The following is a 72,089-nucleotide window of genomic DNA, read 5'->3' as shown; positions in this document are numbered from 1 at the left end:
GACGGACAGAGACCATGATCGTGCACAGCTTCGATCTGTGCTTACCTTGTTGTAAGGGTCCCTATGGGACTGAACCATCAGACCCACCTCAGAGGGGTGGGGGAAGAAGGGGAGACCGCCAGCTGGGTTGAGGGAGGACGCATCTCCCCTCCCTGGCTTTGTATACTCCCCTGGAAGACAGGGAGAAGCGGCAGTTTTAATGGCTGCCCTGAAGACAGGAAGCTACCAGGACCTAAGTGTGTGCTGGAGAGGTGAAGTGGTGAGCATCGTGTATCCAGACAAGAGAAGCTGAAACTTTTATTTTAATAACCCTGAAAAGCAGAAAGAAAGATTCCTCACTTGAGAGTACAACAGCGGCGAATAGAAAACAAGAAGACAATATAAGGTAAATAAAAATCTGGACTACAAAAGAGCTATAATGAAATTAAGGATGGAATGGGAATAATATACAGAACCTGGTATTAATTAGGCATTGGATAAAATGTTGAACTTGCTTGGAACTGATTATACTTTAAAAAAAAGCCAATGGTTGAAATGCTTGAAAATTGACATTAATATAATTGAAAAAAAGGGGAAAAAACTTTGAAAAGTGGAAGTGATATAGAGCGCCACCTAATGGTACAAGGCATTTTTTCCTGGATGACTTTATGGAAAATTACTGGTCTGTTAAATGTGTGAATGAGAAAAGACATGAAATAAAAGACTTTAACATAACAAGAACCCCGGAAGCTTAAAAGAAAAAAGGGGGAGATTGCAGCAAGAGGACAAAGGAAGGCAATATATTAGGACTGTTGGGGGTTGGAAAGGAAACAGAAGAACCAATAAGAAAAAGAGATATAAACGGAGTCTCTTGGCAAGGATTACAATTAACTTTAATAAAATAAAGAATAACACAATTGATTAAAGAATGGAAGAAGCAAGCAAAGAATTTAAGTTGGAACTGCAAACTGTGAAAGAAATGATAAAAGAAAGAAGGGAACTATTGGACACACTGGTAGAAAAAGTAATGCAATTTTTAGCAGAACAAAGGAATTCTAGAGAGGAGAGCTAAAGGAAGAGGAAAACAGCCAAGATGGACATGAAGATTCGGAGACATTGCCAAAAGACACAAAAGGAACTAAAACTAAGACATTGACGACAGAGATAATAAATAAAAGAGAAAAGGCTCCCAAGAGTAAGCAAAAGAGGAAGAGGCTGTACAAGAAGAAATTTCAAAAAAGAGAAAAGGAAAGGGGGGGAAGAAAAATGGGGGACTGCAGCTGGAAATAAATGTAACAGTAGAGGAAAAAAGAGAGATAAGGAGAAAACTTAGTAAAGGGAAAGCTGGCTAAAACTAAGAGAAATGACAAGGCTGAGAGATTTAGAGATAAGAGTTAGATATAGCATAAAAGGGGGATACCACATGGGAATGTATCTTTGTATTTTTTATTAGAAATGTAGACTGGGGAGATTTGAAGTTTATAACTTACTGGGAATTACCTTAAGATTATTAGATAATTATAGATGAGAAAAATGAAGATGGAGTGAGTGATATTAAGAGGGTTCTATTGTTATTAATCCTTTCTTTTTATATATATATATGCATATTCTAAAATATGCTAATGACTAAATGATATAAGGAAAACAGAGAATATGATGACGGGTGAAAATCTGGTATTAATTATGTTTAAAAAGTGTGAATTAGGGCTATATAAATAACTACAGATTGAAAGTGGTCAAAGGGAAGTAAAAGGGGAAACTAACTCTGTTTTTATTTTATTTTTTTATTTTTTTTCTTTCTATTTCTATGAAATAGAAAATACAATTGATTATACAAAGGATATAAGAAAATAGAAAATATAATGAACTGGAAGGGATTATGTGGGAATGTAAAATATTTATAGTGAATGAATTATATTATAATCAAAAGCAGGGGAATGAAAATTTATTAAAATTCTATAGGTAAATTTTGGAAATAAAGAAAAAATATGAAATGATTATATGAATATCTCTGGAATAGATATTATATTGTAGATGGGGGGATATTCCATGTGGATCCTAAATGTATTAATCTTACTTTACTTTCACTAGTTTTTTCTTTCACTGACTAACTATATATTGGTCTTAAGAAAGTTATAGTTCATAACAATACATAAGGTGACATAAAATAGGTGGTAAGCTGAAAATGGAAATAATAGGGGATAAAGAATTGAAAATATATGTGAGGATGAAAAGATTTTGATATTGAATTAATGAATTGAAATATGAAAGGGAAATTTATCTAAAGATTAGTCGAATGGATAATAATTGGAAGTGATATTCATTAAGAAAGTTGAAAGTGTAACTATGACTATGTATAAATATTGTAATCTGGCACGTGAAGTTGTTCACGTGAAGAGATGTGTAAAAAATAAAAATAAAAAAAACTTTGGGGAAAAAAGAAGATAAACATTTTTTAACTTCTAGATATTAAAGTCTGAGCAAGCTTTCCCAATGGATGCCCCTAGTTACGTTCACATAAAGTATCTGGTCAGCATGGTCTGTTGCATGGTCTTTACCTATTTATTTGATTTATATAGCTGTCCATCTCAACAAATTATTTTGGGCAGCTACAGAAATCAAATAAATAAATTAATAATGGCACTAATTTGGCACTTTATAATGGCACTAATTTGGCAATTTAACACTTTATAAAAGAAGAGAGTCAGTTTGGTGTAGTAGGCATCAGGCTAGAACGGGGGTCTTCAAACTTGACAGCTTTAAGACTTGTGGATTTCAACTCCCAGAATTTCTCCTCCAGTCATGTTAGCTCAGGAATTTTGGGAGTTGGAAAGCTTGCCAAGAATACTGCAGGGACCTGTCTAGGCAGTCTCCAAGAATTGGACATAATTAAATGGAACAAAACAAACAACAAATTAAAATTCAGGTTAGTAATAAATATAAAAAGAGCCTGAAGTGTTTAAGTAATAGGCATAGTTCCTGCCTGGTTGCTCAGTGGTGTTTTTTCCCCTCTCATTTACCATATATAGCAGTTTATTACTATACCCTGTAGAAAGTTAGTACCCACCCCTCTCCTAGAAGAATGAAATATTCTAGGAAATATTAAAAAGGCAGAATATTATATTTCCCTGGATGAGAAAAGGAGAAACGTGTTTTTAAAGACAAAGCAGCTTCCAGCAGCTCCCTGCCCCCCTCTTCAGCTCCAGCAGCTCCCTGCCCCCCCCTTCAGCTCCAGGATGATGGGATTAAGACACGGCCCTCAGGACATGATAGGATTAGCCATCTACCCATCTCACCACATGGCACCTGGGAAGATTACATCACCCAGCAAGATTCAACCAAGCCTAGGACTCAAGACACCCTACAAAGTTACCCCTGCATGGTCCCTGGGAGTCTGACAACCAATCAGAATACATTTCTTGCCACAGGAACAGGAAGCAAGTTTAAAGCCCAACAGAGAGTATAAATCTCTCTCCCTCTCTCACCCATGTGCTCCATTTTGCTCAGGACTTCAAACCCCATGTGGTACTATCCACCATTAAACCATCCTTCCAAGCAGTCTCCATGTTTCCAGTGTCTTTCTTCCCACTTGGAACTGAACCCAGATGGACATTTCTTCCAACAACCCCTTGCATCAACATATTATTCTGAATGACCACAGAAGATAAAATAGAGAACAGGACTTTGGTGCTCTTCTCAGTGTGAATTTTGTTTATAGTTCTTGAAAATCTATTTCACAAATCCCTACATAGAAAAGGTAAAATTTTCTCTAAGTCAAGTTCAGCTTCTAGTGGACAAACTAGATAGTCATCTTGGCAACCCTACAGAAATGATTTGCATTCTTGACTTCTCACTCTAGCCTACAGTTACAGATTTCCTGATCTCCTGGATCTATAGAGATGTAAATCAGGTCTAATGTCAACCTTTGAGCAAGGTTGTCTATTCCCCAAATATACCAAAACAAAACTCATATGACAATACATTCCTCTCTAGCACTCTCCATTAAAACTTAATGGGACATCAAAGAATTATACCTGTTCTTTAACAAGAAAGTAAAAACCAATTCATGTTAATGATAGATTTACTAAGAAACAACCTTGATCTTAATTGAATGGAAAATATCTTGCTGGCACAGATCCAGGCAGTTAAGCAATTCCAGTTGCTTGAAATACCTGTCCCTACTCTTAGTTTAAAGTCCCGCACGGTCTCTCTCTTAATCACTCTCATATATCCTCCCCACCACCAATGAGACTAACTCAATTGCAGAAGGAGGCTGGCATTGGTCAGCTTGAGGCACCAGATAGGAGTCAGAAACCTGCCTTATCTGGGGCTTATCTCCCCTCTCCCCCCCAAAAAAAAATCTTTGTCCCAATCTTGGTTTTGTTGCCTTAGCTTCACTCTCCTCCCCAATGACCCAAATTAGTTTCCTTCAAGGAGGACTCAAACACTTATTGAAAGATATTCCCTTTAACAGAACTGACCTCCTCCTTTTGGCTGCTCCCACTCTGCAGATGCCTTTTATGTGCTTACTGCCATCTTTCTTAACTTTAAGTTCCAAACATACATTACTCTTCAATATTGTATACATCTGGAATATATTTACAGCAAGCACAACTGATAAACCAAATAATGAGAAGGAGCTTGTCTTGGCCTCACCCAGAACAAGTGACAATCTTTGTCCAAACCAATATGTAATTTATTAACACATTAGGAAGAAAGTTGGAGCAGGCTCTGCTGTCCAGGGCTCACAAATATGTGGCAAAAAGAGAAAGCGAGCAATAATGAAAATAAATACGACTACAGGGATGGAGGTGTGGGGTAGATAAGTACAATTTTCTTCATACCTGAAATTTTATAGCTATTTTTCTGATTCACTCCTGCTAGTTGATATCATATCTTGTCTTACACAACTCAACTTTTGCCCCCAAAATCCTTGCTCCCTACTTTCTACTTCCTTAATTTTAATTTCTAATAACAGAAGCTGTTTCAAGCCACCCATCATGCCTTTTTGTTCTGCTCATATTTAAAACGTTCAGTTTTCTGAGAAACGAAAGATACACTCTACACATGCTCAGAGACACTCTTATCCCTTATACCAAGTGCACGAGATAGGGCTGGGAATGTTAATGAAGTGTACTCTTTCTCCCTCCCTCCTATTCTTACTTCCCACTCAAACTCACCCATTGATTGCGATCGCAGCTACGACCAGCGAGACCGCCCTTTGCCCATCCCCGACCCCAGCGGCGCCTGGAAAATGACGCAATTAGGCTGCGTCACCACCGCTGGAGCCACTCGTTTTTCTGCGGCGCCCGCAGTTGCTATGTGAAGGCAATCTTTTTAGCCCTGCAGCGGAACGAAGACGCGGACACCGAGGACCGGGAAAACTGCTAACCTTGAGTCTCTGGAGCAAGTTTTACCCTGCTGCACATCTCGACTTTAGACAGAGCGTGCTTCTGATGAACTCATGCCTCCCCAGAAACAGAAAGATAGCCCCCAGCTGCAAAGGCAGTTTGGAGTTGTTCGCATCAACTTGTCAAGGAAGGAGAGGAATGGTGAAAATTTCAGCCACAGTAACATAGCTGAAGTATTTCGCTTCTATCCTACGAAGGACAAGCTGCTTAATGGATCTTTCTGCCAATCGACAAGGTGGGCTATACTGCAGCCTTTCCCCCCAATAGCATAGTCGAGGATATACTACCGAGCAGGATAAACTTTTCCATGGCTCCTTCCCAGCCAACCAAGTTCTCTGGTCTCTGCACCTCCTCCTTCCCTTGAAGATTTGACTCCAGTGGGATCTTGTGTGGAAATATGGGAAATTGGATCTGTGTTCAATTTCCTCTGATTTGACCACATTGATCAATAAACTAGTGACAAAGACAGGACTGCTAAAGCGTCATTGGGTTTCATTGCTTTGATTTTTGGGTTTCATTGCATCTTTGATTTAATTTTTAACTGCATGACAATGTAGAAGTTGTATACATACCCCTAAAACAGCATTGTTAATTAACAAAAATACCAAGGTATCACTGAGAACTTACAGGTCTGTTTTGTTTCTTTGAGAATGCAAAACCAAAAAGTAACAAAAAAGACAAGCCAACAGGATATTTTTAAACCTACATCTAATCTGTGGAATCATCTTCTCCAAGGGCTGATTTTTTTTTGCTTATAATAAGTTTTTTTATTTTTATACAATCATTCCATCTTCAGTTGAACTGTGTACCAGCATCTTTATTAAACAATAATCAAGATTATAACATCCTTTATTACATATTCTACCGATTTAACATAGTAATATCCACCTATTAATTATACTAATTAATTATACAATATTAACATGGTAATATTCAACATGTTAGTCATCATATTAACTTATCACTTTTAACACATCATCTTTATTTTGTTTCCTTATTTCTAACTTCCATTTCTATTATTTAACCATTGATAGAATAAATCCCATACCATATAATATTCAGTTTGCTCTTTCTCTTTAATTGTCAATGTTAATCTATTCATTTTCGCACATTCTAGTATTTTCCTAATCACATTCTCATCTGTAGGTATCTCTTCACTCTTCCAATTTTGGGCAAATACAATTCTGGCCACAGTCAATATATGGATAACTAAATATGCATTTTTCCTACTATATTCTTCGGGTAGAATCACCAATAGAAATATTTCTAGTTTTAAATCAATATGTTTTATCATTTTTTCCAACCATGTCTGTATTTTGGTCCAATAGTTTTTTGCTTTTGAACAGGTTCACCACATATGATAATATGACCCAGGTATCTGTTGGCACTTCCAACATTTAGCCAATTTATCTTTAAAATCCTTGCCAGATGCCCTGGCGTGAAATGCCATCTATAAAATATCTTGTATACATTTTCTTTGTATGCGGTTGGCATTGTTAATTTATAATTCCTAATTCAATTGTGTGACCAATTTTTTTTGCCCATGGTATCATTGCTTCCTTCCTCTTCCAGTTTGATGTATAGTAAATAACTATACATTTTGAGCAATTTTTCTTCTATCCTTGTTAGTATCTTATCTAATTCTGTTAATTCTGTGTAAAAATTGTATAATTTTGCATCTTTCTCATATCTAGACTGTATCTGCAGTTATGAATACTGTGTCAAGTCAATCCCTTGATTGCTTAGCTCTTGTTCATTTTTAAATTCCCCCTTCTCATTTAATATATCTTAGTATCTAACAATATTTTCTATGTTAAGAACATTTGGGTGAACCAATGCTTCCATTGTCAAGAGCCAGACTGGTATCCTCAAATAGTGCTGTTCTCTCATTTTCTCCCATACTAACAATAATGCATTCCTAATATAGTGCCTTTGAAAGTAACCATGTTTTTCGGGAGCTGTGTTATCAAGAAGAGGGAAAAAGAAATATAACCCAGAAATTTTATGAGAAATTATACAATGAAGAAGATTATCCAAAAGAAGAAAAAGTGATAAGATGCTTAAAGAAAACAGAACTCCCAAGAATTTCAGAAGAAAATAAAAATATGTTAAATGAAGAAATAAGATCAGAAGAAGTAATATGGGCGATAAATAAACAAAAAAATAGCAAGGCACCAGGGCCAGATGGGCTACCAGCTGAATTATACAAGAACCAACAAGATATATTAAGTAATAGATTGCTTAAAATATTTAATGTGGTCTTAGATGAGGAAAAAGTCCCATAATCCTGAAACGAAGCAAAAATTATAATTATTCCTAATGAAAATAATGATCAGACAAATATTAGAAATTATAGACCAAGATCCCTGCTAAATGTGGGCTATAGAATGTTCGTAACAATAATAGCTGACAGACTTAAAAGAATCTTAACTGAATTTATTCATATGGATCAGAATGGATTTCTTCCACATAGACAACTTAAAAATAATATAAGGACAATTTTGGACATATTAAGAATATTATGCAGAACATAGTGGTAACCAGGTGGCATTATTGTTTCTATATGCCCAAAAGGCATTTGATAAGGTAAAATGGAACTTTATTCTGCGACAAATTAAATATATGGATTTTGGACAAAAAATTTGAATGTGATTTCAGCAATATATAATAATCAAGAAGCCAAAATATTAATGAATGGGGAAACAACTAACAAATTCAAAATACAAAAAAGAACAAGGCAGGAATGTCCATTATCGTCACTTCTGTTTATTTTGACACTAGAAGTATTGACACTAGAGGAATTCGGAGAAGTTGCGGGGCTAAAAATTAATAGGGAAAAAACAAAAAATTACAAAAAAATATGACAAATAAACAAAAAGAAGCACTGATCAAGATAATGGACATCCAGATAACAAAGTAAAATATTTGAGGATTATGATTTCTTTTTTTTTTTAAATAAAGTTTTATTTGGGTTTTCATACATACAAAATACAAAACATCTTTTTTGAAAATAGCATGGTTCCGGGTTGAACTTCTTTATACAGACACAAAACTCAATTTCATGCTCCTTTTTGTGTTCTATTCCATATCTTATACTATTCTACATTTTCTATATAGTTTTTCCCCTCTTTTAATTTTCTCAATGTTATGATTATCTCATCTCAATTCAAATCATTATATTTATACTTTTGTCTGTTCTGTTTCAATGTCATATTATCTTTTCTCATTAAACAAATTTTCTCCTGTAGTTACTAATTGGAGTATGACACCTTTATATCTTTTAATTACATCCATTCAACTCTTATTTAAACTTCAATATATACCTTAAGGTTATGACCTTCAATATAATACATAATTTCCAATCGAATTCTGCTTGGTACATTCTTATAATACACACTATATTCTTTAAAAAAAAAGATTATAAATATATGTAATTATAAACCCTCATTCCATTCCAATTCAGTTCTATCATTAATAATCATTAAAATCTTAACATCTTTAACACTTCTTTTCAATTAAATATCATACTTCCTTAAAGACACATATAATATCCATAATTAATTTTTCCCTTATTTCTTTTCACGTTTTGTAAATCATTAAATATTCATTTTGTTACATTTATTTATTGACAAGCATTCCACTGAATTATGATAGCTATTTTATCAAACATTTTAATCATACATTGTTTCATATTTTCTAAAATTATTTCTGTTTCTAATATAACAATACTATCTTATGTACCTTTGCAGAATCCCTTTTTCCATTAAATTTTCACCCATTATCTCTAAATAGACCCTGTTTCTCGATATTTTGTTTCTGTCCTTTATAATTTTCTTTCTTTGTTCCCTCTCATCTTCTCCCTCCCCTTTTTACCCCCTTGTCTCTCTACTTCTTGTTATTTCTCATAATTCCAAATCTCCATTTCTAAAAACTGAAATACGAAGCCAAAAGAACCTCTCGCTTCTTACGCATCTTCTTTGTAGTTTTTAAGTTCCATTTTCAGTTCTTCTAAAAGTGGAGCCATTTTAAACAGATTTAAACAACCACCCGATTGATTTTAGTCATTCAAATACAATAACCAAAAATCCAGAAATCATCAAGTAACCCAAATAGTCCCGAGTTATTTATTCTTATTTCTTTTTCCACTTTCTCTTCCTGGGTTTTTTGTTGCGATATTTCAGTTGGAATGTATCTTTTGGAAGTCTTGTTGAGATTTTGCTGTAAGTTCTTTTTTAATTCCAGGCAGTCTCCTCCCTTCCAGATTCTGCCCTTTTATTCTTTTTGTCTCCTGTTTTCAAAAGCTTTTGATTATCCAGAAATCTTTATTATCCCTTTGACTTTTTATTTTCAGCATTAAATGCCTATTAATGTCAAAGTGGATTTTTTTCCAATTTCTTGCTTAAGTCTCTTAGCTGTCAGTATAGGAAAAGGAGAAAAAAAAACCCCAAATCTTTTCCCTTTTCTCTCTCCTTTGCAGCTTAAAAATCTTCTTAGGGAACAATGTTATTGGTTTTTTTTAATAGTTTCAATTCCAGGGCACCTTATTTGTTGTTTTTGCTGTTTGACCCGGTCAACCAAAACTTTCTCTTCTTATCTTCCTCTTGCACATTCTTTTCCGGTCGAGTTCTTCTTTGTGGTGGCCATTTCTGACCACCGCTACAACCGCCTTTGGGAAAGGGAGTAATGGCCAGCTGGGGAGGAGAGATGCGGCTCTCCTCAACCCTGCAGGCAGTCTCCCCCCTCTTCACCACCTCTACGGGGTGGCTTAGCCCCGAAACCAGCCGGCTCGGGGTGCTCCAGCGGTGAGCACAGATCGAAGCCTTGGAGAGATGAGGTTTTGGTCTGTCGCCGAAGAAGCTCAAACCGGAAGAAGCTCAAACCGGAAACTTGTGGGCTTCCTGAAATCAACAGGGTGTGCTCTCGTTTCACCACCTCTCCGAGGTAACTTAAGTCCTTCCGAAACCCCTGCAGTTCAATTTCGGCATAATCCCAACAGAGCCCTTAGGGGATGCATCGCGTTGCCAGCATCAGCCCCGCCTTCTCCCATGGGTTTTACTGCTTTATGAGGGTGCCAGGCAAACTCAGTTAATGCTGTTTTGTAGCAACTTTCAAAGGTTTCCTGAAAGTATCTTTTATTGATTTATCCATTCAATGTGCATAAATGCCCATCTCAAACCATGACTGGGCAGTGGACAATCATAAAAACAGGTTTAAAATATAAAAATAATAATAATAAAAAAGCTGATATATATCCTCATAAGGTTCCCTTAATGTTATTTCTGACATTTTAAGAGATATACAAAAACATAAAATAGCTGCCATGGGAGGCTTGCCTATTCACACAATGGCAATCATTAGGTGCAGTCTATCACAAAATCTTTTTCATATAGTAACTGATTGGTGCATTTGTGGGAAGAAATATCCATCTGGTTCAGTTCCAAGCTGGGAGAAAGACACTGGAAACATGGAGGCTGATTGGAAAGATGGTTTATTGATGAAGCAGAACCACCTGGGTTTGTGGTTCTGGGCAGCTGACAAAATGGAATTGAGAGTGGGGGTTTTTTATACCTTCTTTTGGGCTTGAGCTTTTTGTTCCTGTGCAAGAACATGTATTCTATTGGCTGTTGTTAGATTCCTATGGGGTCATGTAGGGGTCATAGCTGGCTCTATAGGCAAAATACTAAAAGAGAAATGTAAATCTCAGGTGTTTATCTGAGCTCCCAGGTTTGTTGAAATTTGGACTGCTCTGGGGGTGATGCAATGAAGGAGCTTATGTTTTGAAAAGGTATTGTATCTTAATGGCCTTCCTGTTTTGGATCTTGAGTGAGGGATGATCCTACCATTCTGTCTTTGTTCAGACTTCGCTGTAGGAAGTTTCAAAATATCCTGTCTTGAATGGATTACCAAACTACCAAAAAAGTGGAGAAAAAGAGAGAAAGAGAGAGAGAAATGAGAAAATGATGGAGGGAGGGAATGAGAGATGAAAAAGGGAGAAACAAAGAGAGAGGAGGGGGAGAGAAAGGAAGAAAGAAAAAGAAAGAAAATCCCCTCAGACCTACAACAAAAGCAATGGCAAGCTAGATCTCTTGTCAAGAAAACTGCAGTTTTCCAGAAGGCACAAATTGGAAGCAAGTCTAGTTTTTTTTAAAAAAAAGGAAATAACAGAAATGGCAAAAAATGCATCTGAAAATAAGATTATTTACATACATACATACATACATACACAGATACATACATGCTATTGCTGTTAGTGCTATCTTGCCAGCTTCTATCAACTTAGAGTTCACTATGAAAAGATTATGGAGAAGATAATTTCACTTTATTTTGGATTTGCTATTGTATTCAATGAGAAATAAAGAAAAAGAAAGAGGGAAAGGGAAGGAAGGAAAGGGAAGAAAGAAAGAAGAGAGGGAGAGGAGAGAGAAAAACAGAAATGAGAGGAAGGGAGGGAGACTCATTTCCCACAGAAAACACCAGGAACCACGAAACCTGGATAGGCATGGCTGGGGTGTTCATGTGACTGGGTGGGAGTGATGTTGAATTGGCCATGCCCACCCAGGTTTTGTGGCTCCCAGTGTTTTCTTTCCTATGGGAAATGGGTCCAAATGGCTCTGAGTGTTTAAGGTTGCAGACCCCTGCTCTAACCAAAAAGTGTTTATCAATAGAAAAGAATATCTAGTTCAGGATTGAACTGTGGGGTCCTTGATGCTGTCTGAGCTTGATGGTTTTCTTGCAGATGTTTCATTACCAAACTAGGTAATATCGTCAGTAACTAGAAGGGAGTGGAGTTTGCTCTTATTTTCATATACTAGTGGCTTACCCTGTCATTATTGATCAGTTGCTCCACAAACAGTGTTTTGATGGGTGCCAGATCTCTACAGCCTCAGGCAGAGAAGGGCTATTCTGCACCCCTCCCTCAAATGTTCTTTAAAATACAGTTTCCCAGCATTCCTTTAGGAACCTCCAACATGCAAACTGGTTACTCATCCTAAAATGAATCCTCTTTACTTGGAGCTTCAAAATTTGTTGTTTGCTGGGAAGATGTGTAGCTAAAAGTCAGTCTACATTTAGTGTGCATCTGACTTTGGGAATATTTTTTCATAACCAAACCAAAGTGGTTCTGTGCAGTTCACACCCCTTGCTTGCTGGATCTGGATGTCACAAAGCAAAGCCCACATTTTGTAATTAACCCCCGTGTCCCCTTTTGGCTGGCAGAGTACTGCAGGAGGCTGAGTGCTGTCATGCCCCCTGGCCATACCGACCCAGCCAGCCAGTCATTAGGCCAGAGAACCTGTTGTTAAATTATTTGAATGCAGTATTCTTGGAAAAGGCTTTTCGGAAATTGTCACTGCCTGTTACCTAGGGTTGAGAAAGTGTGATCTGTCCATGGTCACCCAGCTGGCTTTCACCTAAGGTAGGGATAACATCTCGGTTTCTAGCCTGAGGTCTTAACTACTACACCAAACTGACTCTGGTTAGAGTAACAAAGAGATTATCTAACAACTTCAGCAAAAGAAAGATGGAATGCCAGAATCTCAAATCAATACAGGAGAATATTTGTAACTCAAGGTTGAAATGAGGGTTCCTTGGTGGTCTCTGAGCTTGGTTGTTTTCTTGCAGATGTCTCATTATTCAAACTAGGTAATTTAATCAGTGGTAGTCAGTGCTAGACTAGCACTGATGATACCTAGCTTGGGTAATGAAATGTCTGCAAGAAAACAACCAAGCTCAGAGAGCACCAAGAACCTCTCAGAGTCTCAAATGCCCCTTCATGTGTTTGCACTCTTCAAACACTAGAGTACCTACTAAAAGGCACATGGATGATGAGCAAAGAATCTGTGTGGACAAGCAAACTCGATTGTATCTAATGTTATATGCAAATATATATACCATAAACCTCCCTCAATGCATCCTGGTGAAAGTATATTGTACATACAAACAAAACCTATGCAAAATTCCAGGTAAAAACAAGTCACTTCCCACATACAATACATTGTGCAAATGTGTGATACATACTCTGAGAATCAAATAACAGAAGCTGTTGTTGTTATTTGTGTCCAACCCATCACGACCCCATGGACAACTTTCTTCCAGGCCTTCCTGTCCTCTAACCATCCCCCTGAGTCCATTTAAGTTCACACCAACTGCTTCAGTGACTCCATCCAGCCACCTCATTCTCTGCCATCCCCTTTTGTCCTTAATTGTTCCCAGCATTAGGCTCTTCTCCAGTGAGTCCTTCCTGCTCATTAGGTGGCCAAGGTATTTGAGTTTCATCTTCAGGATCTGGCCTTCTAAAGAGCAGTCAGGGTTGATCTCCTCTAGGACTGACCAGTTTGATTGTCTTGCAGTCCAAGGGACTCGCAGGAGTCTTCTCCAGCACCATAGTTCAAAGGCCTCAATTCTTTGACGCTCAGACTTCCTTATGGTCCAACTTTCACAGTCATACATTGCAACTGGGAAAACCATAGCCTTGACTACACATGTTTTTGTTGGCAGGGTGATGTCTGTTTTTTAAGATGCTGTCTAGATTTGCCATAGCTTTCCTCCCCAGGAGCAAGTGTCTTTTAATTTCTTGGCCGTAGTCCCCATCTTCAGTGATCTTGAAGCCCAGGAAAATAAAATCTGACACTACGTTCAGAACAGAAGCTGTAGGCATCTTTAATTGCTTGTTCTTTCAACCACAAAGAATGGACTTAGATAAAAAAAGCCAGGAGTAAGGACTCTTTTCTACAGAAGCCCTGCATAAATACCATTTTAAAGATAGACTCATGATAGAGTTCAGGATAGGACAGAGAATAGGCTTCAGGATAGGCATTGTAAAACCAACTGGTCTTTTGCAGTTGCTAGGTTTTTGATATTAAATATACAGATTACAGTGCTGCAGTATTGACAATACCCATAGTATTCATTATGAAAAACCAAAATAATATTTTTCTCATAATTATTTATTAGAATAATACTGTTAGCTATAAATAATTGATTTTTGTAGTCCAAAACTGTACTTCATAAATTAAAACAGGAAAAATTCAAATTAATATTGTATTCTTTGTTACAGTTGTATTAAATTACTGCTTTAAAACAACTGGTCCTTATTTAACATTATTTGGGTCACTTGATTTTTTAAAACTAACTTGTCATTTAATAGACAGGAACATACAGTGGTGGGAGGATATAATTAATCCCACCCTGTAATAAAAGTCCAAAAGGGCAATTCCTAAATTTCTGCTTCTGAAGTAAAAAAAAATACCCGGTGCTTTTCATCTTTTGGGTGATGAGTTATTTTGTAAAGTTGAAGATGAAATGATACATCTGTAAGAGTATCTGCTCAAAGCAACTTTATCAGGTGAGACAAGCCTTGAGAGTCACCGAAGGAGAGATCAGAACTAGACCAGAGAGAATTCCAGGGGATGATGGGCACTTCAGCATTACAGCGAGGAGAGTTTTCAGCTCAAATTCTGATACCCATAAAGAGCAGAGTCAGTCTCTCATTCAAATAGTGACATGGATATTGTCTCTTCATTACCAAATTGCAAAATATCTGCATTCTGGCATTTTGTACAAAAATGACCAAATGCTTGACAGAATTTTTCCAAGCCAGGCTGACAATCCTGAGCTACCATCATCCTCTTCTGAATAAAACAAGATGTTCTGCTACTAGAAGCCAAGAGTGTTTCAATTCTGGCTAAATGTTTTTATCTACTTATATTCCCATTCAAGTACAATACTCTCTGCTTGATAAATGGGCATGATCTATTCTTCATACACAGAAATTGCAACCCAGAAAAAATGATTTGACTAGAATGTCACAGTAAACAAGCAATGTTCACTACGGATGACACACCTAGAAATACTACATAGACCAGTAGAATACTGCTAAGATGGAAATACGTGTATCACTCTTGAACAGGAAAAGATGGGAGAAGTCTTGCTCTGTATTTTGAAGTAGCTGCTTTTGCCCCTTCGAACCCCACTCATTAATTTCAGTTCATTCTATAGCATTCTGAACCTTCCAGGTAACAATCAGAAGAGAATATTTTATTTTCGAGAGAAGTTTACTCCTTTGTATGTTGCTTGAAGAATAATGCCACTGGGTCAGTCCTTTCTCAGGCAAATGGGTTCACCGAAATAACCAGTGGAAGCATGAGTGACTTAAGGATCTCAGAGGTAACACAAGGGTTTTGCCTTGATTATTCCTGCCATGTCCTATTTACTATTCCTTTTTCTTCTTCTAAAACAAAGTTATTTTTAAAAAGTTGTGCGTTTCTTGTGATAATGCTTTGCAAACCTAGTTTCACCCAACTTGAAAAAGATGGGATCTACTGTAGTGATTTCAATAAAGTCTAATGGCGCCCTACTAAGGTTATTTAAAAAGCTATTTTTCCTCCTTCTCCCCCAGCAATCTTGTTAGTCAGAGGACTATTGCAACAGCTGTGTAGGGAACAGACATAGGGCTCACACTGCAAGCTGCTATCTCTCATATCCCAAACCCTGTCATTAAAGACCACTCTTCGCTTATTTGTAGTCCACTTCCAGGCACTTTGTCTCCCAGACAGTCCATCAGGAAGCAGCAAAACAGTCCTCTTTGTTCCCATGAGGCTTTCAGTTCACCACCAACACATTCTCCTGCATCGGGCTTCTGTGAGTGAAACAAGACAGCTATTAAACTCTCCTCCCAGTAAAGGACACAACATGCATCCAGCTCCCTAGCATTGTTTGCACTTCAGGATTCTAAGGCATAGCTGGATTAAATGCTGGATTTTGTTGGAATAAGCACAGTGCTTTGTAATCCAAATTATCCAGTCCTAAATTGATAGGAACAAAGGCAGACGTATACCTATCTTACAGACCCTACCGTTCACAGCAGCAGAAAATAGAACATGACGAGCTGTTTTCCTTGCGGAACATGCCAGATTCGGGGCTGTCTTTGCATTCAGCTATGTAGGCATGGAGCTGAGTAACAGATGCTTCCCCCTCACACTGATGCTGAAAAGAGAAACATGTTATTGTCACTGGGGTGGCCTTGAGAGTTAGTGCAGATAAGAAACAAAACAATGGATACCAGCTCTATATTTATTGTAAGATCTGAAAGTTATCATCTTCCCCTCACTTTTACTGTTCAAGAAACATGGGGAGATCCCTTCTGAGATATTTGCAATGCCCTCATTTATTCTGCCAGGTATTCATACCATCTCTCTTCTTAAGGTAGTAAAGTTAGAAAAGGAATAAAATGTATCTGATAAAGAAGTGTACAAGATGCCATTGTAGAATTCAGAGCAAATCTGCTTAATTCTATCTTGTATATAGGACTAGCAAGGTGTGCAATGGCACAGTAGTTAAAACCCAGGTTTGAGACCCAAGCGTCACACATGGGCTGAGCTCCCATTACTTGCCACAGTTCCTGCCCACCTAGCAATTTAAAAGTATGCAAATATGAATAGATAAATAGGTACCACTTCGGTAGGAAGGAATTCTGTGCAGCCTGGTGTATAGTCATGCTAGCCACGTGACCATGGAAGTGAGAACACTGGCTCCCTTGGCTAGGAAATGGAGATGAGCACTGCCCTCTAGAGTCAGACATGACTGGAGAGGGAAAACCTTTACCTTTTCCTTTATATAGGACTGGCAACTTCTAGCAAGACTAACCTTGATGGTCTCATAAGACCCAGTGATAAGAGCAATGAAGAGGCTGAGCACCATATAGATGAAAAGGCTGATGAAGGTATACAGGTACAGTTGACTGAAAAGCCACACCAGGTAGCTGCTCTGCTGCATGCTGGCAAATGTCACAAACATATCATCCCCATTGATGAGGGAGAATAGACACTCAGACACCATTGAGAGAGAGCGGAACTGAAACCAAAAGAATAGATAAAGATCTATAAAAGACACCCAAAATCTGGACGCCACAATCCAGCAAAAGCAAAACAAACATATAAAAGGGGTTCCTGCAATTGTGACATGTCACAGGCAGCAAAAACTTCCTCCTCTCTACTTCTGTGAAGCTCCCACAACTGCTCTGGGAAATGTATTGGTATGGAAGGGAGACGAACACATTAGAAACCCATCCATAGCTCAAAGGCTTCAGAAACTTTGATCCCTTTGTAGCTTCTGTCTTCAAAATAAAAGCAATTGCATTCTCTTCTAAAGAAGATGCATGTCATTGTTCAATTTGCATTACAACAGCACTTTCTTTAATCAATGGTTCACTTCTGCATCTTCTGTTCATGCTTGGCATTTTCTCCTACCTTGACATGATAGGGACCCAGGACTATCCATCCACAGAAGCAGTAGCCCAGGTAGATCACTGCCACACAGCAGCAGAAGCGAATGACATTGGGAAAGGCGACCCTCATGGTAACAATGAGAATCTAGAAGACATGAAGAAAAGGCAGTCTGAGATTAGGCTCTGGAACCTTTAATCAAGGCATATGTGATCCAAACTGAGGCTGTAACAGCCCTGGAAACATGGCTGAGGCAGGATTTGATCCTAGGAGCAGATTTCATACTTTGAGGAGTCCAACATCAATTTTTTAAGATAGGAACTCCCAGATTTGCTTCTTATATTTTTTACTGGCTCTTTCTTTTGCCACTACTAACCTGGGGCTGGCACTGGGAAGAAAGAAAAAAATGTGTTCCACTTACATTGTATTTTTGAAAGAAACTCAGGTAGCGCATGACCCCAACCCAGACCAAGAGTGTGGAGGTACCCAGAAGGATGCCACAGATATCATAGTCAGCAAAGTTCTGCAAGTAAAGAACACCTTATGCAGAGATACTCCATGAGGAGGGATTGGAACAGGCTGTTCATAGCTCTGGGTTCCAAATCTGAGATATTCCAAGCACTGAAGGTCATAACCTGCTTACCTTGGACTCTATCCCAATTTTCATTATTGTGCCAGACACTGTAAGGATGTCGCTCACCACTAGCAAAATGTACCAGCCATTAAGAAATTCCATGCGATCAGAGAGACAGATATTTTGGCTGTAGCGTTGCTGAAAGAACCGGCTGAACTCCTTTATAAAAAAAAGAACCATTATGAACAAGTTGTCTATCATCAAATACAAAATCTGCCAGCCTGTGACCCTGCCTCACTGCACTGCTCTATCTCCTTCCCTTGTATCAGGGCAAGAGGGCACATTGAATACAATGAACTTTAGATTAGCTTAGTTTTAAAGACTTGGGCCAAATTATTCATCTCCCCTAAACCAGGGCCAGGAGAGAGACTGCTTCATCATTTGAACAATTTCCTTTCAAACATCACCATATTTCTTATGCTAGTCACTCAGTAACACCTAGCAAAAATTGGTCAACCAAAAATAGTCCTGGAAAATGTTAAAGATGATAGTGAAAACTCAATGTTGAAGAAAGGATTGTACAAAACAAAGTGTTTCAGTTTCACTGGAAGTATTCCAGCACGGATTTGGACTTACAAGAAATGTCTGAGCCTGTAATTGTTCAAATTCAAAATACTTTGCACATTTCTACTGCAGAATAAAAGCAGCTGACAATTCTTCTACTATGTTCTCCTACTTCTATTTCAACATTTGCAAATTCTGGGTATTACACAAGCCAACTGCCATAGCAAGAAAACCTGCATTAATTTTGCATCTGTTCCCCAGAACACTTTTTATATAGGTAAAAAAAAAAAAAAAAAAAAAGGAAAGGGGGGGGGGGGGGGGGGGGGAAAGAAAAAGTTCCCGGGAGGGGGGTTGGGGGAAAAAAGGGGGGGGGGGGGGGGGGGGGGGGGGGGGGGGGGGGGAGGGAGGGTTTGTGGAGTTAGGGGGGGGGGGGGGGGGGGGGGGGGGGGGGGGGGGGAAGAGGGGGGGGGGGGGGGGGGGGGGGGGGGGGGGGGGGGGGGGGGGGGGGGGGGGGGGGGGGGGGGGGGAAAACACACCAACAAAGAAAGGTTTTTGGGAATTTGGGGGCCAAAAAAAAACAAGGCCCTTTTATAATAAAAAAATCGTGTTTTCAATTTATGAGTATAATGGAGCCTGCCCATCACAGTTATAAGTTGAGACTGTTCTTCATTTGGTCACCCATATGATTGACTCAATTTTACAACCTTTTTGTGGCAGTTGTTAAGTGATCATTATGTGAATCAATTGTATTCTATGGGCCAGTTTTGTTGAAAACTGGAAGTAAATGCTGTTTTTTGCCAAAACTATCATAAAGTGCAGTCATGGAACCATGGGATGCTGCATACATCCATAAATGAGGACTGGTTGTGAGGACCTGACATGCAGTCATGACATTGTGGGGATAGCCATCAGAACTTTGAATCCAGGGTATAAGTAGCTCTCATCAGAACTTCAAATGGTCACCAAGTGACCAGTCATAAATCGAGGACCACCTATAACATTGGCTAATACAGGCAAACCTTTTTTTTTCTCTTTTAATTTTTTTTCTCTTTTGCAAATAATTACTCTGTCCTAAATAAACTATGTTCATTTGTGGCTAAATCTGGTTGCTTTGTAAATGTTAATGTAATCCTCAAATTCTATTTCTGTTTTTCAAAAATTAAAGTTAGGAGCAGAGGAAGAAGAAGAAATGCCAAAGTGCTGCACCTCTTGAAGAAGCACAGCAGGGACAAACCAGATCAGAATGAACCAGGGCACTAGACTCTAGTTATATGTTGAATTTTTATAGGAAACAATTCTAAATATACAAGCAATATACTTTAAGAAATGTGCCAGCTTCTCCTCCCATCTTCATGGAAAATTTGATTTTTTTCAGCTGTTCAGCACAAAAAGGTCCTTTCCCATCTTGCTTACAGGAATCCACTAAGGAAAAGGATGCCCTTTTCTAGTAATGCTCACATGCTGCAGTCGAAGCCCCTTGATAATTGAGCGGGAACACAAGATGAAAGATAGGACACAGATAAGTATCACCACCACATCAAAGAACATCCGGAAACGGTTGTCTCCTGCAAAAAAGAAAGCAAGGCAATGTTGGGTATCTGGAATGAAACAGGAAGCTACAGAGAACAGAAAGTTAATGCCCCTTCTTACAAAAATGCCATCCATATAGGCTTGACAGAGGTGGGCAAGAAAGAGCAAACATGTAGCATCAGTAATACCAAAATGGCAGGTGGAACAAACCACACAAGATTTTAAGTTTTCTTTTTAATTTTTAAACCAAAGGATGCAGTTGCTTAACCAAAAGAGAGCATGGATTAATAGTGGAAATGTTCATGGAAGAGAAAACAGTCTTACCTGAAGGGTTAGCTGAGGGTTAGATTAGCAAAATTGTCTAAAGCCATTAACAAATATATCATTTTGATCTCCAAAAATGGAAACTACTGGGTTGTAGCATAAAAAGGTCTGACTCAGTATAATGCCCACTGGCAGAGAGATGTGTTCCTCCAAGCCATGAAGCAGTAAGACTTTATTTTAAAAAAGCACCTCAGCCTCAACTCAGTAAACCTTCCCAATTATAGCACAGACTCAGCTTTCCATTTCAATCAGGCTTTCATCCAGGATATAGAACTGAAACACTTGTAGATGCCTTAGTCTGTAAGTTTACACCATGAATTAAATGTAGAGAGGAGAGCCCTGCTAATTCTTTTGGACTTCTTAGCAGCTTTCAAGTGTTATCAATTATAGTACTCTTCTGAACTGCCAGAAGGACCTAAGCCAAAAGAGAACTGCTTGATTGTGGTTCTGCACCTTTTACTAGGCCAGGGCTATCAAACTCCTGGCCCATGGGCTGGATGCATCACGTGCTGGTCATGCCCACGCTCGGTTTAGCGAAGGGGGGAAAAGTCCCGATATGACTTTGACACCTCTGTACTAGGCCATGCCCAAAATATAACGCTGGAAGACTACTGTTCAAGACTTAATCATTGTCTGTCCCAGATGATTTCATTTTATCTCCATTGTCAGAGTTCCAGGTAATAGACTCATACAAGCAAAACTTTGAGGCAGATATTCCTCAAAAAATAGCTGAATACATCATATCAGCACAGATCTGGTAAATACCGACTGTGAAGGTTCCCACAGTTTCACCTAATGAAACATATAAGTTTGTCACTTTCTCAAAACAACCAGTCACATGGTCCAATCATAGCACTGTCTGTTTGCCTGGTGACATCACTTCTCCTTCCTCTGACCAGGTGTGAGAATGACCTTGGTTCCCAAAAGAAAGTATTTTGTTTTGGCTACAAAATCCCAGCTATCTCAAATCCCCCTCTCAGCTCCATTGTGGCAACACTGAAATTTCCAAGATGGTTTTGGTCAGGTTAGCTTCAAGGTTGACACCTATTTTATTCTACTCAACATCTGCATGAAGCTCCTTGGAGAGGTCATCTGGGATGACATTAGTATGCTGATGACTAAAAGGATCAGGGACTGAGATTCAACCTTTTTGTTGATTGATTTTTTTTCCTGAAAGCACATATTCAGTTTGCAAATGCTTCTTGATCTCAGCAATCATTAATAGTCATGACAAGGCCAGACTCTGATTTTATACCATATCAAATTGTTACCACAACAATTATCTATGTTAACAGTACAGGAAATAGAAACAAAATTGACCTACACAAAACACTTTGAGTTTGCAAACAAACCAGGTAGATGGTTGGCATATAAATTAAGAAAAGAAAGGGAAAGGCAATGATTGGAAAAATCTGTGAAGGCAAAAATGTTGCCTAAGATAGTGAACTTATTAAAAAGTCCTATCATAATTTCTATTCAAATTTGTATAAAAGACAGGAGATAGATATGTCATAAATAGAGAAATATTTTTAAGACCACAGTTGCCTAAACCAGGGGTCGCCAACCTTTTGGACCTCAGTGACCACCAAACTCATAATTTTAAATCCTAATATGAATTTTGACTGATGGTGGCTTGCTGACGTTGGGGGAGAGAGAGAGAGAGAGAGAGAGAGAGAGAGAAGCACAGAGAGGCAGGGGTGGGATTCAAATTTTGTAACAACCAGTTCTGTGGGCATGGCCTAATATGTGGGTGTGGCTTGGTGGTCATGTGATTGGCTGGGCATGGCTTGTATGAAAATATTATAAATATTTATGTAAATATTGATTTTTTATAAAAAAAGCAATTTTTACTCAAAATGAGGCAAAGCTGGCAGGCAGATTGAGTTGCTCACAGAATCACAGATTCACTCAGAGATCTATCTTTCTGTATTCGGCTACCTGAGTCTGTCACATAAAATTTGATTGCAAGCAAACACACAAAATTAACTCACAATAAACCATGTATGTAAATACTGATTTTTTTATTAAAAAAAGAGCAACTTTTACCCAAAATCAGGCAAAGCAGGCAGACAGATTGAATTGGTCATAGAATCACAGATTCATTCAGAGATCTATCTTTCTGGCATCGGCTACCTGAGTCTGCACTGACAAATAGAAGCTTCAGTCCTAAGGAAGGTTCGGCTCTGCTTAAAAGCAGAGCCGAAGATCTAAAGATTAGCTAGAAAGCAAGAAATCCAATTATTTCCTGCTTTCTAGCTAATCTAAATCTCCCGCACAGCAGAACAGCTGATGGTTGGGGGAAAAAGGAAAATAGCAACTTAGCTGGCAAGTTTGCCAGGTAAGGATTGAGTGGGCGGGAGGGTTCCTGTGGGCCATGCAGCCTTGTGTTCCCACACAGCCTGGATTAATTGCTTTGGAGGGTGCTCTGGGGGTGACATTTCTCTGAGGACCACCAAAATTTTCTCGCGGCTCACTGGTTGGCGACCACTGGCCTAAACTATCACAAACCCAGAGTCAACTTATGAATGACCCAATAACTGTCTTTGAGATAACATAAACCATTAAAAAAATGAGGCCAGGCAAAACCCCAGGCCCAGATGGTCTCACAAGCCAATACTATAAGTGCTTCGAGGAAGAACTCCTTCAACCACTAAAGTATACAATGAATGATATACTACAGGGGGAAAATATACTCCAGAAGTGGAAAGAAGCAAACATTGTGTTCTCCCAAAGAAGGGTCAAGATGTTACAAAGACAAAGAATTACAGACCAATTTCACTATAAAAACAAAGATTACAAACTTTTCACTGCCTTTCTGGCAGAAAGACTAAAGAAGATTTTACAGGCATATATACTTGAAGACCAAGCAGGCTTTCTGCCGAAAATTCAGCTAAGAGATGATATGAGGACTGTCGTAATTATTATTGAATACTTACTATATCATAATGAGAAACAGGCTGCTTTAATATTTTTAGATACAGAGAAGCCTTTTGACAACCTAAATCGGGTTTTTATGTTTAAGGTGCTGGAAAAAATGGACTTTGGAGAGAATTTTATCCAAGGAATTAAAGCAATCTACACATCACAGAATGCAAAAATAATCATAAATGGTGATCTAAGTAACTCATGTGAAATTCAACAGGGTACAAGACAAGGATGCCCCTCTGTTGTTTATTTTGGTATTGGAAGTTCTAAACAGAAGTATCAGACAAGATGATAAAATAAGGGGTATAAACATTAAGAAAGAAGTTTATAAATTGAGGGCATTTGCTGATGATCTGGTTATATTATTGGTGGAAAAAGTTGGTGGAAATGGACCAGAGATTAACTCAGGTGGACAACAGCCTGGAGGCCTCGATAATATCCCTGGAGATGGAAAAGGCTGAATACTTCCTAAGATTTCAAAATATAGAAGAGAAAGGGGAAGACCTCCCTGATAAAATGGCAGAGTTGTTGGCTGAAGTGTTGGAAGTGAGCAAGCAGGAGGCACTATCTGAGATGGATGAAATTTTTCGGGTCCACACAGACTGTGCTAGGAGGAATAAACTCCCCAGGGAAGTACATATTAGGTTCCTGAAAAACGACTAGAATGGAAATACTTCAAAAAGCTAAAGGATGCCAATGGTGTATAAAGAGAAAGAAATAATGATTCTAAAACAAATACCGAGAAGAGTGCGAGATAAAAAAGAGAATACCTATTTTTGGCAAGAAAATTGATTAAATATAACATATACTTTGGATGGTTGATACCTGAAGGCCTATTGGTGACTTGGCATGAAAAAAGATAGAGTTAGATTTAATAGACAAGGCAATTGAATTTGATTATCAACATTTCGGCATGGAGGAAGAGAAGGAGAAAAGAGGGAAAGCAGACAAGAAGAGACAAGAAGTATCGATCAGAGTGGAAACGGTAAAAGAGAGTGAAATGAAGCAAAAAGAAAGAGCAGAACGGGAAGGAGCTAGAGCAAGAGAACAGAGAAATAAGAACCACTAGGACAACCAGACCTATCTTCAAATAAAAAGATGGAAGAAGAAATTACTTTAATGTCAGTTAATGTTAATGGATTGAACTCTTCAGTGAAAAGGAAAGCTTTTTTCAACAAATTTAAAAAAATGAATTTAGATTTGATTTGTCTCCAGGAAGTACATATTAAAAATGACCACTCTAAACTATTGGAAAACCCTAAGCCTCATTAGTACAGCAGAAAAAAAGAGGGTGGCCATCTTCATCAAAGAATCAATAGAATCAAAACAAATTTACAAAGATGAAGAGAATAGAATCTTGATAGCAGAAGTAATGATAAATGGACACTATTATCAGTAATATATGTACCAAATACTAAGCAAGAAGTTTTTTATGAACAACTGCATAATAAAATTATAGAAATGGAATAGGATAACATTTGTATTGTGGGAGATTTTAATGCAATTGTTGATGTAAAATTAGACTATAAAAGTAGTAAAAAAAATCAAAAAGCTAGGAGAACCTTACCAAAGATCTTTTTTAAAATGACAGAGAAAATAGGAATTAAAGATACTTGGAGAGAATTAAAACCAGAGAAAAAATAATATACTTTCTATTCAAATAAGCGTAAATCATGGTCGAGAATTGATATGATATGGATGGCATTGGAATTGCAAGAGAATATACAAGAAGTAGAAGTGGAGTCAAGCATTTGGGCAGACCATAATCCAATAAAATTTAAATGGAAAGGACAAATAAGAAAACCAAGATGGACATTAAAGCAGTCAGCATTGAAAAATAAAGAGATTATACAAAAAACAGAGAAGGAAATGCATTTTAAAAAAGAATAAAAATGGAGAAACATCCTTGCAAAATGTATGGTATACTGCCAAGGCATATTTGAGGGGATTAGCAATCTCCTATATAGGAAGAAAAAATTAGGAGAAAAAGAAAAGACCAGAGGGATTAGAAGAAGAATATAAAAGACTTCAAAAACTCACAAGAACTAAATGGTAAAAACCAAATGGAATTAGTAAAACATGAATTAAATATTCCAGAGAAAGAGGAACTGGAACAAGAAATTAAAGTAGCCAAACAGAACTTTTTTGCAAATGCAAACAAGCCAGGGAGATCGTTGGCATTCAAACTCAAAAAAGAGAAAGAAAAGAAATTGATACAAAAGCTGCAAGACGAAACGGGTGCAATTTGACACAAAAATGAAGATAAGAAAGAAAAAAAAAGAATTTTATGAAAGACTATACAGTAAAGAAAATATACCAGAAGATAAAATTAAACAATATATGGAAGAAGCCAACCTACCAAAAATGTCAAAAGAAGTGAAGACAATGTTGAATGAAAGAATAACAATGATGGAATTAACAGAAGCAATTAAGAGGCAAAAAAAATAACAAGACACCAGGACCAGATGGCCTACAGCAGAATTTTACAAATACTTACAAGATACCTTAGGTCCATTTATGCTTGAAGTCTACAATGAAGCATTGTTTGAAGCAAAAATTCCTAAAACATGGACGGAAGCAATTATAACATTGATACCTAAAGAAGACTCTGATTTACTACAAATAAAAAACTATAGACCGATATCATTGTTAAATGTAGACTATAAAATTTATGCCTCAATAATTGCAGAAAGACTGAAAAGATTTTTGAATGACTTTATACATATAGATCAGAATGGATTTTTTACCTAAGGGGTAAATTAAAAATAATATGTGGATGATTTTGAATACAGTGGAATATTATGAGACACATTCTGGAGAGCAGATGGCATTGATTTTTCTTGATGCACAGAAAGCTTTTGACAATTTGAGTTGGCAGTTTATGTTTTTACAATTAAAACATAGATTTTGGAGAGAAATTTATTAATATGAAGACATTATACCATAAACAAACAAGCAAAGGTGATGTCATAAATGGTGACATGACTGAGAACTTCAATATAACGAAAGGTACAAGGCAAGGTTGTCCTTTATCCCCATTGTTATTTATATTAATTTTATAGGAGTTAGCTAGAAACATTAGAGAAGATAGTGAAATAAAAGGTATGAGAATAAAGAAGGAGGAGTATAAGTTACAGGCCGCTGATGATTTGGTGCTCATTTTAGAAGATCCACAGGAAACAGAACCTAAATTAATTGCAAAGATAGAAGAATATGATGCAGTTGCAGGATTGAAAATAAATAAAGAGAAAATGAAAATAATGGTTAAAATTTTTACAGATAGAAGAGAGAATTTACAAAAATGATGAATATGCAGATTGTAAAGAAAGTTAAATATCTAGGAGTTCAATTAACAGCGAAATGTGCAGCTCTCAAACTATAACAAAGTGAAATTACAAATTAAAACGGATTTGGAAAACTGGAAAAATGTACAACTGTCCCTATTGGGTAGAATAGCTACAATTAAGATGAATTAAGATGAGCCGAGATTATTGTACCTGTTTCAGACAATCCCAATAAAGCTGGGGAAAAATATTTTGAAGAATTAAATAAGATGATATTAAAATTTGTATGGCAAGGTAAAAAAGCGAGAATAAAATTAAAAATATTACAAAATGTTAAAACTAGAGGTGGTTTTGAACTCCAGGACTGGGAGCTATACTACTAAACATGGGCACTTACGTGGGTGAAAGAGTAGATTAATTTGAGGAATACAAGATTACTAATTCTTGAGGTCATGATCTGCAATTGGGATGGCATACCTTTTTATGGTACAAGAAGCATGAGATATGTTGTGTCCCTGACTAGCTAAGTCTTCAACCTGGTCCGCATTTTGAGCGGGACCACCGACTGTTCCCATTGGTTGGTGCCGCTTTGACAGCAGACTATATAAGGAGCTGTCAAATGGCATCAACTGGGGCTTTGGGGCTCCGCCCAACCAGCCGGCTGCCAGCCCAGCTGGGCAGCCACGTTAATCTGTTACTGCTTCAAATAAAGAAACGTTATTCTTCAGCTCCTGTGTCTGCCTGGTGTGTCCTTCAACCAAACACAACACTGGCGACGAAGGTGGGATATCAGAAGAGCCACCCAGGCAAGAAGCTAAGTCACTGAAGATAGAGCTGAAGCCACAGAATGTCTGGAGCCGCAGACAGTCTATGCGTGCGCCAAATTTAAAGAGCCTCCTCAGCTGAGGAGAAAGTCTCCTGACTGAGGAGAAAGTCACTGCCTGACAGGCCCTGTTGCGTGCGCCCTTTTGAGGGCACGAAGCTGAAAGTCTCCTGACTGAGGAGAAAGGCACTCTAGCCTCCCGTGCGAAGACACTCCCGTTGGCGCTACAAGAGCGCAGAAGTCTAAAACCTCCCTAGCTGAGGAACAGACGCCGCTATCAAGGCCCGTGAAGGCCAGCGAGACCTTCCCCCGTAGCAGGCATAGAGCGCCTCCCGTGCCAAAGGCACCCCGCTGGCGCTACAAGAGCACAGAAGACTACAGCCTCTAGCCGAGGCCCAGACGCCGCCCTCAAGGCCGTGAAGGCCGGCGAGACTCGCTTCCCCCGACTCGGCCGCCGTTATCGCCCTGCCGCAGCCGCGGTTTTCCCAAGCTGCCACCGCCGCCGCCCGCCTCCGCCGCTGCGGCCTCCGCTGCAGCCGCTCCCGCCGAGGACGCCGAGTGCTTCTTCTGCTGCCGCCGCGCTGCCTGCAGCAGCGCGGCCGCGCCTTCCGCTTTCTTCTGCTGCCGCCGCCGCGCCTCCGCAGCCGCTGCCTCGCTCCGCTGCCGCCAGTGGCCCGCCGCGGCGGCCTCCGTTCTTCTGCCGCCGCCGCCTCCGCTGCCACCGCCGCGCCTCCGCTTCTTCTGCTGCCGCCGCGCCTCCGCAGCCGCTGCCTCGCTCCGCTGCCGCCGCGGCCTCCGCTTCTTCTGCCGCCACCGCCGCGGCCTCCGCAGCCGCTGCCTCGCTCCGCTGCCGCGCGCCTCCTCCTCCGCGGCCTCCGCTTCTTCTGCCGCCGCCGCCTCGCTCCGCTGCCGCCGCCTGTCTCCGCCGCCGCCGCGGCCTCTTCCGCGCTCCGCCGCGCCTCTTCCGCCCGCCGCGCCTCTTCCGCCCCGCCGCGGCCTCCGCTGCAGCTGTTTCCTGTTCCGCCACCGCCGCTGCTTCCGCCGCTGCCGCCGCTCCGCCGCGCGCCTCCGCTGCAGCTGCCTCTTTCAGCCGCCAGCCTCCGCCGCCGCACGGCCTTTTCGCCGCCGCCGGCCCCCCGCTGGCAGCCGCCCCGCCTGGGACGCTGCTGCCGCTTCTGCCGCTGAGGCCTTCCGCCGCGCTGCGCGACCTCCGCTGCAGTCGCCTCCCCATCCCAGCCGCCGCCGCCGCCTCTGCCGCGGCCGCCGACAGCCCGAGCGCCCTCGACTCCCACCGGCTGCCGAGCGACGGGCCACTGCCAGTGCAGCTCATCACCATTGTGGACTGGGTGCAGCCATTGGCTCTGCAGATCTGCAGCCCCTTCGGGTTGAGCATGGCTGGTGTTCGCTTTCCATGATTCACTGAGTTGTTTGAGACTTTTATTCATTCTCTCACTTTTGTTAATTAAAATTCTTCTCTGCACCCCCTCCTTCCCAGTGACTCTGGGGGATGGATCCGTATTTAGCGGGTGGTGGGTGTCAGGCGTTGAACAAGGAGGTGCGCAAAAGCTAGGTAGGTGGGAGGTTGGATGTTCTTGTCCCAAGGGGGCCAGGAGAGCACAACGAGCCTCCAGACTTAGGGTTCAGGCACCTCTGCCCTACCCCATGCAGGCAGTCACCAGACATGTTTATTCACCATCTTATCTGGTTTCCTTCTCAGGCTCCTGCCTTGTGACAGGTGGGGTGCCATTTTTGTAAGCCTAGTGGATAGGTGTGCAAAGCAGCTACTAGTTCAATGTCCTTGTTTATACCATTGTATTCCCAAAAGGCTGGGCAGCGCATGCCCTTAGTTAGGGAAAGGGGTGTTGTGTCCCTGACTAGCTAAGTCTTCAACCTGGTCCGCATTTTGAGCGGGACCACCGACTGTTCCCATTGGTTGGTGCCGCTTGACAGCAGACTATATAAGGAGCTGTCAAACGGCATCAACTGGGGCTTTTGGGGCTGCCCAGCCAGCTGGCTGCCAGCCCAGCTGGGCAGCCACGTTAATCTGTTACTGCTTCAAATAAAGAAACGTTATTCTTCAGCTCCTGTGTCTGCCTGGTGTGTCCTTCAACCAAACACAACAAGATACATAGCTATTTCTAGAGGTATTACATTAGGAATGCATTACTGTTAGTATGGACCAAAATCAAAGAGCAACATTATTTGAAAATACCAGTCTGGTTATCTACAATGGAAGCATTGATACATCCAAATGTTACGAATATGGAAAAAAATCATGGTGGCCACAATTACAGATACAATCGAGATATGAAAAAAATAGGAAAGCATATGGGTTTTATAAAGAACCAAATGAGCTGGATCAGATTCTAATGAGAACAGATGAAAAAATAATTATGAGGATATATTATTATTTATTAACTATTAAAATTTGGAACTTTGTTACTATATATGTTGACAGCAGCAGGTATGCACAAAAACTGTGTGTACACTGTGGGCTGGTTCTTTGCTATTTCCAGACCAGCCCCACGGGCCAGATCTAAGCACCCTGTGGGCCAGATGCAGCCCACAGGCCTTGAGTTTGACACCCCTGGTATAAAGCTATTACAGAATCTACTTGCTCTGCTTCAGACACTGTGAAACTTCCTCCCAGAATGTAACAAAGAAAACTGGTAATGGAAATGATGTGTAGTGTCTCTGACAATACTGTGAGCCCTACTCAAATGCTTATATGCTATGTCCTGAATAGGAAGTGAACTTCCGATGATCTTTTCTGTCATCCTCACCTCTCTCCGCATAGCCTTCCAATCTGAAACAGTAATACCTCCCAACCACACGGTAATGCAATATGACAGGATACTTTCAATCGTCCCTTCACAAAAAGTGGTAGAGGGGAAGGAAGATGTGCTCTTCTCACACAATGCAGAAAATGCAGACGCTACTGTGCCCGCTTCACCAAGTGTCTCACTGTTGAAAGACGAAGCTAACCTGCTCTATATGCTTTACATTTCTTGAAACCTGTGCAGAAGTTGCAGCTGGTGGAAAAAGCAACTTTAACTGCTTCTGCCCCTCCCAGCCCCACTCTCTCCAACATAAAATCTTTTCATCTGAATGATACAGCTGTACTCATAAGTTTACATAACCTGGCAGAATTTAGGATTTCTTGGCCATTTTTCAAAGAATATGAATGATAACACAAAAAGTTTTCTTTCACTCACAGTTAGAGGTTGGCTGAAGCCATTTATTATCAATCAACTGTGTTTACTCTTTTTAAATCATAATGACAACAGGAACTACCCAAATGACCCTGATCAAAAGTTTACATACCCCAGTTCTTAATACGGTGTATTGCCCCCTTTAATATCAATGGCAGCTTGAAGTCTTTTGTGATATGTGTGGATGAGGCTCTTTATCTTCTCAGATGGTAAAGCTGCCCATTCTTCCTGGCAAAAAGCCTCCAGTTCCTGTAAATTCTTGGGCTGTCTTGCATGAACTGCACATTTGAGATCTCCCCAGAGTGGCTCAATGATACTAAAGTCAGGAGACTGAGATGGCCACTCCAGAACTTTCACTTTATTCTGCTGTAGCCAATGACAGGTCAACTTGGCCTTGTGTTGAGGATCATTGTCATGTTGGAATATCCAAGTACATCCCATGCACAGCTTCTGGGCTGATGAATGCAAATTTTCCTCTAATATCTTTTGATAACATACAACATTCATCTTGCCATCAATTCTGACCAAATTTCCTGTACCTTTGTAGCTCACACATCCTCAAAACATCAGCAATCCACCTCCGTGTTTCACAGTAGGAATGGTGTACTTTTCATCATAGGCCTTGTTGATTCCTCTCCAAATGTAGTGTTTATGGTTGTGGCCAAAACGCTCAATTTCGGTCTCATCACTCCAAATGACTTTGTGCCAGAAGATTTGAGGATGTCTCTGTGCTGTTTGGCGTATTGTAAGCGGGATATGTTGTGGCATTTGCGTAGTAATGGCTTTCTTCTGGCGACTCAACCATGCAGCCTATCTTTCAAGTGCCTCCTTATTGTGCATCTTGAAACAGCCATACCACATGTTTTCAGAATTCTGTATTTCACCTGAAGTTATTTGTGGGTTTTTCTTTGCATCCCGAACAATTTTCCTGGCAGTTGTGGCTGAAATTTTAGTTGGTCTACCTGACCGTGGTTTGGTTTCAACAGAACCCCTCATTTTCCACTTCTTGATTAGTGTTTGAACACTGCTGATTAGCATTCTCAATTCCTTGGATATCTTTTTATATCCCTTTCCTGTTTTATACAATTCAACTACCTTTTCCCACAGATCCTTTGACAATTCTTTTGCTTTCCCCATGACTCAGAAGCCAGAAATGTCAGTGCAACACTGGATGAAAGATGCAAAGGTCTGTCAGGAGTCCAGGAACTAATTGACTTTTGATACACACACACTAATTACAAGCAAACAGATCACAGGTGAGGGTGGTTACCTTTAATAGCCATTCCAACTCCTTTGTGTCAACCTGTGTGCTATCAGGCCAAAATCACCACGGTATGTAAACTTTTGATCAGGGTCATTTGGGTAGTTACTGTTGTCATTATGATATAAAAAGAGTAAACACAGTTGATTGATAATAAATGGCTTCACCCAACCTCTAACCGTGAGTGAAAGAAAACTTTTTGTGTTATCATTCATATTTTCTGCCAAATGGCCAAGAAATCATAAGTTCTGCCAGGGTATGTAAACAACTGTACCTGGCAGATTCAGAATACTACAAGGGTGTCACTCGATTTTATTGAGGGCCACATCAGGGTTGTGTTTGACCTCGGAGGGCCAAGGGGAAGCATGGCCAGAGGTGGACGTGGCCATGCTGGGCATGACATGGAACTCCTGTTGGGGGCACCTGTGGTGGCCAAGTGCTAAGGCAGGACTTCCCTGAGACCCTCCCTCACTCTCATTATAATCCCCTTTCTTCCTTCCTCCTTCTTTCCTTTTCTCCTTTTTCCTTCCTTCTTCATTCTCTTGTCAATGCTGAAGTGAACCTGGCTGAAGCCATCTTCTCTTGCCTAACAGTTGCCACGAAGCCTGAGAAAGAAGAGGAGGGGGAAAGTAGATAGCCCAGCTTACAGTCAAAATAAGTTTTCCTGTGGAAACCAGGGTCATTGGAGCAGGTGGCTGGTGGTGGTGGTGAAGAGCCTGCCAGCCATGTTCATTGGACAATGAACTGATACCCTGGGGAGGGTGGGGGGAGTATTAATCTTTTAATTAGGTGAAAACTGCAGGAACTTTCAGAGTTGGCTTTCAATGGCTGTGCCAATATGATATATCCAATAAACATGTTCTTAGAGAAGAACCTCAGTTTTCTTCTTTCAGTGGATGCATTACTCATGCTGACATTAAGCCAACTCTCCTAACTTTCCAGTCCAACCAGAGCTGCTCTCTGGGGTCCTGACGCTCGGCTGCTCACCCGATCTCTTGAGGGGAGTAGAGAAGATCTAGGAAAGACTGCAAAGGAGAAGCAAAGGGAAGGAGGTGCAATCACCAGTGCAACACCCACAGAGAGCCTGGACACCCCCGCGGAGGTACTTCAGACTGTGGCGATGATATTGATGGAGGTCGTCCTCCCAGCAGTAACTCAACCCAAGGTCCAAGCAGAGGCAAAGATCACCAAGGACTTGTACCGAGCTAAGGACCTCTGACACCAGGGCTCTCTTCAGAGGCTTGGGACGGAGTTTCCACTGACATCTATGTGGGAGTTGGCCGCTCTTGCCCCGCAATGGAGGGTGAGAAGGCCTCCTGAGCTGGAAAAATCCAGAGAATAGAGATATGTGACAGCTCACCAATGGAGAACCTGAAGGACAGGTTTGACTGGATGAGCATTGAGCGGATGGGGCAGGCATGGAAGCTCGAGTGCCCTGGCGAGGTCCTAAAGCAGACCGACCCTGAGGTTCCTGCCCTGCTGCCATCCATTGCCAGCTAGTTCTACCTGACTGCAGTCAGCTCAGTCAAGCCCAGGCCACAGCGGAACCCACCTCACCGCCACTAGATAGCAAGCCTACCTGGCTGTGCGCCCAACCTTTCAGGATGGGCAGGGACCTCCACCATGGGCATACTACCCTGAGGCTGGCTGGGTTCCTGGCTTCCTGATCCTCCTTCACCTCCACCTCCTTGTCCAGCTGCTCCTCCCGCCATGAAAGTCACCTTCAAAGGGGACCCGGAGAAATTGCGTTTTTCACGAACCAGGTGTGGGTTCATCTAGATGACTACCCAAGTGACCGAGCAATGGTCCACACTGTGACAGCTAACTTAAGAGGGGGAAGCAGCTGAATGGGTGACCCAGCTCCATGACGAAGACACACCAAAGATGGGGAACATTGATGCCTTACTGCAAGAATTGAGGAATAGGTTCAAGAACAACTGCCAGGCACTCCAAGCTGAAGCTGAGATCTGTGAACTAAAGCAGAGTGGCCGACCCACCAAAGAATAAGTCTGAGAGTTCGCTGAGTGGCTAGGAGGCTGCGACAATGGCCGGAGAGACTACTGGTCTACTTCTTCCAAGGAGGTGTCAAGCCTGAAGCTGACCTGGAGGGAGCTTTCCTATTGGGGTTTCTTTTCACATGGCTTCAGGTTGACACAGCTTGGAGCTGAAGGGGGGGGGGGTAGAGGTAGATGTGGGTTTGTAGTCAAAACAACATAGCTTTCCAATGAATCAGGGACATTCCAACGGCTGGCTGGCCAGAGGAGGAGAGGCAACCAGCCAGTATCCAGATTGGACAATGTGATTTATTGTTTTGGGAAAACAGGAAACTTTTACTTTTTAATGTGGAGGAAAGTGTGGGAACATTTAGAGTTGGCTTTCCACCAGCTGTGCCAAGATGGTATCTCCTAATAAAACTGTTCTTTGAGGAATCAACTTGCCTTGGAGTTCTATATACAATGGGTGTATTACTTGGAACATTGACATTAAGTCAATTCTCCAAAAAAATGTCCGCTCCAACTGGAGGTACTTTCCGGGGTCCTGAGCTCTAGCTGCTCACCTGGTCTACCCAGGGAGTTGGAAGACTCAGGGAACACAGCAGAATGGAGGAGGAGCAGCAGACTCCCTCGGATGACTGGCTGAAGCAGTGGTGGAGCATGTAATTGTGCAGCCTATGCCCCACATTGGAATGCCGGCTACTGGAGGCCTGTGCCGGGTGGAAGAGGACATCAGGAGCCCAAATTCACCCCAAAGGCCAGCAGGGGACCTCCCGGTGTCTACGAGAAGGGAACTGGCTACCACCCCCTCCAGAAGAGAGCACAGCCCCTGCTACACTTGGGTGAGTCGGGGTCCTGGTGGGTCCAGACGATGTTGTGCATTCGGAGCCTGGGAAGCCTGCCAAGGGGCCTAATTGGATAAGCCACGAGAGCCCAGAACCACAGTGGAGCCTGTTGATGCGCCGGGAGGGAGCGGTCCTCTGTTACCCATGGCCCCAGCCAACAGGGCAAGCGCAGCCCAGCAAAAACTACAGCACCAGTCATGGCTGGTTCCAGGCACAGTGGGTCTCTATCCCTGACCCACTGCAGCTCCTTGTGCTGGCTCCTTCGCTGCCATGCTTACCACCCTGCAGCGGATTGAGAGTCAACCCAGAAAGCAGCTGCTCAGCCGATGGCTCGGATTGCAGAAGTTTGAAGTGCTGCCAAGGAAGTCCCTGCCTGGCCCGTGGGACTCTTCCGCTGCAGCTGCCAAATCCCCAAGCAGCGGGCCCTGGATGAATTGGGTACCTGGGGGTGCCAAAGAGTGTTGTTCATCCAGGGCTTGGAAGAAGAACTGGAGGGGCTCAATCAGGGAAACCTCGAAAGCCTTGGGCAAGGATGGAGCCTGCTGAGGCGCACGGAAGGAGGTGACTCACTCGACCACCCACGGCCCTAGCTGAGTTGGCAGGTGCTGCCCGGCCATTTACCACTCCAGCCATGGCTGCCTCAGGCGAGTGAACCTCCACCCCAGATTCACTGAAGCCCCCGGGGCTGACTCCTTCACGCCCCTCAGCCTGCAGAATTTTTTTCCCTTATTTTCCTCCCCCAAAACTAAGCCCAACCACATAGTTTCATAGCAAAGCACAAGTACTGAGCTAGTTTCATGATAAATACCCTCAAAAACCAAAACCACCTCCAGGGGAAGGGAGGGGTAGATGATTGAAAATCCAATTCCTATCCATTTGAATTTTTCAGGAAATTCTCTCCAATTAAAGTGGAGAGGTCCAACTGTCAACTCTGAAGCAAACCTGGCTGAAGCCATCTTGTCTTGCCTCACAGTTGCCACGAAGCCTGAGAAAGAACGAGAGGGAGGAAGTAGATAGCCCAGCTTACAGTCAAAATAAAAAGTTTTCCTGTGGGAACCAAGGTCATCAGAACAGGTGGCTGGTGGAGGAGAAGAGCCTGTCAGCCATATTCATTGGACAATGTGACTGGTTACAGTGGGGAGGGGGAAAGTATTAAACTTTTAATTAGGTGAAAACCGCAGGAACTTTCAGAGTTGGCTTTCACCGGTTCATGAAGAATGCCAGTTTCTCCGGGTCCCCATCAAAAGTTGGGGACTGGGGCGAGGCAAGCAACAGTCTGGTGGCCCTGCTGACCGCAGCAAAAAGATTTGATGGGCAGCCCTTGAAGCTCCTTTGGAAGTGCCTGCATCTTGACTGGGGGTTGCCTCCCCAGTTGTCGTTTCTCCGGTTGGGTCTTAGGCTTTGGCTCCGTGGTTCTACATTGCTTGCATTGTTTTAGCTCGAGGTCCATCGCTACTGCCATTCGGTACCACTCGTGGATCTGGTCAGTGACCCCTCAGTAAATGCATGCATTTAGCAGCTCACGGTCCAGACCCTCTTTGAAGAAATAGACCAGTAATCTCTCTGGCCATGGTTGCAGCATCCCAGCCACTCACCGGAACTCTCTGGCATATTATTTGGCGGGTTGGCTCCTCTTTTAGTTCGTGGATCTCAGCTTCAGCTTGTAGGGTCTGGGAGTCATCCTCAAACTTATTCCTCAGCTCTTGTAGGAAGGTGTCAGTGTTCCCCAGGTCTGTTGCATCCTCGTCATGGAGCTGGGTCACCCATTCAGCTGCCTCCCCTACTAAGTTAGCTGTCACAGCATAGACCATCACTCGGTCACTTGGGTAGTCCATCATGTGGTCATCTAGATGACTCACACCTGGTTCATGAAGAACACCAGAGTCTCCGCATCTCCGTTGAAGGTGGCTTTCATGGACAAAATGGACAGGTTCACCTTTCTTCTTCCTTCCCCTCTTTCCTTATTTCTCCTTCCTTGCTTTCTTCCCATCTTTTTCTTTGTCTTTCTTCTTTCCCTTTCTCCTTTCCCGTCCCTTCTTGCATGCTCAAATGCAAAAGGGGAAATATTTCTCCTTTTGTTTTGTTTTTAGTTTATTTTGATAGACCTCTGCCAGTGAAAACAGAGCTCAGGGGAGCCATGCCCAGTTTTCAGCCTGGATGGCCTTCTGCAGCCCTCTGCTAGTGAAACAGAGTTTGGGGGGCAGCACAACCCCCCCATGCCCCATTTTCATCCTGGGCAGCCTCCTGCAGCTCTCTGCCAACAAAAACGGAGTTTGTGGGGTCATGAGCCCCGCACCCCATTTTTGGCCTGGACGGCCTTCTGTAGACCTCTGCCAGTGAAAATGGAGTCTGGGGGGGGGGGGGGACGCGCTCCATTTTTGCTAGTAGACGCACACAGGATGATCTTTTTCTGTTTCCAGACCAGCCCCATGGGCCGGATCTAAGCACCCCGGCCCATGGGCCTTGAGTTTGACAACCCTGCTATAGTAGGAACTGATATTAATGAGTGGTGCTGGGAGAGGAAGAAACAGCTGGGAGATAGGCAGGAAAGATGATGGGCAGGAAGGGAGAGAGAGCGGCTACCTGGTTATCTTGCTTTAAGGCAGTAATTACAAGCAAACTATGAAATATAATCATGCCATCATGCCTTTGACTCATTTGGAAAATACATTACATTTTTACTCATCCTAGTTCTTCAAAGCTTACAATTTGAAAAAGTCCAGAAAAAGGATACCAAGTGAATTATGAAAATAAGCATCTTTATACTGAAAATCTTAAGGACTTGTACCCTTAAAATTTAGAAATAGTAACTAATGGTGAATGCATGATGAATATTTAGAAATAATTAACACATATCGTCTTTGCACATTAGGATCAGACCATGAAGCTAAGTACTAATGAAAGTATTTCTTTATGCATTGCATATGAAACTGATGGAATTATCACCTTATTAAGAGCAACTACTGCAAACAATACATCAAGTAATAAATGCCATATGAGCCACAATTCAATGAATGAGTGACAGTCCTAATCATCGGTAATCATCAGTCCCAATCAATGGGGGAATATAGTGTACTGAGCAAGCAATCATGAATATCTTTAATCATTTCCTTTTAGAAAGAGAACAACCAAAGGGATATCCAGAAATGAAACGAATTATATAGTTTTATATCCATTGCCTAAGTATGCTGTTGAGTACAATGCCCCTTTATGAAGCAAGCTTATACTTGTGCCATGTTCCTCCCCCTGTAACTCATTGGTACCTTTGCCAGAGATACTTGGGTTTTTGCATTCTTGAATGTCCACTTTGTTATCCAAACGGATCTTCACTCTGCCACTGTGTGCTTTATTGTCAAATGTAATCTGGGGAAAAATGAAGAGAAGAAAAGAATAAAAGTAGCACTGAGCCATGGTATAGTACTGCAGGCTACTTCTGCTGACTGCCGACTGTCTGCAATTTAGTGGTTCAAATCTCACCAGGCTCAAGGTTGATTCAACCTTCCATACTTCCAAGGTGGGTAAAATGAGGACCCAAATTGTTGTGGGTAATATGCTGACTCTGTAAACTGCTGAGAGAATGCTATAAAGTCAGTGGTTGCCAAACGGTGGGCCGCAGCCCACTGGTGGGCTGTGAGAAAATTTTGGCAGGCCACAGCATGCTGAGGTGTGGACGTGGAGCAATCCTGCAGTCTCCCTAGCAAATCCGTGTCATGGCTGCTGCCTCCTGCCTCAGCACATCGAGGAGGCTGAGCAGCAGCGGGAAGAGTGCGGACCTCCTGAGCCGCAGGAAGCAGCTGCCCTCTGGTGAAGATGTTGCGAGGAGGAGGCTTGACCCCCCTCTTCCTCCTTGCCAGAAGCGTTCACATGCTCAGCGGGAAGGAAAAGGCTTGACGGGGGCCAGAGGGGTGGTGAGCGTTTTGTGTGTAAGCGTTTCTGATGGAGGAAGAGAAGCTCCTGAGGGGGAGGCACAGGAGATTGCGCCCTCCCCTCACAGGCCAGGAAACACCTGGGAAGGGCTCTGATGCTGCCCTCAGGAGCTTCTCTTCCTCCTTGCCTGAAGCGCTCACACGCTCAGCAGGAAGGAGGCTTGACGGGGTGGTGAGCGCTTTGTGTGTGAGTGCTTCTGTGAGGAGGAAGAGAATCTCCAGGGGGTGTCGAGCCTCCCCCTTGCAATATCTTCCCCTGAGGGCATCGCTGGCAGCTGCTCAACCTCCTCGATGCGCAGAGGCAAGAGGCAGAAGGTAACACCAGTTCAGAGGTTCCTTTCCCCCCACCTCCACCTCCTTGCAGGCCAAGCCTATGCTGCGATCTCCCAAGCGTATGAGTCCATCTGCCACCAATATCACCCGTTGCCCCACCTTCCCAACAGCCATGTGGTCTTCAGCACGTGGTTCATCAGCCCAGAGTGGAGGTTACCTGCTGTGCTGAACCATGCATGCCCTTACCCACCACTCTTCCTGGCAGGGGGAAGCGACTCCTCTCTGCTTGGACTCTGGGTTTGTGACTGGTATGTCTTAATTTTTGGACCAGGATGACTACGCCTCGCCTGCAGGACCGCCAAGTAGCAGCTGTCAGCTCCTTTCTCCACACGCCAAGTCTTACCACAGGAAAGAGAGCAGCTGGGGTATCAGTGTAGCCACTCGGTTAGTTCATAATCGCCCTACCCGGAGAGGGAGGTACTGGAAGAGGAGGAGGCAGTAGTGGAGAAGCAAGCCAGGTGTTAAAGACCTGGGGTGGGGGGAGGCTTCCAGGTGGAGGCAGGTTTTCAGCCCGGCCGTCCTTCCCTCCCCCAACTCCAGGCAGCCACACCTGGCAAAGGAGGGAGAGGTTTCTTCTAATTTGAGGGAGATATGAAATGACAGGAGACCAGATTTTTTTTTTTTTTTTTTTTGGCTTTGCTTTTCTTGTTATATTTTTTGTTATAATTAAATAAGCATTTATATATATATATATATATATATATATATATATATATATATATATATATATATATATAAAATAAATTTTTAAATAGTACATTTATATTTAATATAACAAATTAAATTTTTATATTAAATATATTATCTTTTTTTAAAAATCATATTAGTGGCCCTCAGGATTTAAAAGTATGAGTTTGGTGGTCCCTGAGGTCCAAAAGGTTGGCAACCCCTGCTATAAAGCGCTGTAACGTGATATATAAGTCTACGTGTTATTGCTATTGCTATTACCAGTTCTACTAAATAGTATTTGAATGGGGAATCCATGAACATGAATTGAGAAGCAACGATCAGGGCACTTGGCTACTCACTGTTATAGAAAAAGTGTAGCAGTCTGGAATTTCATTGTTGATTATTGTTTGGATGTTGATGGCTTTTAGTCTAAAGTCAATTGTGACATTAATGAGCCTGCCAGAAACAAGATGTTGAGAGTTAACTGTATCACAATCTCCCATAACATCTCACAAGTACACAAATATAACAGAATGAGAAAAATGATTAGATCTCAACTATCGAAATTGTACAAAATATGAGACAATAACTGCATCCTTCAAATATGACAGACAGACAGAAAGACAGACATAGATAGACAACTATTTACAGTCATGTGAAAAAGAAAGTACACCCTCTTTGTGTTCTATGTTTTTACATATTAGGACATAATCTGATATTCCTCGTTTTGGTTTTCTTATTGTAAAGGCCAGATTGGATAAGAAAGGAAGGGAAAAAGGAAAAAGAAGTCACAAAGGCTTGAAACAAGATGAAAAAAAGCAGATTTTTTTTTAGAGACAAAGGGTAAAGTACAATTTAAAAAAAGATTCTGCAAAGTACATAAGATTGTAGTATTTGTATTTGAAATAGAAAATTTGAATATTACAAGATTTAACAAAATATTAAAATATTAAAATGCTTAAGATTTAATGATATTCAATATTTAATAAAATATTAAAGGGAATGTGTAAAATGGTTAAGATTCAATGATAGAGTTTAATTTGCTATTGTTTTAATGTCATTATAAACTTATCATTTTCTTATTTTAAAATGCAGTATCTAAAATGTATTAAGCAGAATCAGAATGGAAACTATATATCTAACTATATTATAAATTTATTATTTTCTTATTTTAAAATGCAATATGTAGAATGTACTAAGCAGAATCAGAATGGAAATTATGTATTATTTTAAGTGTCAAACTTAGGGGAAAGATAGAAAGGCGTCATACTTCTATCAGTGATTACAGGAGAAATTTTGTGTTAAAGAGAAGAGATAAATAGATAATTGGAAAAGAACGGACAAAAGATACAAGTATAATGATTTAAATTAAGATGAAATAAATAAAATAGAATTAAGAGAGTGAAAAGAGGGGAGAAGTTATATAGAAAATATAGAATGGTAAATAAGATAAGTAATGGTATACAAGGTGAGCATGAATTTGATTTAGGTCTGTACAAAAAGATGTAACCCGGGACTAAGCCACTTTCCAAAAAGAAGTTTTATGTTTCTATGTTTTGTGTGTTTATGTTTGATTGAGAATTAATAAAACCTTGGAGGAATGTTAGAAGAGAATAATGAAACTGTAAACAAGTCAGATGAAAATATAAGTATAATGAATAAAAACATATAAAATAGGCAAATATAGAAAAGAAATATAATTGAATAAAAGCAAAGGGAACGAGAAATTTGAAAAAGATATGCATGTGTTTATATGGAAAATGTGATAATTTAGAACTATGCTGTATAAAACAATGTTTTATTTGCCTTGTTAAAATTTACAAGTAGCTTTCAGAAAAGAGGTTTTATGTTCTTATGTGTTGTTTGTCTTTAAAAACTAATAAAATTTGTTTAAAAAAGAAAAAAGAAAAAGTGTAGCAGTCTGGAATTTCATTGTTGATTATTGTTTGGATGTTGATGGCTTTTAGTCTAAAGTCAATTGTGACATTAATGAGCCTGCCAGAAACAAGATGTTGAGAGTTAACTGTATCACAATCTCCCATAACATCTCACAAGTACACAAATATAACAGAATGAGAAAAATGATTAGATCTCAACTATCGAAATTGTACAAAATATGAGACAATAACTGCATCCTTCAAATATGACAGACAGACAGAAAGACAGACATAGACAGAGAACTATTTACAGTCATGTGAAAAAGAAAGTACACCATCTTTGTGTTCTACGTTTTTACATATTAGGACATAATCTGATATTCGTTTTGGTTTTCTTATTGTAAAGTAAATGGTGTTATGGTGTAATATGTCATGTGTTGTTGTTCATCTAAGATTGTATTTACTTTTAAGAACCACTAAGGACCAGATTTTTTTTACTATGCCCTGATACATAAAACTATTGAACTCAAAGAAGCTGTACTTTCTTTTTCACATGACTGTAGATATGAAGTTATAGGAATCAACTTATTTTGGTTCAAAGCAGTAATGAATATAAAAATGAATACCTACACCATATGCACAAAAAGATTTAGATGGAACCTTCAGGCTTGCAAAGATCAGTGCAATATTCCCCCAGAACAGTAGTTAGGGCATAAACATAAGGGGCTTGTCAACCCTGAAGAGTTTCTACAAATACCAATAAAATATAACCATTTACTTGTAAAACTTAAGAGTAAAGTTTTTGTAGCTGCGGTCCAATGCTAGATCTGGATGTTTCCTTCTGAGTTCAGATGGAGGAGGGATCTTCTCTGGGGGATCCACACCAAGGCATTCTGTATAAAAAGGAGACATTGTCTCGGGCTTTAGACCCTTCCACATTTGGATGAAAATAGGAGGAGGGAGTAGTGTCAGTTGTATTTCTTCATATCAAATTGGACTTGTACCACCAATCTGCTACCGATATTTATTCTTCATTTTATAATAGAAGGCATACTACATAGAAAACATACCTATAAAAATAGCAAGACAAAAGACAACTTCCCTTATTTTCTACCACAACTCAACATAAGAGATTGAGAAACCTGAGACATGGGTAGAACCCAGGAAAACAAAAGTTGTTAAAACAGCTTTCTGATTCTACAGAGAACTTGCATCATATTACAGTATAATAAAATATTGTTTTAAGGGCTCATAAAGAAGAAGGAAAACCATTTATTTTATATTATTCACCTAATTTGCACCCCATTTTTATTTAGATGAGCATTCTATTTGGCTAATAAAATTATAAAAATATAAAAGATTAGCCGCATGAAAATTAACACTGAAATCAATTGACAATGAAACATCCAGTGAAAAGGAGAGTAGGAGCCAAATATCTCTCCTAAGAGTATGTGTTCCACAGTCTAGGTGTGATGCAAGAAAAAAAACCAGTGGTGGGATTCAGCCAGTTTTCTCCAGTTTGGCTGAACTGGTAGCTAACTTTTTGTGCAGTTCGGTGAACTGTCTGAATAGCATGCCTCGCCATGCCCAGCCCCTCGCCCCTTCCCTCCCAGCCCCTCCTCGCCTGGCCTGATAAGGCCAATGGTCAGGGAGGGAGACCCACTGTGGACCTGCTGTGCTCGGCCAAAGGGCCACTTCAGGGGACAACGTGAAACTTGGCCGCCTTTTGGGCCCGGCTCTTGGTTTCCATGGGGCCTCCGGACAGGAGGCCCAAAAGAAAGCCCCAGTCCAGGCACACAGGCCTCCACAACAGAGCCCTTCCTGAGGAGCAAAGCCTTGGACAACCTGATCCATTCCAAAGACTTCAAGGGGCTCAAGTGTTTACATGCGCCTCTGCCGGCCCAAGTACCCTGCCCTTCAAATCCCAATGGGGACAGCGCCCAGTGGTGGCGCTCCTGGTAGGTGGCCGGGTGGTTGCCCCGGGACTGCACGCTCTCACCTCACTGCACTGCAGCAGACTCGGTCCCAGCATGGCACTCTTCCCAGAGCCACCCGTTCACCCACCGCCAGCCGGGCTGGCCCAGAAGCAGCATGCCCCCCTGTTGTGGGCTGGATGCAGGATCCAAGGCAGAAGGGAGGGTGAGTGGACGACAGCCACCCGGAGGCCCCTCGGAAGTCGAGAGCCAGGCCCAAAAGGTGGCCGAGCTTCACTATATGCCGAGGAAGCCCACACCCTTCGGCTGAGCATGGCAGGCCTGGTACATGTCTCTTTTCCCCACCATCAGCCTTACCTTCACAGGCAACCATGATGAGCGGAGTGAAGGGGAGGGAGACCCACTCTGGGCTGGCTGTACTCATCGTTGCTTGCAGGAATTTGGGCTGGAACTGTGTGTGCAAGGGGAGGGGAGTTTTCCCTGAGGGTCAGCAGGAACATTCCCCTTCATGGGTCTTTGTCTGAATGGGTTATTTTCCGCCTCCCCTCATCTAGAACCATTGCATATAATCCAAGGATTATACAGTAGCCCACCCCCAAGATAGCTCCTACAGTTGTCACTGAAAGAGTGGTGGCTGTAACTTTTCACGCACACCAAGAATAGATGCAGCCGCAAAAACTCTGTTCCTGGGGGCTTCTTTCCTCAAGATGCTGCACAATTTCCGCAGCACTTCCAGTGAAAACGAGCTGTGAGCACAGTTGCTCCTGTTAGCAACTTGTGCGGGTGGAGACGCGAATCAAGAGATTGCAGTGGGCTATCTGCCCAGGCTCCAATAGGGAGCTGCCCCCATAAGCTCACACCCCTACACCACGCAAGAATGGGCTTGGGAGGCCCTTGGAGGGGTGGGGAGGGTAACTCCCTTCTGCCCGGGGTTTGCTTCTTTTAAGGCGCAAGTAGTGTCACCACTGGGTGACCAGAGCAGTGAGGCTCTGCGGCAGCTCAGTTTCTGCGGCATTGCTGTCCGTTGTCCTACAGTAGAGGCTCAATGTTTTTTTTCCGCCCTAAACTCCTGCAGGAGTCTGCATAAATGGTATCGGATGGCCAGGCGGAGGGGATGCTTCCGCCACCATCATTTCTCACCCGGCAGAGAAAAGTTGAGTCCCAAGACAGGAGAACCAGTTGTTAAATTATTTGAATCTCGCCACTGGAAAAGACCCTCTCTTGCTTGCTAGATAGAAAATGTCTAGTAGCAAGAACATCTTCAGAATGGCCTCACCTGAAGATCATAAGAGCTGGAGGGTTAGCAAGAGAAAGGACCATTTCCATATCCAGGATTGAAGAGTAGATACAAGAGCTAAGATTTAGGGAAGACATTTGCTTACCTGTGATGACCTTGGGATCAATGTTGAAAGTATCGTTGGCTGGGTCAATTCTTCCCTTGCGGTAATATTGCTGACAGAGCATGAGGGCTGATTGGTTAGCATTGTCTGGGTGAACATAGGCATAACGTCCAATTGTCTCTCTCGGAATGGCTAAATACTGTAGGAGGAAATTACCATCACCAGAATGAAGCCAATTAATTCCAGATCATCCATATGCCCTGTCCCCCTTCTACTGCATTTGAACCTCACATTTTCCACTGCATGGAAGATATGGTCATAGACGTCTGCTTGTGTGTAAACTGCATGGGTATCGTCTGACCCATCTGCATAGTTCTTCAGGAAGAGATGCTTAAATGTAATAGTGTTCTCCTCTTTGAATGTTACCACCATCTGATTGCTGAGCCCAAAGAGAATGAGCTGTAGAAGAGAAAGCAAACCAAGCTGAAGTAAATCAAAGAATCACAAAACCTTAAAAATTGCCAAAAATCTGATCCCTCTGGTAAGTAAGTTCATAGCATCATCAGCCAGGTCCTCCGCACCTTTAGAGGGCCAGAGAAAATCCAGTCCTCGACTGCAGAAAAGATGCCTTCCCCTCTCAAGGAAAAGTTAAAACTATTCAGGATAAACTGTGATATTGATTTTTAAAAAATAGACAAAGCCATTTGGGAGTTTGCATTTTCTTACACACCTGAATGGTGACTATTAAAATCTTGATAACTTGAAGCACCAATTTAAATGGCTTCCGACCTTTGGCACGAAACTTGTCACAGGGGCTCATGAAGTAATATTTGAGACACCTTCGGAATTCTTCCTCTTCTGGGTGAAAGGCAGTAGATCCTAAGACTGGCCTCATATCCCTATCATGAGATCCATAACTATTCACGGGGGTCAGCAGCTTTTCTGTCTCTGCAAAAAGGAGAACACAGACTCATAGAATCATAGGGTTGGAAGGGGTCTTTTAGTCCAGCTCCTTGCTCATGGCAGGAGCTTTATATAATCAATAGTTATCCAGTGATTAATCAATCATAACTCTGGGAGGCAAACTATTTCACTGACTAATTGTTCTCAAGCGTCAGAAAATTTCTCCTTACTTCTAGGTTGGGTCTCTCTTTAACAAATTTCTGCCCAATATTTCTTGTCCTGCCCTCAGGTGCTTTAAAAAATAAGTCAATCCTTTCTTCTCTGTGACAGTCCTCAAGTACTGGAAGACAGTCGTCATGTTCCCCTTAAACCTTCTCTAAAGGTAGAGGCTAAATATAATTAGCTCCCTTAACCATTCACTGTATGATTTCGCCTCCAGACTCTTTATCATCTTTGTTGCTCTCCTCTGCACATTTGCAGAGCCTCAACATCTTTTTTGTATAATTGAAATAAAAAATGGACACAGTATTCCAAGTGTGGCCTTGCTAATGTGGAATAATATATTATCACTTCCTCTGATCTTGATGCTATCCCTCTGTTGATGCAGCTCAGGCCTGATTGGTTTTTTGGCAGCAGCAGCACATTGCTACTTCATACTTAAGCAGTGATCCATTAGAACCCCTAGATCCCTCTCACAGTTATTACTGTTGAGCCAGTTAGCACTTATTCTGTACTTTCCAGTATGTTTGGTTTTTCCTGCCTAAGTGCAGGACTTTATTTTTCTCCCCACTGAATTGTATTTTATTAGATAGATCCCAGTGTTCAAGTCTATGAAGATCCTTCTGGATTTTGAGCCTATATTCCAAAGTATTGGCTGTTCCCCCAGCTTGGTGTCATTGGCAAATTTGATGAGTTCCCCTTCTATCTCATCTAAATTGTTTATGAGGATGTTGAAGACTACTGGGTGTAAAACAGAACCTTGCGATACTTCACAGCATATTTCCCTCCACGTAGATGCAGTTCAATTGAGGATTACATATTGAGTGTGGTTTGTCAGCCAGTTACGAATCCATCAAGTGGTAAAGCTGCCTTTCCCACATTTTTCTATCTTATTAAGAAGTAGGCTGTAGTCTACTTTATCAAATGCCTTACTGAAATCCAAGTATGTTGTGTCTACCACATTTTGCTGGTCCACTAATGTAGTTATTTTATCAAAAAAGGCAATAAGGTTTGTCTGTCATGATGTTTTTTGCAAACAAACAGGACATATCTCAATCCACTTTTACACTTTTAAAATTAATTCTGTACAATCTAGAAATCTACAGTATTAACCAGGTTAAAAGTGCTAAACATCCAAACTCATTACTATTATCTCTGCTATCCAAATAATTCCCTCATAGTCTGGATTAGCTAATTATCCTAAGAAACATAACTTTTGAAACATGCCCTATAACTTCTTTCCTCCTTACCCATCTTGAAATTTTAAAGTCCGCTGCTAACAAATCTTCTCACAAGATCAGGCTTCTTGTTTTCTGCAAGGCATCAATTTGTCAGTAATGACCTAAAAACAAACGTAATACAAGACCAATATTTCTTTTAAGAGACCATGCCAAATTATATATGTCATTGCCCAAACCAACAGCTCTAAAATGCTTAGGCAAAACAAGCTCTCTCATAAAACTATTCATTTTACTGCTGATATCAAATATAGGAAGCTCAGTCCAGCAACTATCTACCTCCTTTGATGCTAAGGAGAACCAATATGATGAACCAGCAGCAAAGAGAAGAGGAACCATTTTCTTTCTTTTTTACTCCCCTCCTAAATGTTTTTAAATAAAAACATCATTATGTGAACAGTATGGTTCCAGGATGTTTTACATTTTAAAACAAACATGACAATAATTCCATCTCACTATTATTAACTTTCTTGCATAATTTAATATTAATACATATTATCAATCTTAATTATTCAATATTCTCATACACTATTTTATATCAATCTCTATATTCTTTACATCATTTCTTTTATCATGACTTCTATATTAATAGTCATATTTGCAGTATTCAATAAATTGTATAACCAGTCATAAACAATATAGTTCCAAATTACTTTACATTTTTTAAAACAAACATGACAATAATTTCACATTGATATTGTTAGCTTTCTTCCATAATTTAATATTAATACATATTATCAATCATAATTGTTTAATATTTTCATATATTTTATATTGATCTCTATATTCTTAACATCTCTGCTTATATTATAGATTCTATGTTAATAGTCATATTTGTAGCATTTACTTAATTATATATTTCAAATGTCCATTCATAAATTTATGTTAATTTATATTTTCTATTTATTTATCCCGTTTAATTTTTAGCTATGCCACCATTACACAAAAAACAAAATTTATTCCTACTCCCAATTCTAATAAAACAAATGATATACATTCTATTAATATCTAACATATTATACCATTCTACTAATATTACACTCCCCTTTATCTATTAATATATTTCACTGCCTTCTTTCAAATCTAACAGATTCCATGTGTTTCTTTTTTTCTCTACTTCACAATATCATTTTTCTTATTTATTAAAGTTCAGTTTTATATCTTTAATGCTAATCCTCTAGTACCATATTAATTCAATGTTATTATTATCCATTATATATCTTCAATATTAATACCTGCATTCATGTGGAATCTCTACCTTTTCATTTTCAGCCATCATCTTGTTTCCAATAGGGTATTGATTCTTCACTTTCTGGCTTGTCTCCCATTTTCTATCTTTTTTTTTTTTTAGCTTTCCCCTTACTCTTCTCTATAAGATTCCATTTTCTCTTCTCCCAATTGTCTAATTCTACCTCTATCCTCTTAACATATTTTCCTCTTATAGTTTTCCCCCTTTGTTTTATTATCTCAATCATTATATTAAACTCTATATCCTTATTGCTTTTTATTTTTGATTGTTGCATCATCCAGATTCTTTCATTGAATTTTCAGCTAGTTCTTCCTCTTCCAAGGTTTCTTGTCTTCTTTCCATTGCTTGCGTCTCTGCTATCTGTGTCTTCATTTCCAGCTTCTCTACCACACCCATTAATTTATTCAAAATGTCCACCATCCCTCTGTTAATCTTTTTTCTTGTATCTCTGATATTTCTTTGCATATTCCAGCCATCTTTCAAGCTATAAATCCAATGTTCAAAAGTCTTTAAAGGTTAGTTAATTTATTTCTTCAGAATAATCCAAGGGTGATATTGTTTGTATTTCTCCACCAGTTCAGTTTTATAATTCCTGGAATCCAATCCAAATTCACTTCTAATCTTATATTAAAGTCTTTTGAGAGTAGGTTGTACCTTTCTTCTGTCAGCCGGTGGTACCTTATTCCGTTTTTACCCAATTTTCTCCAGTTTTAAAAATAAATCCCAAGTAATAGAATACTATATCTTTTTTCTTCAGCTCTGACAGCTGTTTTTAAATATGTGGTTCCAGCATCTGTAATGCCTTTCCAATATGATGCCTGTCCATTTTAGAGTTTAAATTTTTCATATTTTCCAAATATTTGTCTTTCCTGATTTTTTTAAACTTTTAGATTTTTCTCCCAATGCTTGTACCGCTGCTCCAATAATACCAATGAGTTCTCTTTTTCAATAGTCTTTTGGGGCTTTATTTGATTAGAAAAAATTCTTCTCACCCTGCTCCAAACACTGTTCGCTTTCTCCGCTTCTGCTCAGTGCTTACAACAATGTGGTACGTAGTAGCACTAGTTTCACTCCATTCCAAGTAGCTACAGGACAAGAATTTAAACCAATGCCTGAATTGCCAGTAAAATATTTTGTAATTCCATCATTGAAAGTGGATCTTTCACCTACAAAATATCTGGCCTGTTGTATGAAAGTTCCTCACTGAAGTTAGGAATGCTTACAAAGTCCAGGCTGATTTTAAAAAGGGTTAAACCTAAGGAGTTTAAAATTGGGGATTATGTATATTTGTTCATGATTCCTCCAATCCTTACAACCCTTTAAAAATTAGGTCCCAAGTTTATAGGCCCCTTTCCTATTAAACACATTATAAATCCAGTTACAGTGGAACTAGAATTACCTAGGTCCTTGTGGAGGATTCACCCAGTTTTTCATTGCAGCTTACTGAAACCTGAATCTACCTCATCTTTACGGTCAACACCCCCTACTGTCCCTGAACCTTTCATGATTGAAGGTGAACAACATTTTGAGAATGGGTGTTGTCTTACCTGAACACCTGTTCTCCTTGTAGGCAAGACAGGTCAGAAATGGGAGTTGATCTTGTCCTAGCTGCTTGGACTGATTCTATCTAAAAGGCTTATTAGCCTAGCTCTGCCCACTCTGGGTGACTCCTCCCAGTTTTCTACAAAGTCATCACGACAGACAGGACTGCCTCTGAGAAAAACAAAAATCAAAAGAGACCGTTATCGGTTCCCCCCTCCCATCGGTCCACTGTAAGGACCAGCTCAATTAGGGTGGGGCTGACCTGTCTTGCCTACAAGGAGAACAGGCGTTCAGCTAAGGCAATGCCCATTCTCCCTTGTAAGGCTGCGACAGGTCAGGAATGGGACATACCAAAGCTGGATTGTCCTTGGGAGGGATTAAGACTGATCCTGGACCCCATGCTCTGCAACAACTCTTTGCAGAACTTGTCATGACCCTGGTGGAGACTGACTCTGAGGAAGAGGAGGAACAGCCAACAGGGAGTGGGAGTGTGGCTCCAGAGGTGGTGGAGGAGGCTGGGGAAGGGCAGAGGCCGGCTGAGCAATCAGAGGAGGATCCAGGCCCATCCCCTGTCCATCCTAGGTCATGCAGGGAGGAGAGGATCATGGAAAAGTGAGGCCTACTCAAGAAGAGATTACCATGATCCTCCTCATGGCTTGCAGGTGGGAGCTATGTATATAAGTTTGCAACTGCGCAGTTAGAATTTGCAGGAGTCAATTTAGTGTTCACCTTGAAAGAGGTTTATCTTTGCTGGCTTTCTTCCCATGGACTTTTCTCGGTTATTTTCCTGGAGTTTATGATTAGTTATCTTGGCTTGCTTCGGAACTCTCATCAATGCGGTTTGTTTTGGTTGTCTGTTTGCCTCATTATTTACTTTTGTGACTTTAAACTGTGCCTAATAAAACAGTGAAGTTAAGTTGAAGGCTTTACCAGACTTTAATATATGTTTTGGGTTTTGGGTTATTTTGAGAGACTACGGGTCATCACAGAACCCTTCTGCCAAATGCCGCATCCGCTGAAGCAAAGGCGTCCAAACAGTAGTGGCGAATGAAAGGAGATGGGGATGTCCAAGTGGCTGCCTTGCAGACTTCTTCGATTGAAGCTTGCATTGCTCAGGCCACAGTCGTCATAGCACTATGAGTGGAATGAGCTGTAATGCCTCTGGGTACCGGGAGGGACCGACTCGAGTACGCCTTGGATATGCATGCCTTGATCCACCTGCTGACTGTGGATGGAGTCACTTTTCACCCCTATGTGGAAGGTTGGAAGGAACAAAAAATAGATTCCATCCTGCGGAATTCAGATGTCCTTTTAATATAGACCTTCAGTGCCCTACGCACATCTAAGGTGTGCCAAACTTTCTCCAAGTCATGGACCGGATGGGGACAAAAATCTGGAAGCACCAGCTCTTGAGACCTGTGGAACAAGGTGTTGACCTTGGGGATAAATGCTGGGTCCAACCTCAAAACTACCCGGTGAGGGTGAAAGATACAGAGATCAGGGCAAAATGAGAGGGCGACCAACTCCGATACTCTTCTGGCTGAAATGACTGCCACCAAGAAGGCTACCTTCAGGATAAGAAGGTGCAAACTAGCTTGCCTTAGAGGCTCAAACAGAGCCTTAGTAAGGGGCTGCAAAACCCTGGACAAATCCCACGTAGGATACCTGTGTACCACCAGAGGGTGAAGATTAGCTGCCTCTCTGAGAAACCTATGGACTGTAGGATGCTGTGCCAAGGACTCCAATTTGCCATAAGTTAACACCAAGGAAATAGCCACCACCTGACGATGAAGGGTGTTGAGAGAAGGCCTCTATCCAAACCAGCCTGTAGAAATTCCAAAACATTTGCCACAGAGGCCTGTAAAGGTTGAATGTTTGATTTGGAGCACCAACCAGAAAAGACTTGCCAGGTCGCATCATAGATACAGATGGTCAAAGGTCTCCTGGAGGCCTGAACAGTTCTGATTACTTTGTTGGAGAGATGGGCGCGTTTTAGCATGCTCCACTCAACTACAAACTGTCAGTTGTAGCCACTGGGGCTCTGGATGACTCAGGGACCCCTGGAGGAAAGAGATAGCTTCTTCAGGAATCTGCCAAGGCTGAGCTACTGCGAGACCCATTAAGTCTGCAAACCAATGATGCCGAGGCCAATAAGGGGCCACTAAAACGATTATTGCTCTTTCTGTCGATTTTTTTTGTACCACCGCCGCAAGCAAAGGCAATGGAGGAAAGGCGTATAATAAACCTGGCAGCCACTTACTGCAGTGGTCCTTTCAGCCCCCGGAGTGGCAAATCTAGTAAAGAATCTAGGTAATTGAGCACTGAAAGGAGTAGCAAACAAATCTACCACCAAAAGCCCGAATCTTTAAGTAATTTGTAGAAAGGGAGAAGGGTGCAGACTCCATTCCGTGTGGTCAATGGTGGCTCTGCTGAGTCAGTCAGCCTGCACATTTTCCGAGCCAGAAATATGCTCAGCCCAGATGGACAGAAGGTGATGCTCTGCCCATCTGCCCAAAGCTTCCGCTTCTGACATAAGGGATTTGGACCTGGTACCCCCATCTGTTAATATGGGTTTTAGTGGCTACATTGTCAGTCATGACAAGGACATGAGTGCCAGAGACATGTTGGCTAAATTTTCTAAGGGCGAAAGGGACCACTCTTAGCTCCAACCAATTTATGTTGTGTACTTGTTCCTCAGCTGACCATAAGCCTTGGGCCATGTGAGAAGCTAGATGAGCTCCCCAACCTGATAAGGAGGCATCAGTCGTAAGGATGAGTCTGTCCTCCACCTTAAATGACTGGCCCTTGAAAATGGCTCTGGAGAGCCACCACTGAAAGGAATGCAACATTGCTTGGGCACCTTCACCTTCATTAAAGAGTGACTTTTACCAACCTTCTGAGGAGGCAATAGAAAGCACTGAAGGGCCCTGGCATGAAGCCTGGCCAATACCAATACAAGAAATCATCTTACCCAAAAGTTGGGAGAGATGAGCTAAAAGGGTAGAGCTCTTTCTCTGTATACTTTTCGCCAGCAGCTTCAGGCTGTCTTGCCTTTTCTGTGAAAGGAAAACCTGACAAACCCCTGTGTCAATGAAAGCCCCCAAATGAAGCAGGCGAGTTGAAGGAATAAATTGGCTCTTTTTAATATTAATAGAGGAAACCAAGATCCTGCAGAACTGAGATGGTGGTCTGCAGGTCCCGCTGAACCCTTTGAAAAAAAAGAAGACAGTATCAAAATATCGTGTAAATAACATTGCAGACACACCAGGAAGATGTGCTGCCAGGGGAGCCAAAACTTTGGTGAAAATTCTAAGGGCGGAAGATAACCCAAAGGCGAGAGCGCTATATTGGAAGTGTTTCCCCTGATAACAAAACCTTAAGAACCTCCAGCCAGAAGTCGCTACCAGTTTGGTGACCCACGCCAAATTCTTGCTACCAGTTCACCCGAGCCAGTGCGAACCAACTGAATACCACCTCTGCTGCAGTCCAAAGACAAGGGATTAGGCGCCATGGCAGGTGACTCCAGCTGTTTCTGAACGACCTTCAGAAAGAGCCTGGGAGATGGGACCACCTCCTCCCTCACTGCAGGTTCTTCAAAGAGGACATGCGATTCCATGGGAGGCTGAGTAGCTGCTTCATCATCATCTGCGTCCTTCAGATTGGCAGTATTTCTCGCTTTGAAGTGAATAAAGCATGCTTAAAACAGCCCACGAACACTGGAATCTCAGGGATTACTCTCATCTTCTGACATGTCTTGTCTGGTTCGCCAACCAAGGAATGCTCAGTAGCAACCTCAGGAGCATAGGCCGAAGCAGAAGGAGAAACACGTTCCTGAATCAAGGAACCCCTTTCTGAAAGTAGAGCCTCTCGATCCCAGGACCATCTCTCCGAAACTTCAGAAGCCACTGAAGAATGATGGGCAAACTTCTGAATACCTTCACAGATACCTTTCCTGATAGCCCTATCAATCAAGAGCTGCAGATTGACTGGGACATTTGACTCAGAAGGCTCAGCCAGTCTAAGGCCAGCTGCAGTAGGAGTAAAAGAGCCCTATGCAACCCCAGGCCTACTGCACTCCTGCTCCTGCCAGAGTACTGCCCTGAATTCTCCTTGAGGATCACCATGATGACTTCCCTCAGCCGAGGAACAAAGGGAGGCCTCCCCTCCGGCTGCATCAGGGGACCAAGTTTGGCAATGGTCCTGGAGGAAGGTCCAGGCTCTCTTGATCCTGAAGGTCCACCTCACTGTGATGTGAAGCAAGAAAAGTTTCTCTTTCTGGAGATCTGATTGTAAAGGCCTGTTGTATCTTGGCAATATGCTTCTCTAAGGCCTGATGGCACCTGGAAACATTCCTCTCCTCCGCTTTAGAGGCCTTTTTTGCTGGCTGCTTTCCCTGTTTGTTACTTAAAGCAGATGGAGCTGCCCTGTGTGATCTCGCTGCTCTGGAGGCTCTGCTGTCTTTAGGGGCATCTGCCATCTTGAAAGCAGAAAGGCCTTCTCTGGACTTGTAGCCCTGTGCAAGGAGAAGAACACACGAAGGGATTTCTTCAACAAATTCAGGAGATATCTTCTTTCCAATACCCTACCTCCAATAACCACTCCTTTTCAGCCCTATGCAATCTTCAGTAGGATATTTTAACACTTCCTACTGGGACTCATACCCCTTGGGGCCTAATAGGGCTATTAAATATAGACCAGGACTCGCATGAAGCCTGAAGGCCCTGGTCTACTTCAGTATAGGGACTAATCCCCACCAGAATGAATCAATTTAAACAGTGCCTACCCTTCGTTGTCTTCTGGCCTAGCAATGAGAGGCCAATGGTCTAGTGCTGTGATGGCGAACCTATGGCACGCGTGCCAGAGGTGGCACACAGAGCCATTTGTGGTGGCATGTGAGCTGCAGGCAAACTTACTGTGCACGCCTCACAGCTGATTTTTGGCCAATTGGAGGCCTTTTTCTGCCTCCCAAAGGCTTGAGGAAGGCTTCTTCAGGCTTCTACAAGCTTTGTAGGCTGAAATCTAGCCCCGTTTCGTCACTTCCAGTATTTTTGGAAAAGCTTCACCAAGGAGCCCTAGAAGGGGATCCTGGGCCTTTCGCTGCTCCCTGGAGGGCAGGGGCAGTTCCTGAGCTGGCCGCTCAATCCGCATATTTCTTCACTGTGGAGGCTCCAAAATGGCCCCGCGGCTCAGGACAGTGCGGGCCGAAGTCACCTGCCCCCAAAAATGGCGGCCCAGTGTTCGTGGCCTCCCCTTTGCCACAGAGGCCCAAAAATGGCCCCATGGCTCCCTGTAGGCTTCTCCAGACTGCCGGAACAGCTCTCAGCTATTGCACGGCTCCGAAGAACAGCTGAGAGTTGGAGCCGTGTGTTTTTTAATTTTGAGGCTTTTTTCCCTCAAAATGAAGTAAGGCTGCCTTTGGAAAAAAGAACAAAGGCAGGAGAGGCAGTCACTTACATCCGTCCTGGCTGAGGACTGAGTCAAAAGCTGGGAGGACCCACCCAGAGTGGGAGGAGCTAGGCTAATAAGCCTTTTAGACAGACTCCATCCAAGCAGCTAGGACAAGAGCAACTCCCATTCCTGACCTGTTGCAGCTTTACAAGGGAGAATAAGGGGATCCTGGATTCCCACTTACAGAGGAAAGGTCCAGTTGCATGGATGGATTTCCCTAACTCCCAAAATGAGTGGGTTGATAAAATTCATGTCCAAGCTCTTATATTACTTAGATGCTTTCATTATAGATATCCTGACAAACTTAAATGATCATTCTTTTTCCTTGTTTTTCTTCTCTTTTCTCCTCATGCAAAACTCCTTATTCTAGGAAGGCAGTATGTCAGGTCCCTATTGGAATGCTGCCATTCTGGAAAGAAGAAGTGTGGCATAATGAACTACGTAAGTTTGCATGCTTTTGGTTTGTTGTTGCTGTAACTGCTTGGGAGTTCACACCATCTGCAGTGACTCCCTCTGCATTAGTCTGGGCCAGGTATCCAAGGTTACAGTGCCCCAAAGATGAACTCTGCTCACCATCCAGCTTTGGAAATTTTCAGAACACCTTTGTGGCATATTATTGGATACTGATGGTCACCGGGTATCAAGTGGGGGTGGTGTTACAAGGAAAATTTAGCCTAACGCTTCGCACCTGAATTTCAGACTCAGCCAGACTTCTCTGCAATAACTATCTCTCAGTAAAAGTTCCTTTTCAAGTATAAATTGTTTCAAGAGTTTTACTTTCTTGGGAAGGTTGTTATGGCAGGTCCTTATAAGTGCTGTCTAACTGGTTCAACCATCCTAGATACTCATTTGCTATATTCATTTCTTACTGCTTATTTTCACCATTCAGCAGTGGATTGTACTAATCTCTCTCCTGTTGCAGTGACAATCCAAATCAGCCACCCATAAAAGCTGGAAAGGAACAACAACTTAGAATAACAGAGTTGGAAGGGACCTTGTAGGTCATCCAGTTCAACCCCCTGCTCAAGCAGGAGATCCTATACCATTTCTGACAAGTGGCTGTCCAGTCTCTTCTTGAAAGCCAGGTTTCACCTAATCTCTATGTGTACTTTTGATTTTTCTTGCCTAAGTATAAGACTTTACTTTTCTCTACGTTGAATTTCATTTTGTTAGATAGGGCACAATGTTCAAGTCTGTTGAGATCCATCTGAATCTTGAGCCCGTCATCTAGGGTATTGGCTATTCTTGCCAGCTTAGTATCATCTGCCAATTTGGTAAGTTCCCCTTCTATTCCCTCATCTAAGTCATTTATTAAGATAAGGAAGAGTACTGGGCCTAAGACGGAACCTTGTGGTACCCCACTGCTTACTTCCCTCCATGTGTAGATGTACTATCATTAATGACTACTGGTTGAGTACAGTTTGTCAGGTGGTGATGCTATCAATCCCACTTTTTTCTAGCTTTACTTTAGTTAGGTTGTGGTCTATTTTGTTGAATGCCTTACTGAAGTCTAAGTATACTATGTTCACAGCATTTGGCTGGTTCATTAATTTAATCACTTTATCAAATAATGAAATAAGGTTGATTTGGCATGATCTGTTTCTAACAAACCCATGCTTGCTTCAGTTTATAACTATTTGTTTCTAGATTTTTGCAGATGTTTTTTGATTATCTTTTCTAGTACCTTCCTAAGTATTGATGTTAGGCTGATTGGTCTGTAATTTCCTGTGGTTGATTTTTCCCCTTTTTTGAAGATGGGAACCACATCAGCTCTTTTCCAATCCTCTGGTAGTTCCCCAGTGCTCCAGGATTTTTAAAAGATGTGGTGCAATGGTTCTGAAATGACATCTGCCAGTCCTTTAGAACTCTGGGGTGTCAGGTCCCGGTGATTTGTATTCATCAAGATCACACAGGTGTTCTCTTACTATTTTTTTAAAACTTATTTTAACTTTTATTTCTAGTCTGTCTTTTACAGGCTGTAGTTTCTTTTTGCGTGTAGACCGATGCAAAGAATGAATTAAATAGCTCTGCTTTCTCTCTACTGCCTGTTACTTCCTTGCCTTCTTTAGTCTGTTTTAGTCGGGGAAGGAAGGAAGACCAAACGTGAAGCCCCAAACTGCATTTGAAGCCCCAAATTGCATCTGATCTGACCCTAGGTAAATGCTTCACTATATAACAGTTGTAGCATGGCACTGAAGAACCCCCCTCAACATTGCTTTCACAATTGATCCCCAACTTTGTTTTACATTGCCTTACCTTCCCAAACAGCTTATCCATACATGTAGGGATGATAATTGCTGTAGTCCCATACATTTGCTGAAAATACCACTCTCTTTTTAATGCAGTACCAGATCCGGAAAGTCAATTCATTCTTTTTAAAAACAGTATCTCTCACTGTCCTGCAAACTTTTTGGATTTCTGATAGGTGGCGTGGGAAACCGATTTTCTCATTATCCTTCTCCATATATAACCTATATGGCTAAACACTCTCTCAAAGAGATATAGCTGCTTCGGAGTTCGAAGCATCAAATAAATTTCATTTGTGATTTAAAATAAATAAATAAATAGTGGATTGAATCTTTTGCACCAGACGGACCCTACAAGTCAGGCAGAATAATCGAAGGACCTCCTTACCAATTTTTTGTCGCGGAGATGTCTCATCTTCGGGGAAGCCCATAAGGAACGGGGCTGCACACAGGGAACTCCTGACTGCCGGCGCCTCGAAAGTATAAACAGTAATTCCAAACATCCGGTCATGAGGCCAGCTTCGTCACGCGCCAAGGGAAAGAGAACATAGAGATAGAAAAGATGTAGAACGACAACGCGAGAGCAACTTGCTAGTCAATTGTGACGCGGTGCTGGATTCTTCTTGCGGCCAGGCCTGCCTTTAAAGTTTAAAGTTTTGTTCTGCCTCAGCTTGGAAGGAAACTAACTTTATTACAGACAGGAAACCGCAGTAAGAAATTATAACAAAGCCACTACTATATATATCAGCATAATAACAATCCGGAAGGGACATTACCCCTAGTTGATTAGTAAAGCTCTTGTCAGGCTTGAGGTTTTCCAGGTCAGAATTTGATTACACTCTATGTCATATTTCAAGTCCTATCAGATAGTAGAAGGGAGATACAGTGGTTACTTTAACAAGGTGGATATTTTGATAAACCAAATGAAATAAGCTTATTTCAGATGTTCATATGAAATTCGTAGTATTTATCAACCTCAGCAACTTTTAAGATGTATGAACTTAACATTCAAAGTTCTCCAGCCAGCCCTGACTAGATGTTTTACCTGCATTTGCTACATAATAGCACATCTGTATCTTATAAGAATCTTATTTTTTAAATAAATTTTTATTCTTTAAAAAACAAAAAAATACAAAAATCTCATTTCTATTAACAGCTATTGTGTCATTGTATTTACATGTTTCTTGTTTTGTGACTATACATTATTTTTATCTTTATTCTTTCACCCATTAGTACCATCTCTCCCATCTCTCATAGTATTCTCGATTATCTTTGCCTTTCAGTTCCATAGTGAATATATCTAGTTCAGCATAGTCCATTATTTTTTGAATCAGAACTTCATCTGGTGGTATTTTATCACTCTTCCAATTTTGTGTTAAAGTGATTCTTGCTGCAATTAAGATGTGTATAATTTTATCTTTACTCAAATTCCCTTTAATCATACCTAATAAAAATGTTTTGGGTTCCAATTTCAATTTATATTTTGTAGTGTCAAAAAGCCATCTCTGTATTTTCTTCCAGTATTTTTAACCTCTATGCATTGCCACCACATATGGAAAAACGTTTCTTTCTTTGTTTGCACTTCCAGCATTCCGGTTTCAAGGTTGGATACATTTTCACCAGTCATGCCAGCGCTAAGTGCCATCTACAAAACATTTCATATTGATTTTCTTTGAATGCTGTCGACAAAGTCAGCTTCCAGTTCTCGGTCCAAGTCTTTTCCCACTCATCCAAATTTATATTATGACCCACATTTCTCGCCCAGGTGATCATTGATCCCTTAACAATTTCCTCCTCTAATTCCACCTCCAATAAATAATTATACGTTCGTGTTATAAATTTTATATCCTTGCCTGTCAAGATTTGGTCTAATTTTTGTAAATCTTTATCTCTATCTATCTATCTTTATCTTTATCTAGCTCCTTTACATCTTTCTTAAATTTAGTTTGAATTTGCAAATATACCCACCAGTCTAATGTTATCCCTTGTTCTTTTAGTTTATCCAGTGTTTTTAATTCTCCCTGTTCATCTACAATTCTTTATATCTAATCATTTTTTAAATGTCCCTTGTATTTGGATATAATATAGCTTCCATAGGTGAGATCCAGTTTGGTCTTTTCAAATAATGCTTTTTTTATTTTCTCCCATGTTTGTAAAAATGAGTCCCTTATCAAATGTCTATGGAAATAGGAGTGGATCTTATTTTATCCCATAGAAAGGCATGCCACCCAATTTGGAGGTCATGACCTATCGCCAAAATTCTTTTATTTTTTAAATTTATCCACTCCTTAACCCATTGCTGCTTGATAATATGTTTCCCATTTTGGGAGTCCAAGGCTGCTTCTTGTTACGTCTTCAATTTTATTCGTGCTTTCCCCCCCATCGATATAAATTTCATTACCGTCCTATCTAATTCCTGAAAAAATACTTATCCAATTTTATAGGTATTGTTTGAAAATAGTATAATAGTTTCGGTAGTATGTTCATTTTTATGGCCGCTATTCGGCCTAATAGTGATAGTTGTAATTTTCCCTGATTGGTCAGGTCTTTCTTTATCTGTAAAAGTAATTTAATATAATTATCCTCTTTTATGGAAGAGCATCTTCCTGTTAACCAAATTCCTAGATATTTCAGTTTTTTGATACTTTTTAATCCCAATTTCCTTTCCAATTCTTTTTTCTAACTTTCTATCAAGTTTTTGGTTATTACTTTTGTTTTATCTTTATTAATTTTTAGTCCTGCTACCGCCCCATATTCTTGAATTAGATAGATCCCTGACTCCATTGGATCTTCCACAAAAAACACCAAATCGTCCGCAAACGCCTGTACTTTATATTCTTCTTTGTTACTCTTCAGTCCAATTATCTCCTTTCTTTGTCTAATCTGATTTAAAAGCACTTCCATGGTATAAGAATTTATTTATTTATTTATTTTTATTTATTTGATTTGCCAATTGTTTACAAGATAATAAGTATAAGTGTATACATCTTATTAAACTTGACCTTTAATGAAGCAGATGACAAGCTTTGGAGAAGTCTGCATTTTCTAGAGAATTGCAGGATTTTCAGGTAAGTAACCAGCTTCATATTAATCAGATGTCTGCAAGGAAGGCAAGTGATGTTATATGCATCACGATGCAGAATACTTTCCTTATTTGCATGATGATGTCTTGATGCATATGTGTTGTTATTGTGTGATTTCTATGAGACACTTTATTAAATTTTCCACCTATCTTGCCACGGGGCTATCTAGGTGGCTTAAAATAATAAAAAAGGAAGAATTTAAAAGAATTGTCAGCAAAGCAGAAGTAAAATCATAGAACAATAAAATAAACAATGAAAAAGAAAATGAAAATGCATCAATATATTACAAAAGATAGATGGGTTGAGAGCAGGGAGCAAGGAGGGAAGCAGAGTCTGTCATCAATTCAGCAGCCACCTCTAGCATGTAACTTCCCTATTGGGTCCCCAGGACAATTGGCAGACCCAGGTCTTTAAGTTACTATTGAGGGAGCCAGTAATTATACCAGTAGTAAAACCATAGAAACAAAATGAGTATTATTTTGAACTTCTACTTCCAGAACTTGTTTCTTGTACTGATAGTAAGAGCTCTGATAAAACATGTTAGGTAAACAATTTCCTTGATAAAGCTTCCTTTCAGACTGATTGATGTCTCTGAAGAATTATTAATTATCAGAATTGGAGGGGAGCTTGTAGGTCAACTAGTCCAGTGTTGGCAAACCTTGTGATGAAACCGGAGCATGTGCACGCGCGGGGGAGCACTAGAAACCAAAAGAGCAGCTTCCTGGCATGCGCACGCAGGAGCACCGACCACCTGGTCTTCCAGTTTCTGGCGCACATGCCCACACAAAGACTAGCATGCACCAAGAAACCAGTAGCTCAGCTTCCCAGCGCACATATGTGTGTTGGGAAAGACCAGCTGGCTGGCGCACATGCACATGCTGGAACCCAGAAGAGCAACAGGCAATGGCTGGCATGCCCAGAGAGATGGCTCTGCGTGTCACTTCCGGCACATCTGCCATAGGTTCGTCATCACAGATCTAGTCCAACCCCCTGCCCAAGCAGGAGACTGTACAATGTTTCTGACAGGTGGGAGTCCAGTCTCTTCTTGAAAGTCTCCAGTGATGAAGTTCCCACAACTTCCGAAGGCAAGCTGTTCCATTTGTTCTCACTGTTAGGAAATTTCTCCTTATTTCTAGACTGAATCTCTCCTTGATTAGTTTCTATTCATGATGCCTTGTCTGGCTTTCCGATGCTTTGGCAAACAGGTTGACCCACTCCTCTCTATGACAGCCACTCAAGTATTGGAACACTGCTATCGTGTCTCCCCTGGTCCTCTCTTCACTAGACCTGTGAGTTGCAAAGTTGTGTACGACTCATCGCAATCTCATAAATGTTCCTCCAGGCCTTCCTGTCCTCTACCATCTTCTGGAGTCCATTTAAGCTCATGTTTACTGCTTCAGTGACTCCATCCAGCCACCTCATTCTCTGTTGTCCCCTTCTTCTATTGCCCTCAATCTTTCCCAGCATTATGCTCTTCTCCAGTGAGCCCTTCCTTCTCATTAGGTGGCCAAAGTATTTGATTCACTAGACTATCCATGCTCAATTCCTGTAATCATTCTTCATATGTTTTAGCCTCCTTTGTTGCTCTTCTCTGCACTCTTTCTAGAGTCTCAATCAGTGGTGGGATTCAAACCAAAGCACCCTTTCCTCATTTGAGTAGAATCTCTGTGCAACATTCCTCTGTGCTATCAGCCAGTACACATTTTCCTTTTGTCTGAGGCATGGAACATTACATTTAAGTATTGAAATCATTTTGCCTATTCAAAGATGCTTCCTTGAATTGCCAATTCCTGATTTAAATTTCTTGAGCTAAATCCCTTCTTGATTGATGTCTCTAGAGGAAACTTTTAATTGTTGACTTGAAAATGGTTGTCAGAGCAGAACTGGGTATCGGTAATCTTCTAAAACCAGATTGAGACTTAGATAAAATCACTGCATTGTTGGCAGGATTGAAAGCTTGCTTATCAGCCACCATAGTAAGGCAGAACATGAAAGAATAAATATATTGTTTTTAGGGAGATATTAACATGACTCTGCTTGATAGTGGAATGTATGTATTAAATACATAAAAAATGACAGTTCAAAGGGTCATCCATCAGTCATTCACCCATATTTGTCAAGCAGGAAACGTCTCGCTTGCAACAAAAACCACAGCGGAGCTGAAGCTTCCAGTTTGAGCTCCTTCGGTGACAGACCGAAATCTGCGATTGTGCGCAGTTTCGATCCGTGCTCGCCACTGGAGCGCCCTGAGCCAGCTGGTTTCAGGGCTAAGCCACCCCGTAGAGGTGGTGAAGAGGGGGAAGACTGCCAGCAGGGTCGAGGAGAGCTGCATCTCTCCTCCCCAGCTGGCCATTACTCCCTTTCCCGAAGGCGGTTGCAACGGTGGTCAGAAATGGCCACCTCAAAGAAGAACTCGACCGGAAAAGAAAGTGCAGGAGGAAGATAAGAAGAGAAAGTTTTGGTTGACTGGGTTAAACTGAAAAAGCAACAACGTAAGGTACCCTGGAATTTAAACTATAAAAATAACATTGTTCCCAAAGAAGACTTTGAAGTGGCGAAGGAGAGAGGGAAGGGAAAGGATTTGGCTTTTTCCCCCCTCCCTTCCTTATACTGACAGCTAAGAGATTTCAGTAAGAAATTGACAAAAATCCACTTTGACATTAATAGGCATTTAAGCTGAAAATAAAATGTCAAAGGGATAAGAAGATTTTTGGATATTTAAAAACTTTTAAAAGCAGGAAAGGAGAGAAAAAGAATAAAAGGGCAGGATCTGGAAAAATGGAGGAGACTGCCTGGAACTAAAAGGAATTTACAGTAAAACCTTAACAAGATTCCTAAAAGATACATTTCAACTGAAACTTTGTAACAAAATAATAGAACCCCAGGAAGAGAAAGTAGAAAAAAGAAGCAAGAAGAAACAGCTTTGGATTATTTGGATTACTTGGTGATTTTTGGATTTTTGGCTATTGCATTTAAATGACTAAAATCAATCGGTTGGTTGTTTAAAAGTGTTTAAAATGGCATCACTTTTAGAAGAACTGAAAATGGAACTTAAAAAACAGAAAGAAGATGCACAAGAAGGGAGAGGTTCTTTTGGCTTCGTATTTCAATTCTTAGAAATGGAGATCTGGAACTATGAGAAACAACAAGAAACGCTTGTAGAACAAGAAGATCTGGACAAAGAAGAAGCCATCTTTAATGATCAAGTAATTCTATGTGGGGGGAAAAAAGGAAAGGGGGAAAAGAGAGTGAAAAGTTTAAGATTTGAAAAAACAACCGAAAAAAAGAATAGTTTGAAAAATAATTACAATATTAGAAAGCAACAGGATTACAGAAGAGAGAATTAGAAGTAGAGATACAAGGGGGTACAAAGGGGAGGGAGAAGAAGAACTTCCGGTTTGCAAGGTTTCGGCAGCGGCAGGGATTCGCGATATTGCGCGATCCCTGCTGCGTTCGCCGCTAAGGTTCCCCCGATCCGTTTGGATCTGGGGCATATAGCTGCCCCGTAGAGGCAGCTGAAGATAGGGGGGATCCGGACAGGGGCTTGGGGGTGTCGCAGACCCCCTCCCCAACCGGCAGAACCCCCTTTTCCCATTCATCAATGGCCGCCACGAAGAAACCTGCAGCCGGACAAGCTGGTGCAGGAGGGAGAAAGTTGGAAGAATTATGAAAGTGGCTTTCGACCGGGATAAGGCAAGAGAAAGTGCCCTGGAATTTTGAAGGCTGCTAAGGATACATTGTTTCCAGAGAGAGTTACAAGCGGCGAATATCCTAAAAGGGAAAGTTTTTTTTTTTTTCATTTCACTCTCCTTCCTAACGTGACAGCGGATGGAATCATAAGAGAAATCCGAAAATTTGCATTGGAGGTAATTGAATGCTGAAGGGATAAGGATTTCTGAACATTTAAAGGGAAAAAAAAATCTTTTAGGCTGTGAGTGGGAAGGGAGAGGGGAAAAAAAATTGGAGCAAAATTTGAAAATAAGGAGAAGATTGCCTAGAATTCTAAAGAGTTACTAAACATCAATAAGACTTCTAAAAGATATATTTTAAAGGGAACTTTGTGACTAAACTTTAACCTCAGAAAGAGAAAGTGAAGAAGGAGAAAGTATTTAAAAGAAACAGCTGTTTGGATTGTTTGGTGATTTTGGAACTTCTGAGAATAATTTCTGATTAAAAGCACTTGGGTGGTTGTTTGGAAAAACTTTTTCTCTATACAATGGCATCACTTGTGGATGGACTGAAACTTGTATACCAAAAATATGAAAAAGAAAAGCAAGAAGGGAAAGATGTTCTTGGCACTCTTTTTCCATTTTTAGAAATGGCGGTCTGTACTTATGTAAAGCTGAATGAGCAACAGGATGACTGGGACAAAGAAGAAGCCATCTTTGATGAACAAGTGACTTTGGTCAGTGAAGGAAAAAGAAAGAGAAAAAGGAGAAGAAGACTTTAAGACCTGGAAAAACAATCCAAAAAGAGAAGAATAAGGTGAAAAGGGGATATTATGTTAGGAAACAACAGAAAGTAGGAAAGCAGAATAAAAGGGGGTGGAGAGACAAGGGGGTAAAGAGGACAAGGAGAAGAAGAAGCAAGGGAGAAAGGAAGGGATGAGAAGCCTTAATGGTGGGGAGCAAGATGCAAAGAAGCAAAAGTTTTTTAGAGATAATGGATAAATTTTATTGAAAAAGGGATTCTAGAAAGGTACATAAGATTGTATTTCTACATTTGTACTTAGAAATAACCATAGAAAATTGGAAATAATATGCAATTTAAAATGTGATAAAATATTTAGTATAATTTAGTGAAATTTTTGTTAAGAAAAGGGGAGTACTTCAATGAAACAATGATTTAAGATATGTGATGTGGGGGGGGGGATAATTTTGGAAAGCATAAGTGTTCCCACAAAGGCATGATATTTAACTGAAATGGGTAAAATGTTTAAGATATAAATGATTGTTAATATTAATGAATAGACTATGTTATCCTAGTGAAACTTTTTGTGAAATGAGAGATTTGAAGTAGGAGAGGGGGAACATCGTAATGAAATAATGATCTATAATATGTGATGTGGGGGAATAACTATGGAAAATAGGTGCTCCCATAAAAGTATGTGATTTAACTGAAAAGTAATGTGCTAAATGTTTAAGATATAAATGAATATCAATATTAATGAATAGATTTGTATTGGTTTTGATAATACTGTATAATTTTAGAACGTACCAGACAGAATCCCAATGTAAGCTATGTATTCTATATTAAGTATTATAACTATAGGGGAAAGAGATAAAGGCATCATACTCCAATTAGTGTACAGGAGAAGTTTTCTTCAAAGAAGAAAGATAAATGGATAGCTGGAAGTAGAACAGACAAAGAATAATAAATATTATGACTTGAATCGAGAGGAGATAAATAAAATAAAATTGAGAAAATTTAAAAGAGAGGAGAAGTTATATAGAAAATTGAAAATGCTAATAAGATATGGAATGGTATGTAAAATGAATATGAATTCGAATTTGTGTCTGTACCAAGAGTTTTAACCCGGGACTAAACAACTTTCAGAAAAGAGATTTTTTATGTTTTGTGTTTCTGTGTATTTATGTTTTGTATGTCTTTAAAAATTAATAAAATTTGTTCAAAAAAAGGGTGGGAGGGAGAAGAAGAGGGGTAAAGAAGGAAAGGAAGTTATAAAAGACAGAAACAAGATATAGAGAAACAGAGAAAAGGTATAAGGATTGAAAGTATAAGCCTGTTTAGAGATAATGGGTGAAAATTTAATTGAAAAAGGGATTCTGCAAAGGTACATAAGATAGTATTGTTATATTAGAAATAGAAATAATTTTAGAAAATATGATAACTAAAATGATGGATAAAATATTTATTGTAATATAGTGGAATGTTTGTTAATAAATAAATGAAAGTGAATGAGAGAATGAAATTAGGAAAGGATGGGAACATTTTAATTATTATTAATGATTTATAAAAATATAAGTGAAGAGAAATATGGGGGGAAAAGAATTAATTATGGAAAGTTTATAAGTGTTCACAAGGAAGTATGATATTCAATTGAAAAGAAAAAGTTGTTAAGATTTTAATGAATATTAACGATAGAATTGAATTGGAATGGAATGAGTGTTTATATATATATATATATATATATATATATATATATATATATATAGTTTCATATATATTATATATATATTAGTTTTCAGGTTTACATGTATGGCATTCAGCTTTGTTCGGTATTTTCCCACGTCATAGTAGTGGTGCTTTAAAAGCACCACTACTATGACGTGGGAAAATACCCGAACAAAGCTGAATGCCATATATATATATATATATATATATATATATATATATATATATATATATATATATATATATATATATATATGGATCTTTGGTTATTCGGGTTTTCTCCCGCGTAAGATTGGAAGTATCTAGGCAACGTTTCGATGAAGTCTCATTCATCATCTTCAGGCTTCTGTCTTCAGCTCTGTGCTTCTCAGAGTGATGTGAGCTTGCAGCTGCTTCTTCCTTTTAACTGATAGTGGGGTGTGACTTGATTGGGTGGGGGCTTGGCTGTGTTCTGATTGGGTGGGGTGTGTTCTCATTGGTTGGGGGTTTGGCTGTGTTCTGATTGGTTGGGGGGTTGGCCATGTTCTGATTGGCTGGAGGTGTGTTCTGTTCAGGTGGGGGCTTGGTTGTGCTCAGGTTGGTCTTAGTTACTGGGGGATTTGAGCTGGTGAGCTGTGATCTTGCTGTTTGGCTTCGAGTTCGTGGTCGTGCTGCATCTTCATGGTGGGGGTCAGTTCGCTTCATGTATGGCTCAGAGGGGTTTGAAGTGGGTAGTGATGCAGCTGCAGTGCGGCTTCTGGTCTGTGGTCGTGTCTCATCTTCTGTGTGGGTGTGAGTCTGCTTTTTACATGGAAGTGTGGTGGTGGCATCTTGTGTGGCCCTCGTGGGTGTGGGTCTGGTGTCATTCATCATGTTAGGCACTCGTCTGTTCATGAGGGCGGGTTTCCAAATGGCTGGTAAGCGGGAGGTGTCATCTCTTTTATTCATGCTGTGTGGGCGTTTTTCTATCTCTATGGCTTCTCTGATTATTCTGTTGTTGAAGTGTTCGATTTTGGCGATAGTTCTGGTATTTTTAAAGTCAATCTCATGTCCTGGGGCTTTGAGGTGTTGGACCAGGGAAGAGGTCAGTTCTTCTTTTTTGATTGAGTTCTTATGTTCTTCAATGCGTGCACTTATTCTTCTGTTAGTTTGTCCAATGTATGTGGTGGGGCAGGCGGTGCAAGGGATTTCGTATACCCACGAGAACCTCAGAAAACATATATAGATATAGATATAGATATAGATATAGATATATAGATATATAGATATATAGATATAGATATAGATATAGATATAGATATAGATATAGATATAGATATAGATATAGATATAGATATATACCCTGACCAAAGTACTGACAGCCAACGGGCTTCCACAAAAGCAAAATCACCGGCTTGATCCACAAAAACACACTGACACATAATAGAGACCCAGAAGATGAACAGACCTATGGAACAGCTGTCCTGCCCTACATAAGAGGCACTACAGACAAAATTAGTAAGATACTACACAGACACCACATCAAGACTGCCTTCAAAACAGACAGAAAAATAGCAGCCATCCTCAGAAACCCCAAAGATAAAATTGACCTGGAAAACCAAGGCATATACGAAGTCCCCTGTGCATCATGCCCGGCCACATACATTGGACAGACCAATAGAAGAATAAGTACCCGCCTGGATGAACACAAAAATGCAGTCAAAAAGCTGGAACACACTTCCTCACTAGTCCAACACATGGAAGCCACAGGTCATAGCATCAACTTCAATGGCACCAAAACCCTGGCCACTATAGAAAACCCCAGCCACAGAATCATCAGAGAAGCCATAGAGATTGAAAAAAGATCAGAAAGCATGAACAGGAGAGATGATTCTACCAGACTGCCAATCATTTGGAAGCCTGCACTCACAAACAAAAAAATCTCCACACCACAAGCCAGGCAAACACCTGGGTACAAACAGATCCCCCTGATACCTCCAGCTCAAACACACCCCAACCAGGCACCCAGATGAAACCTAGCTTCCTAACTAATGATAGCCGTCCATTTACCCAGAGCCAAGCTGCACTAAAGGCCTCCAATAAAGTAACACAATGTTGCCAGCCAATCAAGATACAAAAAGAGCCAAAAAACAGACAGAAGGTATTAGAAACACCAATCAAGCAGAACACAGCAAACTCCAAGACCAATAAACACAGACCAAGACTCTCAACCAATCAGGATGAAGAAAAACCATTCTGGCACAGCAATAGGCTGCCCCAAATTCAAATCTGAAACCACTGTAAAAGCCTGACTCACAGATGAACACTATACAGAAGCCTGATGATGGCAGATGAGATTCTGCTGAAACGTCGCTACAACTATAAAAGCACCACTACTATGATGTGGGAAAATACCCGAACAAAGCTGAAGGCCATACATATATATATGTAAGAATATAGTGTGTATTTTAAGAATGTACCAAGCAGAATTCGATTGGAAGTTATGTATTATATTGAATGTTATAATCTTAAAGGTATAAATTGAAGTCTAAATAAGAGTTGAATGGACAAAATTAAAAGATATAAAGGTGTCATACTCCATTTAGTAACTACAAGGGAAAATTGGTTTAATGAGAAAAGATAATATGAAATTGAAACAGGACAGACAAAAGTACAAATATAATGATTTGAATTGAGATATGAGATAAAAATAAAGTTGAGAAAATCAAAGGAGGGGAAAAACTATGTAGAAAATGTTAAACAGTAATAAGACATGGAATAGAACACAAAAATGAACATGAAATTGAGTTTATGTCTGTATGAAGAAGTGATCATGCTATTCTCAAAAAAAGATGTTTTATTTGTATTATGTTTTTTTTGTGAAAACCCAAATAAAATTTATATTAAAAAAAAAAACCCACAGCGGAACTATGGGAAGCTAGTAGGTTTAGTAAAGTGGGTTAGAAAAGAATTTGTGAAATCTGGCTACTTTCGCCCAGCAACAGGGGCGGTGGGTAGCTGGAATGCTGACAAGTCATATTTCTGTGGTTTAGTACTTCTGAAATGTATAAATGTGGTGTCAAATCTATAGAAAGGCATTCAGATGTGCCTTGGCTAAACAACTCTGAACCTTTGCGCAAATAAAACAATTATCTTTGACTCTGTGGTCTGAGTCTCGTAATTTCCTGCAACATTTATGGTAACTCCACCAGGACTCAGACTGATATTTCACTGAGGACAGCACAGACCAACCAGTGCCTAGCCGGGGCCGTCTCACTTCAGCTGGTTCACTTCAGCTGGCACGGATGATATATCCGGAAGGGGCAGGTGGCACCGTAGGGGTGGACAACTGACTGATCCAAGAGCCTGAGTGGAGTCAAAAGTAAGTTACAAAATAACACTGGCTAGGAAGAAGACGCCTGCAGGCAAGTATTGGGGAAGTGCAGACGCATTCGTTTTGAGAGTGGAAGAGGGGGCCTGATCACCCCCCTGGGCCTGGGATCAGTGAATCCTAACGAGACCCTAGTATTGTGTGGGTGGTTAAGCCATTGCAGTTCCTGTTGGTGACCGTTGGAATGTCCGGCACCGCAGATCAGTGGCAGTGCCTAGAAATGGGTGGTGGAAGAAGTGTCCCCTAGATACCTCTTCAGTGTATGCTGAGGAATTTTAAGAAGGTTTTAGTAGAGACTATAGAAATCCCACATCTCAGGTCAAGAAGGATCAGATTAAAACCAAACCTGTCTTGAAAACTGAACCCTATGAAGAAGATAATTCTCTTCCATACGCCCCTGTGTATTTTCATCCAATGGCCCAAGGCAGGCAAAGACCAGTCCCCCCAATGTTGATGATGGCAATAATCAAGTTTCCAGGGCAGGAGCACAGGGAATACAAAAGGAAATGCCAAAAACAGATCAAGGGGTGAGGCCTAAGGAACCTCTTCAGCCCTCCCGAACCCTTGGTCCAAATGAAGATAGAGGGCATCTAGATCTGTAGTTACTAAATTGTTGGCTCCCTTTTCTGCTGATGTTATAAATGTACAAGGGGTTGATGGCTCTGTAAATTGCCACCCTTTTCTAAAGCCCCTGAGATGTTCCCTGAATAGAAGGGACATTGAACATCAATTCCTATACATGCCTGAGTGTCCCATTCCCTTATTGGGCCAGGACATGTTATGCAAAATGGGGGCAACTTTGTCATTTGAGAAAGATAAAATGGCACTAGTCATGAGGCATTCTCCAAATGAGATGTGGCAAGTAACGGTGGCCCAAGAGGTTCGAGTCCTCGATACATGACAGGAGTTTGATGTGCACCAATTATGGACAGAAGATAATCCACCAGGATATGCAGTGCACCATGCACCACAAATCATTCAAGTGAGCTGATGTTATTTCTCCAACTTAAAATAACAGCCACAGAACAAACCCCACTGCTAAATTTACCTGATGTGCTAGTCTTATAATTGTCTTGAGACTGACTAAATATTTGGATGGTGGGAGTTGGGAAATTACACTGAGGACTTTCACAATAGAAAGGAAGGAGAGAAACTTTGTATCAAACTTTTATGGGACCAAAGTGGCCTAAGAACACATGAACCTTGAAAAAGCAACACGACCACCACCAAAACCAAGACCAACAGTGTGATTGCCACTAGCCCCTAATAAATGGGAAAAGCTAACTCCAGCATCAATAGCCAGAGTTGGGAGATGAACATTAATTTGTAAAGCAAAAGATAAGAATTTAGGAAAAATGCTGAGCTTAAAATATAACTAGTAGAAATATAAGCTCTCTATGCAACTTATTACAGGAAAAAACATTTTTTGCAGATATGTATATAAGTTTAAGCTTAAGTTTTCGCGGGTACTTACATGTATGGTATTCAGCTTTGTTCGGGTATATTCCCATGTCATTATAGTTGTGCTTTTAAAGTTGTAGCAACGTTTCGGCAGAATCTCATCTGCCGTCATCAGGCTTCTGTACACAAGAATACAGAAGCTTTAAAACTTTAAAAGCACAACTATAATAACGTGGGAAAATACCTAACA

The 72,089-nt window shown here is 40.9% G+C and overlaps 2 protein-coding genes across 4 annotated transcripts in view; both read right to left on the bottom strand.

Annotated features, from left to right (window-relative positions):
• Positions 1–5,234, bottom strand: part of PNPLA6 (patatin like domain 6, lysophospholipase) — a 103,067-nt gene extending 97,833 nt beyond the window's left edge. For all 3 annotated transcript variants that reach the window (XM_087957094.1, XM_026679667.2, XM_087957095.1), the window contains exon 1: positions 5,160–5,234. The gene's annotated coding sequence lies outside the window, so the exon portion shown is untranslated. The remainder of the gene's footprint in view (positions 1–5,159) is intronic.
• A 9,085-nt stretch (positions 5,235–14,319) lies between these two features.
• Positions 14,320–58,418, bottom strand: MCOLN1 (mucolipin TRP cation channel 1). Its single transcript, XM_087957099.1, has 15 exons — positions 58,260–58,418; positions 47,399–47,490; positions 45,757–45,974; positions 45,318–45,485; positions 45,069–45,225; positions 42,531–42,645; positions 40,235–40,331; positions 38,211–38,310; positions 20,208–20,314; positions 18,255–18,404; positions 18,033–18,134; positions 17,636–17,758; positions 17,034–17,240; positions 16,243–16,373; positions 14,320–16,026 (listed from the first exon to the last, which is right to left on the bottom strand). Exons 2-15 carry the CDS (start codon positions 47,400–47,402, stop codon positions 15,990–15,992), a joined length of 1,716 nt encoding a protein of 571 aa, XP_087813225.1. The 5' UTR covers positions 47,403–47,490; positions 58,260–58,418; the 3' UTR covers positions 14,320–15,989.
• Positions 58,419–72,089: the final 13,671 nt, after the last annotated feature.

This window comes from Notechis scutatus, chromosome 2 (assembly GCF_049901735.1).
Source record: "Notechis scutatus isolate UNSWTSFEM ecotype Mainland chromosome 2, rNotScu1.2, whole genome shotgun sequence".
Classification (NCBI taxonomy): domain Eukaryota; kingdom Metazoa; phylum Chordata; class Lepidosauria; order Squamata; family Elapidae; genus Notechis; species Notechis scutatus.
Note: the sequence above shows the minus strand (reverse complement) of the source record. Positions and strands in the feature narration are given on the sequence as shown.

Bases quoted from the DNA above. Each gene is read 5' to 3' on its own strand.
- MCOLN1 (XM_087957099.1), bottom strand. The intron at 45,226-45,317 runs GTGAGGTTCAAA...TTCCTCCTACAG, and splicing joins TCTTCCATGCAGTGGAAAAT to TATTTAGCCATTCCGAGAGA. The intron at 20,315-38,210 runs GTACCAATGAGT...TCTTTTTTGCAG, and splicing joins CCCAAGTATCTCTGGCAAAG to GAGACAACCGTTTCCGGATG.